Below are 67,723 nucleotides of genomic sequence, written 5' to 3' on the forward strand. Positions count from 1 at the left end.
CTAAAACGGACTTTCCGTCCAAACGTCCGTTACCTCACGTGATCTTCCGTTAAGTCACGTGAGCTTTAAAAAAGCCCCTTGCTAGTAATGCCCGTTAACTCCCCAGCCTCCGTTAACGGAGAACCCCCCAGCCCGGCTCCGTCAACTAACGGCCCTGTTAACGCCGTCATCGACGACCTGAATCGCCCGCCACGTCTGCCGCGCTGGACGCGCCAGGAGATCCTCGTCCTCATCGAAGGCAAGAAGGTAGCGGAGAGCCGGGTCCGTCGCGTCGGACGGGCTAACCCCACCAGTGCTGGCTCTTCTTCGGCTACCGTCGAGCCCAAATGGGCGTCCGTCGCGTCGTACTGTAGGCGGCATGGCGTGAACAGAGGGCCCGTGCAGTGTAGGAAGAGATGGAGCAATCTGGCCGTTGATTTTAAGAAGATCAAGGAATGGGAATCGAAGGCTGTGGATGGATCCGATTCGTTCTGGATCATGAGGAGCGATGTGAGGCGGCAGAAGAAATTGCCGGGTTTCTTCGATCGGGAGGTTTATGAGATTTTGGACGGTGGGGCGGCGGATAAGGCGAAGATCGAAGACGAGGCGGGTTTTGATGATCACGGGCACGACGCTGGGAACGGTGAGGATGAATTGGTTTCGGAATTCGACCGATCCGGGCGGGACGAGGTGGTGGGGGAGGGTGGTGTGGCCGCACCGGTGCCGATTTCAGGTAATCGGTGGAAGGATTTTGATGGGTTTTTCTTTTTTCTTTTTTCCTTTTCGAATTTTGTGTGGGGATGTGGATTTTGGAGATGTTTTAAAAAAAATAATAAAAAATATTTGGAGGGAGATTTTGAATTAGAGTGGGTATTGGTGTTGATTGTGGAGATGGAATTTCTCTTCTTTTTCTTTGTGGAAGGAGAATTGTGAATTGGAGTTTCGGGGTTTGATTGTGGAGATGGGATTTTATTTTTTGGAATGGGTTTTGGTTTTTGATTGTGGAGATGGGTTTTTGGTTTTGGAGGGAGATCTTGAATTGGAGTGTTTTTTGTTTTGATTTGTAAAGATTTTTTTTTTTAAAAAAAAATTTTGAGGGAGAATTTTTTAACTGGAGGTTTGCGGTTTGATAGTGGAGATGGGCTTTTCGTTTCTTATAGTGAGAATTTTGAATTGGAATGGGTTTTACTTTTGATTGTGGAGACGGGGTTTTTTTTTTTGAAGGGAGATTTTTTATTTTTGGAATGGGTTTTTGATTGCTGAGATGGGTTGGTTATGTTCTTGAGGTGGGCTTTTGAATTGGAGCGAATTTCGAATTTGATTGTGGGGATTGGTTTGAGAAATGTTGTAAACTTGTAATTTGTATAGATGATTTGTTTTCCTGTCCTGGCCAACGTCTCACTTGTCTAGAACATCTGAGTGGTGCTGGTGGGCCATAGCATAAAGATTGGCAGTGGCGAGAATCAGACCAGTCCACTAAGTGGGCTGCATCCGTACATTGAGTCAGGCCAACGGCTGTCTGCTGATTTGGACGGTGTAGCAGACCTGATTACTCTGGTTTTCGCACTTTGTAACGTTTATGTTGTTGACCACCATTTGCATGGCTTGGATGTTCCATGCAAGTGTGACAGGAAAGAACATTGTATGTTATTCTGGAATGTTTAAGAGAAAATTTTCAGCAACAGTCCATATTCAAGGAGGAAACGGCAAAGGATTGAAGGGTTAGAATCTCCTAATCCAGCAAAGGGCCCACCTGATCAATGATCTGAGTCATGGAAAGCCCCCTTCTTCTGTTTTTTTTTTTTAATTTATTTTTTAAATAAATAAAAAACATGGTTTTGTGGTTCTAGAGCTGCAAATGTGTGTTATATGAACTTGTGTAGAATTGGAGTGACTTTGAAAACTTGAATGATTTTAATGAGGTTTTTCTTCTTCTTCTTCTTCTTCTTCTTCTTTCTGGCATTCGAATTTCCTTGTTTGGTTTTGGATCTGTGATTGAATGGTGCAAGAATTTCCAGAGAATAGTGGTGACTTTGAATTGGATTTTGTTCTGTTTGGGTCTTTTCTATTGAACCATTGAGGGTTTTAGAGAGAGTTTTCTTCTGTAGTATGTGACTTTGTTTGGGGATTGGGATTTCTTTCTTCCTGAGTTGTGTTTGTTGAGAATTGTTGTTTTTATTGATTTTCATTTTCCTTTGGGTGCAGAAAAGCAGTATGAACCAGAACAAGGACATTCAGATCCAGGTATTATCGTAGAGCTTTTTCTTTTCTCTTTTCTTGATTTTAATTAAAGAATGAACTGTTAGTGATTTAGCATGAAATAGGGGAATGATCACATAGCTGTTTGGGGCTCACCGTGATGTGTGAGTGCCATCTAACCTATCCATTATATGCATGACCCAAAAATCTAGCCTGATCCACAACTAAGGTGGGCCACACAAAGGGAACAATGGAGGACATTTGAGGTGGAGAGACACCATACAAAGTTCCAGATGGAATGTGGGGTCCACCATGTTGTGAAAGCAAGCAAGTTGAGAGAGTAGATGAGCCTTCCCCTGTTTACAGTAAGGGGAGGCGAGTGGCTAAACCCTAAGCTGGCGATGATTATAGACAGATCTAGGGGTCAGGTCTTGATGAAGATAACAGAAAAGAGCTGTATGCAGGGAGAGGTGGAAATGCCAGGTCTTTTCAGTCAATGGCGATGATATCATCCAATCCACTCTTCAGTTGCAACCCACCATGATGAAGGGACAATGAAATGAAAGCCATTCCAAAATTTGGTTAGGCCACAACAAGTGAATAAATAGACTATAGGCGTGAGTGACGTGATTGTTCACAGCCATTCAAAATTGCCCCAATATCACCTAAACTGGGTGATCACAGCCATTCAATTAAGGGCCTGAAAAATGGATAATATGATGGTAATACCCTTTTCACTCCTTGAATGTCATTACTTGGGCCAGCAAGGCTGTGACGGACTCCATGTTTGATGAGATTCGTAACATTCGTTCATCTTGAATCTAGAGTGAACATTTGTTCGCCCATGTTGGAAGAAAAATGCTTTGGCTGATTCTTTCGCTAAGGGGAGCTCATCAATCCTTCATTTGAATAGGAAACTCCCTTTCATCTCAATGTATTGGTTTCACTCTTTTTCAAGAGGAATGGTCACATGCCTTCGAACGCATAGTAATTACGGTATGTTTGAGCTGTGTATGGACCCATAAAATCCCAAGAATCATCTCCATCAAAAACTCAAATGGGACACACCACACAAAGCAATGTACAGTCATGCGCCACCCATATATTCACTTGTTGCAGCCCACCTAAATTTTGGAATGTTTTGAGTTCCAGTGCGTCCCTTCTGGTGTAGTGCACCTGAAGTCTAGGTTGGATGACATATACACAACATGGTGGACCCCACACTCCATCTGGAAGTTTATGTGGTAGGTAGCAGCTGTCCCCTACCCACTGTTTTCCCTATAAGAGTGCCCTTCCTAAGTTACAAGTCAATCAAGCTGGATTTTGGGATCTAGGCCTCAAATGGATAGGTTGGATTCACCGGCACATCACGGTAGGCCCCAGGCAGCTTGAACTTACTGTGAGTTGCATGCAGTTCGAATGCATTTGATCATATCCATTCCAAATGAACAAGAAAATGGATAACCATAACCATACAATTGCATCAAAAACCTGGAATTCACCGTCATTAATTTGGAAACAAATTGGGCTCCCATTTTTGGAAACAATTGGGCTTCCATGTGTATATGGGATCCTGTGAAGGCAATATCGAATATCCATCATCATATATTTGGGCATACATGAAAATGAGTAGAGAAAGAGACACAAATGTACGTGATTCATCACGTCGTGATTTCATCCACATAAAACCATAGATAAATCATTCCACTAGCAAATAAAGATATTACAACAATGAGGTATTGGTATCAATTCCCTAGTAGTGGTGGCTAACAGTGTGGTGTGTACTACAAATGGGGGTATGTACTAACAAGCTAACCCAAAATAAAAAATAAAAAATTATAGGTATGTACTAACAAGCTAACCCAAAAAAAATTTAAAAAAAATTTATAGGTATGTACTAACAAGTTAACCCAAAAAAATAAAATTTACAAGATATAAGAGAGGCAATGTCCAAATGCAACAAACATATAAGAAATACCTTTCACCTCTCCTCACACACCAACAAAACCTTTGGGAAAATCATCCCACCTCTCATCTTCAGAAAGCCAAAAGAACCTTTCGAAAGATCATCTCACCTCTTCTCTCCACATTTGCCAATACATGAGAAAAAAATCCTTAGGAGAAAACTCTCCTTGAGAGAAACCCCCCATATCTCTCCTGTCCACCTTGCTAGCCCAAGGAAAAACCACCGAAATAGCCCACAGAACACTAGAAAATCCGCAATCTTTCTGCACCATGCTCTTGGAGCCTATTTCAGGCCATACAAGGCCTAATCTCTTTAGCTTTTATCACATTCCTTAACTTGAAAACATAAGTAAAGATACATTTTTGCCTATGAAAAATGCCCCTTACCTAAAGCCAAGGTTATAGAACATTAACCGAACACATACGTTTTTTTCCAAAATATCCATGCATCCAAACAGATCCCATTCGATAATGAATTGTTCTATGAAATTTGTGGCGGAAAAGGTAAAAAAAGACAACCTGCTGAATCTATATTCTGATGAAAGTTTTATCTCACAGGCAGGACGAATGAGAAACAACCAGACCTTGATCCTGAGAAAGAGTCTACCTCCCAGGAAGGAGGACAGAAGCGGAGGCGAGTGTCGCCGGAAAGAGGAGGTGAGGTCACCAACCTGCAGGAGCGTTTGATCAGCGTACTAGATCAGAACAGCAAAATGCTGACGGCCCAGCTCGAAGCTCAGAACATCAATTGTCAATTGGACAGAAATCAAAGGGCGGGCCAAGGCGAGAGTTTGGTGGGTGTCCTTAGTAGAGTGGCGGATGCTCTTGGAAGAATTGCAGACAAGTTGTAGCGCTAGTGTATAGAAGATACATGCCCGAGTAAATTATTAGTATGTTATTTGATCCCGACTCATCATTTCAATGTACAGTTATTGAGAGGCTCTAAAGTTCCATATATATGTGGTCCACTTTGGCTAGTTGATCTGATGGTGAGAAATCATAGCCATATTCAATTATCTTTTACTAGGATATATGAATTTAATAAGATGGTCGTACCTCTTTCCATGTGAAGATCAATCGGTTGGCTTTGTTTGATGGTGACGAAGTAGATAATGAACGATTCAGATCTTCTCTCTCTCTCTCTCTCTCTCTCTCTCTCTCTTTTTCGCCAAGGTTTTATCAACTCTCTATCCGGCGCTCTCTCAGAGTTTCTGACATTTGGACAGTCCGGTAGATTGATCTGGACAGTCTACCATGTTGAGCATGCAGTCATTCGGTTGTAGTCTGGCACCGATTGATTTAAATTCGATCTCTTTTTTGTAGCCATTGATGATATGCTTAGGGTTTTATGAATGAAGTGGTTCTTTAGAACCATAAGCAATCCATGATGAGCCCCAACAAATAGATGGCATAGATTGTCGATAAGACAATTTTTTTTTTTCAATAATTGATCATGACCGTAAATTTCTTAGGCTATTATCCGAACGGTTATGATTAGACCAGTTGGTGTGAGTTTTAACATCATGGTCCTTGAAATATATGTTCTGGACCTAATGTGAAGAAGCCCATATGAAATGAGGCCACGGCTCTGAGAGTCTATGGTGAGACAGCCCACATCCGGTCTGCAAGATCCAACGGTCCAAATTAAGTATTCTCATAGGTAATCATGAACAAGACTGTTGATCTTAAGATTGCTTTCACACCATTAAAAAATAATAATAATAAAATCAACTGATCCAATGGCAAGAAACCTTAACAACGATGAGCCACCAGCCGTTAATAGTAATTAGTCCCAAAATGGCCCAGATGGAAGGTCCAAATCCTACTCTTCAGCCCGTTTAATATCATTGGATGTTGAACCTGGATCCAATGCAAAGCTTTATATATTTACAATATGCATCCAAGTGTAAATTAAAATGCCTTGTATATAGGCATCCACACATTTAGATGCACTGAAATGGATTTTTTTACCTAGGGTTAATTAGGGGTGGCAATGGACTAGGTTCAGATTAGCCATTGGTCTTCGTTATCATTTAAGCCTTATCCTAATTAATTGGCGTCAGCTACATGAATCTTGTTTGACATTCGACTTTATCAAAGGCTATCTCCATCAATGGACATTGCGTCCATACCTGCACACATATCAGGCCCGAAAACGACCCACAAGGGTGTTAAGTATCTATTGGGGTGTCGGGTATTTATTAATGATTTAAAAATTTCGAAAATAGAAAATCTAATATTAACTTAAAATTTAAATTTTATTTTAAAAATTAGAAAAACTATGGTTATGATAAGGCTCAAAATCTTGTCATGATCAGGCATCTACTTTGGAGCAACCTTATTGAATGAGTTAGATGACATACAAACAGGACAAATTGATGGCATATACAATGCACATTCCATGTGGGCTCCACACATAAGGTTGTGTAGAATAAGTGTATCTAGTATGTGGTAAAGGAGCCCACGTCCATTTCTTTTATTTTCTTTTTATAGTTTGTGAATATAAAATTATTATTTTATTACTAATTATTAAATATTATTTATAAATTAATTCAAGTATTGGGTGCATATAGAAAGATAAGTTCTGAAGTCCAATTGGTTGGACTGTAAGTTACCATCCATCCATTCATTGGATAATCCAAAACCTTAGAATAGGTCGCCACACCATAAGGATCACCTAGTGCAAAAATCAGACCTATCTACTCATCAAGCAGCCACCCCCATAGAAAACAATGTCTAATCATCGCTGAATAGAAAAACACCAGCTTACAAAGATTCGCAAGTGGACAATCACCACGTTATATCACCACGAGGACCATATGAATGGCTGCGATCATGGAACAAGAGGAGTTCAAAGAACAGTCTTGACCAAGAAATTGCATGTTCCAACAATGTACATTTTCTCAATTTTACAATGTCAATGCTAGGGTGGTACTGGAAAGGCAGGCCGAGAAGCAACTTCTACTGTTCAAAGGAATCTGAGCAAGCAGTCCGAACAAATATTTCACAGAGGTGCAGTAAGCAGTGCCCTTGATTTCCTTGAGGGAGAAACTAATTGTTATGAATTCAGCGACTGCTTACTTCCTCCCTCCATACAGATGGGCAATGTTTCATCTATCCAAACAAAGATGGCCCCCACTATGGATGGAGGACGCTCAAAAAATCTCCGAGTTCGGATAATCCCAACTCTTCGATCAACAATGGGCTACTTTCCGGCTCTTTTGATCAACAATGAGCTACTACCAATGTTCGAAGCATCAGTATCGCTACAAGTTTCGCTGGCCGGGATATGAAAACAATATCGATATCGCCAATAATATCGCTGATAACTAGAAATGCGGGGAAATATTGAAAAAACAGTAGAATTTTCAGCGAAACTTTAGGAGATGTTAAATTGTACATATTTACATATTTGAAAAAATATATATAAAAAAAAAATTACAAAAAGAACGCACACATAACAATTTTCCATTTAATGGGGCCTTAAAAGCATGTGCTGAAATCAGTCCAACCATCCCCTTCAGCCAATTTAACCATCCAACCTTCTATCCAAACATCCATCGATATCGCAAAATATCAACAACACATGATATTTCACTAAGAAATCATCAACAATTGGAAAGGAAACAAAAGATTGTGGTCTCAATATCTCACATGTTGCAATATCGATAATATCAAGATATTATCAATATTATCAATGACAAATTTAACATTACATACAACGATGTGCCCATGAAAAAAATTCGAAATAAATTTTTTTCTAATAAATAAAATTTTGATGATATCAATACGTTGGCAATGTTTCAATAATATCGTCAATACACTTATGAAACAAGCATTAACTAAAATTTACATAGTAGAAAATGTTGGCGATACATTGGCAATACAAGCGACACCTAAAATTTACATAGTTGAAAATATTGACAATTACATTAGTGATATTGATACGTTGGTGATACTTGGCGATACATTGCTAATACTTAGAATTTCTGATAATACTAGCATTATCGGTATCATTGAGCTAGAAATAAAGATTATATTGGAGATATTTCAATAATATCAGAGATAATTGGAACACTGGCTACTACCATATCATCAGCCAAACATTTGAATGCAAATAGGACCAAAGTTTGAATGATTGTGATCTTTCAATCTGCTAGATTCTATCAACAGTCTGGATCATTGAAAAACGGGCCCCACACACAGAATCCTAAGCAAATTCAGAGCCCATTGACCACTCTTACATGACCAATCATATTTGCGTTGGAGAATTTGGATATTCGTATGACAAACCATGTGTAAAGAAGATTCTTTATATTAAAAAAAAATGCATACAGAAAGTTCAAGCACAGAAGAACACAACACATACCAAGCAGATAATTCTTACCTTTTTACTCAAACATTGAGTCAGTCAAGATTCAACAGGTGGAGTCATCTGAACTCACCTTCGATCGATACTGGCGGTCCACTTTCCTAAGTCCACTGCTCACTTCTAGTTTGGATGTTTTTACATCATCTTCCTCCATCGCACATGCTTCGTCATCTTGGCCATCCCCAGCTGCAATGTCCGCAAGATAAGCTGCCTGCCTCACAGGCTCCTTACAAGCATCATCTTCATGGATCTGCTTAGCCTCAGATCTATTGCTCATTCCCGTTGCATCACCTGCCTTCTTTCTAGGAGTGAAAAGTACCGACTTTGGAAGACTCGTCGTGGTGCAGTCCAGCTCTGGCAGCAACTCTGCATGAGTGGACGAAGCCTTCACCATATTTTGGAGGTCTTGGAAGGCATGCAGGTTAGATGCATCATCATCTTCACTCGATGTATCGAATGAGTACCGAGTGTACTTGGAAGGATTCCGTATGTAGTCTGGGACCCCAGGAGCATCTTCAGGTGGTGGGCCACTCGCTTCTGCGACTGTCGCTGCCTCCATGGATTGAGTAACCATCAAGAAGTCATGGGCTTGTTCACTGTCCAGCTCGTCTTTGCATCCAGTGTCAAACCTGACCCGCTTCTTTGACCTCGAGTCTATCTGATTATCTTTCCTTTTCAGAATCGATTTCACATTCCTATAATCTTCGGCTGCTTTTACTTGAGATTCCACGATGACTGGCATCTCAGAGTCAGAGGCCTGAAGGGAATCAAACCTTCCAGCTGCTTCATTGTTGTCTTCTTGGAGCCTGGCTTTCGCAGCAAGGTGATCCGCATGTGGGTCCTTACCAGCGCTCTTGATTTCCTCAAATGAATCAGGAAATATGTTATGGGAGCTCAAGTAAGGCCCATAATCTGTGACATCACGCATGTACACACGCTCACCAACATTTTCCCTGCCCACGGCCACCTTGTCGTATTCATCTTCCTCATCCTGTAGAATCAGATAAGTAGGTGTTCAAGATCAAGAAATGTATCTACTACTTGCAATGTGGTAATATAAGCAGGTTGACATGTATCAATTGTGTGGGCTTTCTTTCAAGCACCAGGTTAATTCATCCAGCTTGAAACCGCCTTTGGAGAAGGGGGGGAAACACAATTTAAGCAAGTGCATTGCCAGTCACACAGATGGAGTGCGAGAAAAGGGTGCCCGCAGACTTTTGATTGGTCACATGGGCAGTCAACCAGAGTAACACAAGGGTGTCATACTTTATCGTGTGGGTCATAGGTCCCAACCATGGATTGACCACTCATCCAAGTCCAATGGGACTTGTCTGAGCCAGGTTGGAGTTGACCAACGTGCAATCTGGTTCCAATGAGTCAGACTCCACTGAGGAATAAATGAGTCAGTCCGAGTCATTGTCTTAAGACCATGGTCCAGAAGCCTATTAGGGCTATCGATGCACTGTGTTGACCTAACAACCTGTACGATCAGGTACAATGTGGATCCGGTATGGCCCCATATCTCCAATCTCTAGGATTTGTAGGATCCAGCTGGTAAGGAATGAGTCACGTCCACCCACATACAACCAGTTTATATAGGACATCAAAAATTCGGTCAGCCCTGTGGTCTTGGTCCGACTCAGATCCAAGTTTGGACCCAGATGTGAGTTTGACAGGTCTGGTCTGCATCTTGACTTAGGGGACTCGACAAATAATTGGAGCAGACCCAGGTCAACCCTGACCAACCAAATCCAACTCATTTATAGCCCAACTACCCATCAGAACCCATCAAAGTGCAAATTGGCACCTTTTCCTTGCTAGTGTGTGCGAGCTTTGCATATTTCTTCAAGCAACATCTGAATTTCAGGCTGGCTCTGCAAACTTTGGCACAAAACAGCAGTCTGCTTGGTGACGTTTCATATGTTGAGAAGGCAAAAGGGAACAGTTCTCAACCAGGTATTCGACTTAAGAAATTGAAGCAAAACCATGCCAACTGAAGAATGAACTACGAGGTACAAAATTACAAGTAATACATTTTGAATTGGTTCGGATTGTGGTGCGGTAGAACAGGCATTTGCCCTTTGGGAGGGAAACCAGAGTAATCTTACAATTTTTTTAAAACCATTTTTTTGGTGGTTTGGATTGGTTCAACCAATAAAAATACAATATTTCAATACATGCATTCCTCTTTTCAAGAGAGTAATTACAAGATCCCAATGCATCTAGATAGTGTCTTGATGCAACATTATACACAAACTGGAGATCCACTCTATACAAATTTTTACCCCAAGAATAACCCAATGCTGAGATTTCTTCCTATTCTTGAAGCACCGATCATTCTTTTCAAGCCAGAGGATCCAGATGACCACATGGAGGGCAACCTTCCACCAAGAGGACTTGTCCAGCCCTGACGAGAACCAAGCTTGATACAGGATGTCCAAGGAGAAAGGCATCGCCCACTGAACCATGAAAAGATCCATAATACTCGACCATAACTCCCAAGCAAAATCACAATGAATGAGAATATGATTCAATGATTATGCATCCTTAGAGAGGAGAAGGCAAACATTGGAAAGCACGTCTTTTTTCATAAATTGTCTAACATCAGAATTCTGTTCCTACCGGCCAACCAGGCAAAAGCTGCAACCTTGGGGGGAGCTCCACACGACCAAACAACCGTTGTGAAATGCCGAGGGGCGTGGATAGAAAGGTCTGATATCTGAGAGAAAAAAGATCTCACCGAGAAAATTCCTGATTTGTCCAGCCTCCAACCAAAGAATCCTTCTAAGCTAGGTTTGGCTGAATCCCATGCAACTGAAGAAAAGGCTAGCCAGCTCGACAATTTCCAAATCCAGAAGGTTTCTACAGCAAGGGGGAACTCGAACAACACCTTCCCCAGAAGGAGAGAAACAACTGACAACTGCAACTTCCGGATCCAGACTGAGCGTAGCAAACCTAGGAAAATCTGGCCTAAGGATAGATTTCCCATACCAAATTGTAAGTCCCTTGGTTTTTCAATGACGTGTGCTAGGGTGTCTTGAGTCGGATGAGCTCCTATTGGAAGACATTGGAAGATCAAAGACTTGCAGCATCAAAGCCTGAAGACACAAGTAAATTGAGATACCTTGGTAATCCTAGTCCTAGACCCTTTTATGTTCCAAAACAACCTTCCTCTAAATAATACACTCCAAATAGGAAAACCTTGTTTCCATCATCCCAAACCTTAGGCATTAAATGAACAAGATAAGTTGGGCATGTAAGGGGTTCAAAGCTTCTGATGGTTAGAAACCAAAAACCACAGAAGTCTGAAGACTATCTATCGAATCGACAACTCATCAATTCGAGTCGATTGACTCAACAGGTCTTGGCGATCGAATCAACAGTCCAATCGAGAACAGCTGAAACTGTCCAGCGGGTAAACTGGCAAATTCAGTGAATGTTCGATGAAATTGAAAGTTTGATTGATTCGATCGAACTAGCCATTATGTGTCTGTTGGAGCTTTTTCTCTATGAAAATAGCACTCAGACTTTTGCAATTAAGATGGTTTTTGGTGATTTAGAAGCCCTAGTGCATCCCACTCCTTCCCATTATTCCTAGGCTCTATCCCAAAGAAATTCATGTCATCTTCCTTGTGATTCATCACTCTAATAAGCACTTCAAGCTCCCTTTGAAGATGAACATGTTATCTTGCATTCTTTAGAGATTAGACACTAACCTTATAGGTAAACCCTTTGTCTATCTTTCTCTAAAATGCCCATGTAAGTGAATCCCTTCTTGGAATCATCCCATTAGTTGTACGAGATCCAATCCCTCTCCCATTACCCTTGGCATCCTCATAGGAAGATCATTACAAGGTAGCCAATCGGAGGAGCTGAAGAAGATTCACCTCAAAGATCGAGGGAGCACAAGAGAAGTCGCATCAAGATTGATCGATCAAGATTGATCGAACATCTCAAGAAGGCGGTATTAATGTGGCTCATCCAAAATGTGCAATGTTTTAATTAGAGTCCATACGGTTTGAAACTCAAACTTAAATTGGTCCTTGTGTGGGACCAACTTCGGCAAGAGTGTACATAGGTCATTGTGTTGACCGCATCGGTTCTTGGTTAGCCTATAGAAAATCTTGTGAGTCTCCGAGGGAGCTACTGACATAGGCGCAAACGTGTAAGTTATTGGTGAGTCTAAAGAAAACCTTCGCAAGTTTCAGTGGGAGCTACCGACACAGGTGTGTACGTGTAGGTTCTCGTGTAGGATTGCCACCAACACGGGTGTGTACTTGTAGGTTCTTATGTAGGACTGTCACCGACACAGGTGTGTACGTGTAGGTTCTTGTGTAGGACTGCCACCAGCACGGGTGTGTGCGTGTAGGTACTTGCGTAGGACCACAAAGGTTTGCGATGAACCTATTGAAAACCATTGATATAGTGAAATCCACAAAACTAGAGTTTAAGTTCATCATCCGAGAGTGGAGTAGGAATTTATCCGAACTACTATACATCATTGTGTTTGTGATTATTTATGTATTTGCAATTTTATTATGCTTATGTTGAGATTTGTTTAATTCATATGGATGCATGATTAGATTGTATGTTAGGCACTAAATGCATTGCACACTAGATATAGCTATCTCACATCATTGACTTGTTACACATATAGTTGAATATTTTATAGTCTATGATTTTAGAGTTAATTCACATTGTGGATTAAATTTTTTTTAATTGATAAATATTTTAGAAGACCATATTTTGGATTTAATTCACATTGTGGATTCAAAACTTTGGAGGGCCATGGCAAAAGAGAGGCAAATCAAGGGAGGAAACTATTTCGTTTTGCCATGGCCCACCAAAGTTGGCCCTGGGGGTTTCGTGGGGTGTTGCATCACGTGGACGGTTCAGATTTTGGGCTCATATCACGGGAGATGAGTTCTCAAAAAGTTCTCACGAGTTTTCATGAGAACTAGTGTGCATGTGAGCATTCCTCTCTCTCTCTCTCTCTCTACACACACACACACACACACACATTAATAGTAATGGAAATTGGACCCCATACATGATCATAATAAATTAAAAAAAATTATATTAGACTCTCTCTAAAGGAGGATAAATAGAGTTATAATGTTTAACTAAAACACAAGCCTCACATTGTAAATTCTTGACATCACCATACTTAACTAACAAAGGCAACAAAGGTTATATGACTTAATTAGAAGGATGAATAAACGACAATGTTAAGTATAAAGTTTTAGGTTAAAAATAATTTAATACTGGTATATTAGCACATTTATAATGCAAAGGAATATCTTTCCAATTATATGATGTGTTATCTAAAGGACAATGGTATCAATTCTCAAATCACTTGTGCATATACCCCGCAACAAAATGAAATTTCCGGAAAAAAGAAAAAAGAAAAAAAAAGAATAAGTATTTACTGGAAGTAACTTGTACTCATTTCATTGATACATCATATCTGAAGTACTTTGGCTAGATGTTGTTCTTATTGCTTGCTATTTGATTAATTGTTTGCCCACTACGGTTTGATCAGGTCAATCTTATATTCAATATTCTTCAGGATTATACTTTTATCATATTCCAGAAATTCCATTATGCATCTTTATGTGTGTTTGTTATGTTTCTAATACTAATCATCATCGAAATAATCTGTCAAATCAAGCTATCAAATGTATTTTCTTGGGATACTCATCTTCTAAAAATGGGTCTAATCCAGTTACTAAGAAACGTTTTAAGGCACTCCATATTTTTACAAGTGTCTGGAGGAACACAATTCTATGATTTTTCATGTTCCTATTCTTAAGACTAATCCGATTAACTCTGTTTCTCCCAATCCAAGCCTTTCAAACCCTATAATGTTAAGGATAGGGTTGTTCCTTATTCATAATCAACTAAACCAAACTTAAAGGTGTATGAAAGAAGAAACGTTTGTATTTTCTCATATTTTTAGATTTGATAGCCTTTATTACAGATTGTAAGGTTTAATTATATATAGGGCCTATGGCCTATGGAATAAGACAAACTGATTAATATTCTCTTTATGAAATTCTCTTATTTTCTCTACAGTGGGTGTTGAAGGGAGGGGGAGTGGTCTCTAGTTCAAGACTAGAGGACTGTTGAGCTTGCTCACAGTCTTGCATTTGTGATCTCTAGCATTCAACTAGAGGATTTTTGGGTCTTATCCCACAATCTCTTTCTTTTCTTATTGATTTATTTGCTTTCCCTTTCAGGTTTGCATCACAGGCCAATCAAGATGGCCAGCTGGTCCAGATCCTAACTGATAATGACGCTTGGATGGGCCTGATCTTCAATTGGCCAGCGTGTGTGGCCTAAGTGCATCATCTATCAAGTCAACCTACATGAAGACTCGACTAAACATTTTGTGTTTTGGAGTTCTTCAACTATGGCATCAGATTACCTGCAAAAGCGTGGAATTTACTTATGCAGGCACATAACTTATGTGCAAGCTGAAGATTCTTGAATTCTAAGTGTGGCTCCATCAGATGAACGGTTCTGATCACCAAGGCAGGACCCTATTTACCATGAAACTCAGGCGGACTACTGTTTTGTGTGGTCCCGCAGACAACCATACCAGTGCTTTTAAAAAAGGAAAAGAAAGAGAGAGAGAGAGAGAGAGAGAGAGAGAGAGAGAGAGAAACCCTAACCTCGTGATCCAGAGTCGAATCCAAACCAACAGAGTTCCTAATCTCCCAATCCTCTCTCTCATAATCCCTTCCATCCTGAGCCGTACTATCATCTCCTTCTTCATCATCGTTGTCGAAATCATCAAGATCGTCCTCGAAGCGTTTCTTCGAATTTCGCAAGAAATTGGAATTTCTCTTCTTCTCGTTCGAAAAGAAGCCATCGAAGGCGGAAGAGCAAGGGACATCTTCTCTATCGGGGCTGCTGCTGCCGCCTTTTTCTCGAATCCATTCCTTCCGCTCGATCTCGGCGTCGGTAAGCGTCCATGGAGATGGTGATTTTGAAGGAAGAGAGCCGAGAAGAGACCCGAACACCTTATCAACCCGAGCTTTGAAGCTGTCTTCCATGTTCGGGCGCTGGAGAAGATGCTGTAGAGGAGGAATGGAGAGAGATTTCCCACAACGGTGACGGGATAACCCTTTTAAAAGGAGGACGACACACCGCCTTTCCCTACAACGCCTGTTTTACGCAGCTCGTACAACACCCGGTGGGGTCCACCGGTTGCGTGTGTAAAATCCACTCCGTCCATCGTGTTCTGCACTCGATTCGAAAGTGGAGGCAAGACACTACGGGGCCCACTTTAATTATGTGTTTTATCCACGCCGTCCATCCATTACGCCAGCTCATTTTAGCCAATGATTCCAAAATTGAAGTATATTCGCTCAAGTGACCACACCAAAGAAACAGTGGGATAATAATGTCCACCGTTGAAACCTTCTTATGGCCCACAGTGATGTGTATTTTTCATCCAACCAGTACAAAAGGTCATACAAACTTCAATGACGATAAAACACAAATATCGGCTTGATCCAAAACTACCGGCCCACGAAGTTTTGTATGGTAAGCTTTCAATTTCCACCCTTTCACATGGTGTGGTCCACTTTAGCTTTGGGTATGCTTCGCTTTGGGGCCCATGGCCCTTAAATAAGCAGGAAAATGGATGGATGGCATGGATAAAATACATACATTACAGTGGACCCCCACACAAGATCTTGCCACCCTGGTGATGAAGGGTGTCAAGCTCACCACCCAAATCCCTCAGCCCGATTCTACCATTCTATGAATAAAAATCAGCCTGATCTAGGCCTCCATTGGGCCACACTAGAGGTGTACATGAGTAGAACAAAGTCGTGCTTGGCACAGCTTGACTCAGCTCAGCTACTAGTTGATATAAGCTCAAACTTGGCTTGCTTCAGTCCTTGGGGCTGACTGATCAGCTTGGCCGGTTTAACCAGTAGTTTTGGCTAAATCAAGCTAAGTTCGAGTTAAGATTGAGCCAAGTTCATATGTATAGCATTTTCACAAACACATAAACTATATTCTCAAAATTTCACCGAATGTAAAATGGTAGCCGCAGTTTCACGGGTATTTCATTAAACTTCTCGTAGGCAACATCAAAATCAAGAAAAAATAAAGTACTTGTTTGATGAAACATGCAATCCTTGCCACTAGCCATCATTTTGTTGAGTTATTTTAACATATCCTTGATGAGCAACATCAATATCTGTGTAACCTAGTCACCCAATTAGTTTGGTTCAAGTTGGGTTCCATCTCAGTCAAGTCGAGCCGAACTTGGGCGAGCTCAAACTCGTTCAAAATTTTTTCAAGCTAAAACAATCAGCTTAACTTGGCTGAAACTCAGTTTGGGCCAAGTTGAACCGAGCATTTTCGAGTCGAGTCGAGCCGTGTCGAGATAATCGTGCTAACTCGGTTCGTGTACAATGCTATGCCACACCATAGGGAACAATGGGGATGAGATGCCAGCCATAGATTTTTTCATGGAGACCACCATGGCGTGCATCCAGTTAATCAAGGCCAATTCACTGGATGAAGTGAAGATATAAAAATCAACCCGATCCAAAACTCAGCAAGCCACGCCACATGTACGGATAGGATTTAATTATTATTATTTAATTACAGTAATACCATCGGTGTGGCCCACAGGAGTTCTTCATCAGGCAGTTATTATTTGATTCTCGCCCTGTCGATGACGCTTCATACGCAGCCACTCGAAATTATACACGTGGATTACGTTACCTTGAACTAAGGCAGCTAAACGGAGGAACCCACAATTTTTCAGACATGGTCACGACATCAGGTCCGTCGAACAATCCTAACCTCTTATTCGTTAACACTTGTTTGTTCATATTCAACCGTCCAATGGAGTCCCCCTAATAGTCAAATTGTTAAATAACCGTAATCTTAAGTTCATGGTACTTGTATGAACCGTAATATGGACAGTTTAATTTAAATTATTCATGAAAAATGATTTAATGTGAAAGTGGTCCACTTGAGTTTTGTATCTGCCTCATTTTTAGCTTCATGTCTTAAAATGATCTTACAAAATGAATGGACATTATAGATATAATACATACATTATGGTGGGGACCACGGAACTTTGCCACGTCAACATACCACCCAGGAGAATAGAATACATCCATTTGTATGGTATCAAACCTCGTGGGAGAGGGAAAGGAGGGACACGATAGAGCCGGAATAAACCGGTTCGAGTCATCTGTACCAAGTAAACGTGGCATCGTGTGTGCCGGACGTGTTCGTGAAGTGGGCCCATTGAGATGGGCCAAGAATACCAGAAAACCTGTAAAGCTTAGGATCTTCCTCTCCTTCACACCCTTTTTGCAAATCAGTAGATGGGACTCGAATTTCTGCTATATGGTGTAGGATTGGGGACCCAGCTCTCTTTTATAGAGTCTGTGGAGAGGGAGTTTGAAACCCATCACAACTCTCTCTCCCATGCTCCACGTTGTAGCATCCTAGTTCAACTCAAACTGCTGTCTGCGTAAGACAGCTATAGCATTCCAGCCCTAGTACGCAGAGCTGTGCAGATAGACTGCGCAGCGCATCACCTGAAGTGGGGCCCACTGGTCTACTCAATCATCCAGTCCAACTGATAACAATCCAGACCGTTGATCAGTGAGGCCCACTAAATAGAGTTCTTACATTCTCCCACTTGGGCCTCATTGAGCAACGTCAATGATAGTCATATATATATAATAATTTTGTAAACAAGTTTTGATATTTTAAGAAAATATCTAAATGGTTAAACAATGAAAAAATAGTTGGACAATATGATTAATGCTATTCAATCTGGTCCATCAAAACAGTCAGTATCGAAACACGGTAGTCATCACAACATTTAATTTAGGCGAAGTGAGTCTAAGCGCGATCACAAATACTTTCAATCTTAACGACATAGATCACGAATTAGGAAATGTGGTATAAGGATTACACACTTTAGTGTGATAATATGTGCATATCCTTAAGAGGCCCTGAAGCTTTTTCATGTCTCCAATGAGACACAACTGTAGTTCCACTTATTCAAAATTTACGCATATATATAAATAAGCAGAAATAAATCTTTATATCAAAATCATCCAAATAAACTATATAAAACGAGATCTCTTGTCTATGAAAATCAAAGTACGCTCAACTCCCACTAACTGAAAACATCTGTGGGATCAATGACTCCCATGGATGTTACATGCTCCTGAAATGGCGTGATAGGGAGCCCTTTAGTGAGCGGATCTGCAATCATCTGCTTAGTGCCGATGAATTCCACGGACACTTGATGATTCTGAACCCTTTCCTTTACAACAAGATACTTGATGTCGATATACCTCGACCTTGACGAATGCTTGTTGTTACTAGAGAAGGAAATAGCAGCCGAATTATCGCAAAATATTCTCAACGGTTTCGGGATATGCTCCAGTACCCGCAAACCCGAGAAGAAACTCTGTAACCATAGTGCCTGATTAGATGCCTCATGGCAAGCAATAAATTCAGCTTCCATAGTGGATGAGGCTGTGGTAGATTGTTTCACGCTTTTCCACGACACAGCTCCTCCCACCATCATGAAGATGTATCCTGAAGTAGACTTCTTAGTATCGACGCACTGCGAAGTCTGCATCTGAATATCCGATCGGCTCAGTGATCAGACCTTCTATATGTGAGTCCAAAGTCTTTTGTTCTCTGAAGATACCGTAATACTTTCTTTGCAGCTATCCAATGTTGCATTCCTGGATTAGATAGATATCTTCCCAACATTCCAGTGACAAAGGCAATGTCCGGTCGCGTACAGACTTGAGCATACATGATGCTCCCTACTACTGATGCGTACGGAAATTCTTTCATTCGATTCTTTTCTAAATCATTCTTTGGACACTGAAATAAACCAAATTTGTCGCCCTTCACAATGGGCGACTTTCTTGAAGCACAATTTTGCATGCCATACCTTTCGAGTACCCTAACAATATAGGTCCTCTGTGACAAGCTGAGCAGTCCAAGTGTTCTGTCACGGCGAATCTCAATGCCAATGACATAAGAAGCTTCACCAAGGTCTTTCATTTCAAAATTTTGAGATAAAAATTTCTTGGTGTCGCTCAACATCCTGGTATCACTGCTAGCTAACAGAATGTCATCAACATACAAAATCATCATAACGAACTTACTCCCACTGGTTTTAATGTAGATGCATTCATCTGCAGTGTTTTCTACAAAGCCATATGAAGAAATTACTTCATGAAACTTAAGGTACTACGGTCGCGATGTCTATTTCAACCCATAGATGGATTTCTTTAGTTTATAAACCAAATGTTCTGAGCCACTAGCTACAAATCCTTCGGGCTGCAATATGTATACATTCTCATTTAGATCCCCATTGAGAAATGCAGTCTTTACATCCATCTGATGTAACTCTAAATCCATATGAGCTACAAGAGCCATTATGATCCTGAATGAGTCTTTCTTTGATACTGGTGAGAAAGTCTCCTTAAAGTCAATGCCCTCACGTTGGTTAAAACCCTTGGCAACAAGTCTGGCTTTATATCGTTCGACATTACCTTTGGAGTCCCGTTTGGTTTTAAATATCCATTTACAACCAATCGGCCTTATTCCAGTGGGTAACTCTACAAGATCCCATACTTTATTGTCCTGCATGGATTTCAACTCATCTTTCATGGCATTAAACCAACGAGAAGGATCAGCACTTTGTTTGACTTGTGTAAAGGATTCAGGATCCTTTTCCACCCCTATGTCAAAGTCGTGTTCCTGTAAGTATACGATGTAATCGTCTCGATTTACAGGCCTTCTCTCTCTTTCAGATCTTCTTAATGGTTCAGCTTGTTGGGTCTGATCTTGATTTTCCTCATCAGTGGTTTGTATATGAGGTTCTACGTGGTGCTCTGCAGTGACTGCAGGATCGACTGCATTATTAATGTCCACGTGATCTGGATTGAATATGACAGGAGTCACAGTCCTTTGTTCCTCAAATACAAAATTTCTTATGTTTGTGCTCCCACTGTTTTCAGTGTCCTCAATGAATCTGGCATTCCCAGTCTCAACAATCCTGATGGAGTGGGAAGGACAGTAGAATCGATAGCCTTTTGATCTTTCTGGGTATCCAATGAAGAAACAACTTATGGTTCTAGGATCAAGCTTCTTTTCATGCGGGTTATAAATTTTGGCTTCAGCAGAGCAACCCCAAACATGTAGATATCGGAGACTTGGTTTTCTCCCATTCCACAACTCAAAAGGAGTTTTGCTTACTGCTTTGCTGGGAACCCTGTTTAATATATGAACTGCGGTTTTGATCGCATCACCCCACAGAGATTCTGGTAATGTTGAATTGCTGACCATACTTCGCACCATATCCATAAGGGTGCGATTACGTCTCTCAGTAACTCCATTCTGCTCTGGAGTACCAGGTATAGTGTACTGAGTAACAATGCCACAATCCTGTAGGTATTTAGCGAATGACCCTCTGATTCGTCATATCTGCCATAGTATTCACCACCACGGTCAGATCTGACAACTTTAATTCTCTTATCGAATTGATTTTCAACCTCGGCCTTATAGATTTTAAAAGCATCCAGGGCATCTGATTTCTCACTGATAAGGTATAGGTACCCAAAGCGAGAGTAGTCATCTATAAAGGTAATGAAATATTTGTGGCCACTCCATGAGGCTGTAGGGAATGGTCCACAGATATCTGTATGTATAACCTCTAATAGATCTACACTCCTGGTTGCACATTTCTTTCTCGTTCTAGTCTGTTTGCCTTTTATGCAATCAATGCATACTTTATAATCAGAAAAGTCTAGAGAATGCAAAATTCCTTCTCGCACAAGCCTGTCTAATCTCTCACGAGATATATGGCATAGCCGCCTGTGCCACAACATGGAGGAATTCTCATAGTCTAGTCTTCGCTTAGATCCCACTACATTTCCATGCAAGGTATTAATATTATAGACGTGAGAGGCAATCAAGTCTAACTGGTATAAGTTGTTTACTAAAGAGCCGGTTCCAACTTTAATCGAATTAAAGTAAATACTAAAACTTTTATTTTCAAAGTGGAACGAATATCCCAACTTATCCAAACAGGAAATTGAAACTAAATTGCGCCTTATAGACGGCACACAGAATGTATTTACTAAATTCAAAAAATGACCAGTCTTCAACTTAAGCCTATAGACTCCTATTGCCTCCACGTCAACTTTAACACCATTGCCTACGTATACTGAGCGCTCCGCATCAGTTGGTGGCCTGGCCTGTAGTAATTCCTGCATAGAAGTGCATATGTGAATAGTAGTTCCTGAATCTATCCACCAGGAATCCACTGACACATCGGTCAGATTAGATTCAAAACAGACAAGAACAGAATGATTACCTTTCTTTATGAGCCAATCCTTAAAACCTTCGCAGTCTTTCTTTAGATGACCCGTCTTTTTACAAAAGTAGCACGGCTTGCCTTTTACCCGTTTGCGTTTAGATCCATTTCCAGATTTATTCTCATGGTTTCCAGATGGAGGACCAGAGAATCCATTACTAGAACCTTGTTTCCTCTTCTTTCTACCTTTATTCCCTTGCCCATGCCCTTGTCCTGACGTCACCATATTAACATTTTGAACCTTTATCATCTGTCTGATCCTGTCTTCTTCTTGGACGCACTGAGTGATGAGTTCATCCAATGTCCACATGTCCTTCAGAGTGTTATAGTTTACCAGGAACGTGCCGAATTGGGGAGGTAGGTTGTTCATGATCAAATGAACCAGTTGATCATCAGTGAGCACAAGCCCTAGAGCACGGATCTTAGAAACAACTTCGATCTGCTCTACAATGTATTCACGGATGTTGCCTTTTCCATCGTAGGACGAGCGAGTTAATTTATTCAGAAGAATGCCTACTTCAGATTTATCAGATTTCTTAAAATATTTTTCCATTTTAGTCAGGAAAACTTTAGCCTTATCTGTTTTAGGCATGACATCCTGCATCAATTCAGAAATTGAATATTTAATGACTTTCAGGCATGTATCATTTGATCTAAACCATGCAACCCATCTATTATATTCAGCTTCAGTAGCATTATCAGATGGCTTTGGCGGTTCTGGTGTTATCAGGGCAAGATCTAATTGAAGACAGCCTAGTACAACTTCAATGGCGTTCTTCCATTGAGTATAATTAGACCCATTTAAGGCAGGGACTTGATGCGTATTAGTTGGAATTGAGACTGAAATATAAGAGATACACATATACTCACATTAGTTCATTATTTTCCAAAACAGTTTAGTAAACAAAATATCAGGCAAATATAACTGATTCAGTTGCTAAGGGAGGCATTGACTGAATCATCCAAGATGAAGATGGGCCCAACCATCACATCTTAGTGAGAATCTGTTACATCATTATTATTCCTCCTGTGGGTGGTAATAATAACATGCTTGCGATCCTCCTTAACATGAAGCTAAGTGATGTCAGTCATGTAAATCTGAGACACTCAACACCTGTGGGTTAGATGAGTCTTTCAGCTTTACATTACCAGCACCATTTACTTCACCCGTTCACATGACTGCCAAACGGTAATCGTCTGTGTTTTCGTTACCGCACGCATGAAAATGTGAACACAACTGTAAGCAATCCTCTTATCCCAATGTTGCAAGTTTGTAGAATTTTCATCGATTGAGGTCACTATGGTGGCTAACACAACCGAATCCAACATTACAAATATAAACTTAAGATCGCGATTACAATCCTGCCTCTCAATGGATTATAACTTAATTAGTCCGATGCGGTCCATATAAGTTAGTTGATATTGACCCTTTTGAAATTCCTTAAGGTGAAACATATAAACAAGTTTCACACTTTACATTCCAACAGTCCAAATCAACACTTAAAGATGGGTGATGGGCCAATAATAGGGCCGAAATAGGACTTTATATGAGATCAACATAATCTATAATGAGTAGCATAAGCCTGGTCTAGAACAATTTTAAGTGGTAAATGAGATGTATATATCAGTGTCAAATGGATAGAAAAGATCCGACACACAAGAGGGTAGGTTCATCTTCTTCACTGTTCATCTAAATGTACCAATACCATATGCTCATAATTTAAACGTGCTGATCTTATATATAGTGCGTTTACACATCCCAAACGGAGGCCAGATACAAGGCCCAATGCAACAGTGCCCTATCCAACTTAGGCCCTAATAGAAACAGATACAGATCCATGAGGTGGCCCTAAATTGATTAACATAGGGTCCGATTATCCGATAATTAAAACGGGAGAAATCTCGATCGGTTTTGCGTCTCAGAATCTCAACAGGGCAGTGCAGTATATGGGCCATGTATTCGTGAGTCCCAGAGTTTGAAGCCGGTCGCAGGTCCACTGACTGACCCGAACTTACGAAAATCAGGTCGAAGTACCCGACCTTATATTAGGTCGACTTTCGACCTTACAGCGCATTTTATGCTGGCTTCTGAAAGAGGGAGAGAAAGGAGATGAGGTCTCAGCTGCTCTCCATGTCTGTTTCATGCAGGAAGGAGAGATGCGGGATCTCCACAGTTCTGAAAACATCGTCCGAAGAAGCGGCAGCGGCTGTGGCATTGGCTGCCATTGCTGGACGCTGAAGCACGAGACGCTGGCAATGGCTCCGGATGGAGGAAGAAAGGAGGTTGAGAGCCATCACCATCGTCCGCACGAGCAAGGTTCGACAATGGCTGCCGGTCCAACAGTTCAAGGTACTGTATGTGGGATAACTGGGATCCGTGAATCGAAATCCCCAATAGAAACTGGATTTGGAGATTTTCAAAATCCCTAATAGAGGTTTCAGCATTTAGGATTTCAAATCCAAATTCCTTAATCTGAAACTCTGAATTTAGGGTTTTGAATCCAAATCCCTAATTTAAAATCTGATTTGGGGATTGAAATTCGAAATTCCTAATCTCAAAATCGAAATCCCTAAATTCGTGATTTGGGGATTCAAAATCCGAAATCCCTAATTGGGATTAGTAAACCATAATTTCGGAATCTGGATTTGGCGATGGGGATCCGAAATTCCCAATTTAGGATTTGGGATTCGGAATCTCTAATTGCTATATTTGGGATAAAAAACCCTAATTTTCTCAATTTGGGGATTCCGAAATGAAAACCCCAATAGACATCTGGATTTGGGGATTCAGAAATCCCTGATCACAACTGTTTCGAGAATTCGAAAATCCTTGATATGATTAGATATAGCTAGATGTGATCATTCATACCTATGCACAGATGGCTCTGATACCAAATGTGGGACTTAATCTATATGCGGAATAGGCCCACGGATCTGTCTGTGCATGGGACATGGCGATCAGGGGTCGGATAGCTTACCTAGCTGAGACGCCGCCATGGAAGCCGGATAAGAATACCAGAATTCCTTTAGAGCTTAGGATCTTCCTCTCCTTCACACCCTTTCTGCAAATCACAAGATGGGACTCGAATTTCTGCTATGGTGTAGGATCAGGGACCCAGCTCTCTTTTATAGAATCTGTGGAGAGAGAGTTTGAAACCCATCACAACTCTCTCTCCCATGCTCCACGTTGTAGCATCCTAGTTCAACTCAAACTGCTATCTGCGTAAGACAGCTATAGCATTCCAGCCCTAGTACGCAGAGCTGCGCAGATAGACTGCGCAGCGCATCACCTGAAGTGGGGCCCAGGAGAATAGAATACATCCATTTGTATGGTATCAAACCTCGTGGGAGAGGGAAAGGAGGGACACGATACAGCCGGAATAAACCGGTTCGAGTCATCTGTACCAAGTAAACGTGGCATCCTGTGTGCCGTACGTGTTCGTGAAGTGGGCCCATTGAGATGGGCCAAAGATCAGATCAGATAGTCATTGTGTCGGCCATTCATGTATGGAACGTTGAATTGGTGATATGGACTTGATCAATGGCCCGCAGTGTATGTACACGTATGGCCCAGCTGATGGCTTGAATGTATTTCTATTTGACTGTCTATCTTGCACGCAGGTGCCACGTGTGGCCTTAAATATGGTGGGAGATGGGTAGGCCAACCCATACATCTTGAATACAGACCGTTAATTTCTTTCCTCTTAAATATTTATTTCGTTGTGAACGTGTGGGCCTTATTAGCGGATAGGTTAGGAACATTAGAAGGGAACTACGGATTTCATCAAATTTCAGGCGGGCCCCATAATTCCATCGATTTTCAGGTGGGCCCAGGCCCAATAAGAAAATTTAGGCTCAGGTTTAGACTTGAGTCTAGGCCATGTTGCGCTTGGGGTGGGCCAGATCTAGCCTGGCCCGGCCCATTGGCCCCTCTTAGTCACTAGAGCTAGGCATCGAGTCGAGTTGGAACGAGTTAGGGTTGACACGACTTGATCCGATTTTGAAATAGGCCTGAGCCGAACTCGACCCGACTCGATATCGAGTCCAACATGTCTAACTCAATCCGAGTCTGGTTTGGCCTGGAATGATCCGGACTAATTCCGATCCGGTCAAAAGTACCAAGTCGGCTCGAGTTGGCACCGAGTCAGATTGAGAAATGAGGGAGGGAGAGACCTAGAGAGTGGAGAGGACACCAAGGAGGAGGAGGAAAAGGAGGGCGATGGTGGTGGGTGGTTGCCGGACTTGAAAGATGAGGAGGATGAGGGAGGGAGGGAGAGAGAGAGACTAGGCTTGGAAGATTAGGAGGATGAGGGAAGGAGGGAGAGATTTTGGGATCGCGTCGGAGTAGGGTGTGGCAAGTAGGGTTAGAGATGATAGAAATTATGTTTTTTTTTTTTTTTTGTAAATACCCAAACCCGAGTCGAGTCGGGTTTTGGATCGAGTTGGGTCAAACCAAATCAAGTTTCGGGTTGAGTCGGGTCGAGTTACTAGGTAACTTGAACTCGACTCAGTTTGAGTTCGGATTGGGTGAAGTGTACTCGGTTCGGACTAACTCACCCATTTGATTCAAGTCGAGTCGGATCTGAACAAGTCGGACGAGTCAAGTTAGCCAGATTGAGTCGTCACGCGCCTACCTTTATTAGTCACATTCAAAAATGAGGTTTGAATCCTATGACTGGGTTGAGGTAGACAATGGCCCACATTCATCAAGCAAGTGGTCCATTGATGAGAGACGTCAGCCCTCAAATAAGATATAGATTGAGATACCTAATTTAGTTATAGATTACGAATTTATGTTTGCAGTGTATCAAAGTTTTTAATTGAGCTTATCTTAATTATAAGAGAATAAGTGTAATAGATTATGATTTTATTTTTTTTTGCAGTGTATTAGAATTTTTAGTTGCGACTGTCTTTTAATTATAAGAGAATAAGTATAAATGAAATTCATCCATTCCTTTTGCTTATATCTTTTTTCTATTATTCTAACTCTTGACTTTTCAATGAAATCATTTTACTTGCTACCTAAGGTGATGTTTGGATGCTTATGAATGCAGCAAGTTATAAATGATTGTCTCATTCACCGGCAAAAAGATGAAAATTCATTTACAAACTCTCTATTTAAACCCTAACCGCTATATTTTCAAAATTTTACTTCCATATATGAGATATAAATAATTTACAGGCTATTCAACACATAGATAATCATTTATCTGTAAATCATTTATAACTTATAGCCAAACAAAATAAGCCATAAATAATTATTTACATCGATCTATAAATTATTTACCACTTAAAACTATCTACAGTCATCCATCTTCTAAGTAGTCCACCTTTCCCTTAAGGTTTTGAACTTGATTGGAGGCATTCCAATATCTAGGTACCCCTGGATTAACTAAGTTAATAGCATTGTCTAGTGCCTCCTTTAGAGCGAGCATTGGAATATGTTATGGCTTCCTTGAAGGGGAGCAGATTGAAGGTGAGTGGATTAGGTACAGCGCCCGCGCTCACCTAAGATGGTGCAGCCCTTACTATGGGGCCCACATTGATGCATATATTCTATAATTATGCTACCCATCCATTTTTACAATCAGTTTATGAGATGAGTGTTGAGGGTCAAATATTGCATATCAAACCTAGTTATTGCTTGGTTTTACGAACATGATACTGTTTAACGACCTCTTTAATCATGTTTGTGATGCAGGGTGTATTTACGAGCTTGGATTGAAATAGGATGCTAAAAGCATAGAATTAACGCTCAGAATTCACCAAGGCAAGGGACGAACTCCATGAGACCAAAATTAACAGATTTACATGCCAGGGATCCGAGAAGATCAAGCCGTTCATGTTAAAGAGACTGAAATTGGTCCAGAATGCAAGATCACAGGGTTTCTGCTATCAGATTGACACGAAAATTCACACATGGCCTGAGGACCCTAAATTAACCATACATGTCGAATTTTAGCCATTGGATCCTTGTAGAAGTGGCCCAATGGACAGATCAGCCCATAAATATCTAATCTGGGGCCCACTTGATATCTGGATATGCTTCAATTTTGGTCTTAACCCCTTCAATCATATGAGTAAGGAGATGGATGGTGCAGATATCTCATACTACATCACTGTAGACCCCACATCGGGTAGTGTGTACACGAGCACATGTATACCGAATGTGCACTGGACCGCTCAAGTCGGTCAAACTCAGTTTAATCGAGTCTTCTTCACAAAAACGGAAATATCAGTTTCCTTTTCCAGTGTTCGCATGGACATTTACAGGTGATCATCATGGGCTACCATTGTGGTCCAGATGATGAATCTGGACCGTCCATTAGATTCCCACGGTCCATATTATAAGGCCTAGGTGACGAAATTTGAAGAAATAAAAATGATGAGATCCCAGCCGCTCAAACGAAAGACGGACAGTGGCTTTACAGATTTCGTGGGCCGCATCAAAGGATGACCAAAAATACCCTTTCCCAACCGAAATTTCGATTAGAATTTAGTGGACGGCGTGGATTTCTCATTAGAATCCGGTCATGGACCCCACCAATATCCCAGCGCAAGATTTCGCAAGCTCTGTTTGAGCGTCTAAGAAATCCGGGCGAGTCGGTGTGTTGTGCATCAAAACCAGACATCATGGACGTGATCCGAACTGTCCAAAATTTTGTAATGAAGGTTCTGACCCCGTCCAAGAAGTCGGAATTGCTAGACCACACAGTCCTCAGTCCCAGATTCACTTCAAACGCAAACCCATCCTTGCTGTTTTGCTAAACAAAAGTGCGTAGTCCGGCGTTTTTGTGAATTAATTGCGTAAAGAAAAGTCTTTTCCGCATTCTCCACGGCCTTCATTGCCTATAAAAGAGAGAGAGAGAGAGAGAGAGAGAGAGAGAGAGAGAGAGAGAGAGAGCAAATCATCCAGCAGTGGAGGACGTGGAGCAGTTTGAGTTTCTTTATTTTCTATTTTTATTTTATTTTATTTTATTTAGGAATTAGCCTAATCATGTCTATCTTAGGCTAAACCTCTTAGCTAGGGCTAAGAGGTGAAGCTTGTACCGTGATTAGGATGGTTGCTTGTTTTGATTCATGTTTTATTGAACCTTATGGATTCTAATTTGATTATTAAGGTATGCTTTTAGTTTTTGATGATTTATTGTGACTTAAATTACAATGGATCTGCGATAGCTTTAAGTATGTTCTTTCCATTATTGATATTGTGAACTAGGGAACCTGTTGTTCACCATTGTCTCATGGGCATGGTTGGGTGATAGAACATTTTCTAACTTTCACAATTCTCTCATGATTGGCTGCGAGATTGGTAAATTGTTGTTGTTTGCCATAGTCTCCTGGGCATGGTTAGGTGACGGAATCACTTCCAAATCTTCACCACTCTTATCTATTGATTATTAGATCCATGAGAAGTTCAGAGATCTGACAAATCTCCTCTTACCAACTGGATAGGATAGGACTCTGATTCCAGTTGTGGCCCTGAATCAATACAAGGTAGCTTTCCAATTGCTACAAGTGGATCCTTAGCACCCTAGTTCTCGCAAGTTTTAGAGTAATACTTCACTAGTATTCCTCAAATTTCATTCGATTTAGAGTTCATCTTATTCTAATTCTAGTTCTATTTAATTTCAGATTACGTACAGGTTTCAGTCCCTTAGGATTCGACCTCGCTCTTACTGAGTTTATTACTACATCACAACCCTATACTTGGGGAGTGAACAATGAGCGCAAAATTGAAGTAGTCCTAATCTCAGGTGGACTATACTATAGGAGACGGTGGTGATTGACTATTAAAAACTTATTATGAGCTACAAAAGTTTTGGATCGAGTTAATATTTTTTCCCCTTCATCCAGATTTGTGTAACGTTATCGACAAGTTGGTTGGCAAATAAACATTATTGTGGGCCCAAAAAAGTTTTTAATAATGAAGCGTTCAATCACCATTGTTTCGTATAATATGGTCCACTTGGGATTTGAATTTGCTTTACTTTTTTTTGTCTCATAACCTAAAATCATCTTGCAAAATGGATGAATGACATAGATATATAATGCATACATCAAAGTGAGCCCCACAGTAAGGGTCACGCCTAATCTACTCCCTCATTGTTGCTAGTAGTATTTTTATTTTTATTTTTCTATCATTTATGTTTCAAAATCAGGATCAAATCTAGTTATTGTCATGATTCTCTCAATTCCATATAGTTTTGGTTCTATATTTTTTTGGTACAATTTAAATTAGCTTTTTTAGACATGCCAAGGGTTAAGGTTAAGGACTGTGATTGAACAAACCTTCTATATTTTTTTACATAATAAAAAATGAAAGATATCGCTGTCAATGATTAGTACCATTAATTCTAACTTTAAGCTCCATGAAAAATCTCATTCTCAACATTTTTTTTTTTCCGTTGGATAAATTATTTGGGGAAATTTTCAAATTATGTGTTTTCCAGCATATAATCAGGAAAATGTTGGTAGAAGTATTTTTAAAATTTTTTTTATTATATACTAATAAATAATTTTGAAGTATAAACATATATCTATACATTGTATAATAGCAATAAGTACTAGGGCATGGACTTGAAAAGCCCCTATTAGCCAATAGACATGTTGGCCTACTTCCCCACCAAATGAATCAAGTAACCATATATAATAAAAAATTTAATTTCAACATTTTTGTGATAAATTTTTTAAAATAAAGCAACATTAATAAAATCAGAATTTTACCATTAAAATCTAGAAATTTGCATTTCCAAAGGATTTAAGTGGAAATGAAATTTGAGCAAATGCCTCTCATGAGAAGAAAGTATCAAAATGCCCTCATTTTTTATTTTTTATTTTTTGCTACAATGTTAGTGAAGTCAAGAATTGTGAGGTCCACATGGTATGTACGTCGCATCTAATTCATCTAACATATGAACCCAAACAAGAAAGAATCTGGTCAATTAAATCACCGTATGGGCTACAGATGGATCTAAATAGTTTTGAGTGGTGTATGTTAGTTTTTATAGTTTAGCCCATCTTCTTATCGGATTTTGTCAGGTTTTTTATCCACACGGTAATCATTATGTGGGGGCATTTGTTAGACGGGTTGGATGTCAGACATATACCTTGTGGAGCCCACAATTCATAATGCACCACTTTTTAAAGAAAAAGTAAAAGAAGATGCACCACCTTTTTAAAGAAAAAGTAAAAGAAAAAAATGTACGTAATCTTACTCTTCAAAAGGCATTCGTCGGTGGTTTTGATGCAATAAGGCATTAATTAGTAAAATCGCAATATCTAGAGGATTTTCGCCGTAAAAATCTCTATAAGATAATACCATTTGCTCTTTGTTGATATTCATGCAAATGTCACAATATTTCAGTAAAATATATAGGACTTGTTGCATATTGATTATCATCATGCTTTCCGAGAGTAGCAGAAATACCTCCCTTGTTTGAAAAAAAAATAAAAATAAAAAGAATTTTATTAGAAAAGTTCATGAAGGCATTTTTTTAGTAACACTCCGTGGGCTTATTATGATACATGTGTCTTATCCATGATGTTCATCCCTTTTCCGGATCATTTTATGACATGAGCCTAAAATTGATGCATGTCTAAAGCTTGAGTGAACTGCGCGTTACGTAAAATAATATGAATTGAACGCCTACCATTGAAAACTTCTTAGGGTCCACATAAGTTTTGGATGAATATGACATTTAAAATAATAATAAAAAAAAAATTTACACACACTCACGCAGTAGTGGGATTTCACCACCTATGGGTACTCAGAACCCTGACCAGGTGTTGAAATTCCTTAGATGAATATGACATCCATGTCTTTCCTTCATCCATATCTTTATGACTTTATAAATAGGTTGGACTACAAATAAACATTGCTGCAGACCCTACGGAGGTTTCTCGTGGTGTGGTCCACTTGAGTTTTGAATATCTTTATTATCCCTCGGTTTCTTGTGGTGTGGTCCACTTGAGTTTTGGATATGCTTCAATCTTGGGATCATGCCCTAAAACGACCAGAAAAAATGGACAAACGTGGATAAAACACATACATCCATGGTGGGCCCACAGAGTTTACTCATACATAATCTGCTTCATGTTGTACAATACTCTGATAGCATATGACGCTTGACGTGCAGGCGCTCATAAATTGCAGACGTTTCATACTTTAAGTTAAATGGACTAAATTGCAGAAACCAATGTACCAAGTTGCAGTCTCGAAGTCAGATTATTGGAATAATCCTAAGTTTTGATTCATGGCCACTGGTTCATTAAAATCAGACCATATTGGATATTTTTCATTCTTAACCGTTCAATAACTTGCCACTTATCTTTTTTTCCTGAAAATTCAAGTAAGCCCACTTTTATTTCACCATACACATAAGCTTAGAATCATGATTTGCATACCTTAATTTGAACTACTTGTATTCCACTTGTACACTTCCTCATAATCTGCAGGTGCCTGCCTATCATCCATGCCTTTGCAGAGTATCAATGCTTTTACATCAGCCAAGAGGACTCAAATCCAACTGGTTGGACGATAAGATACTGTTCCACCAATTGTATGATTTCCAAGCTGCCATATGTGTGCGATATCCAACTCATCCGGCAGGTTGCTCTCACTGTGAAAACCGGGCCCATCCATTCATTATACGTATTGCAAGTTTATGTTGTTACAAATAGTTTAGGAGTATAAAAACACGTACACACACATATATAACCTAACCAAATATAAGAAAACCTTTAATTTCAACATATTTTTTATAATAAAATTGTAAGAAATTAAGATAAGCTAAAACTCACAAGATTTCTCATGCCTTGGTGCATGGTGGATTTACTTGAGTTTCAACACGGGGTCATGAGTTTGAGTAACCATGTGGTGAAATCTGATTGTGGGTGTTAAAATAAATAAATAAAAAAGAAAAGAAAAAAAGAATATATATAAAAATAAAGCAATATTGATAATATCGGATTTTTATGGTAAAATTTTAGAAATTTGCATTTTTCCAAAGAACTCCGCTAGCTGCTTCTCATGAGAAGAAACTACAAAAATACTTCCTTTATTTATTTATTTTCTATAAAGGTAGGGATGTTAAAAATTGTGGGGCCACATGGTATGTGTCACGTCCAATTCATCCATCCAAAATACAAAAAATCTGCCAATTAAATCACCATATGGGCTACGGATGGATGTGAATAATTATGAGTGGTGTTTGTTAGTTTTTATAGATGGGTTGGATGTCAGACATGTACCTCATGCGCCCTACACTTCTCTGTGCACCACTTTTTAACGAAAAAGCAAAAGAGGAGTATTTATTTTATCTTTCTCTTCAAAAGGCATTGTTTGGTAGTTTTTGTGCGTGAAAGATAAGCCCCTCTCTACGTTTATGAAAGATATTAGTCCTGCGTATCATTCATCACACTCTCAAGGAGTGTTTGGTGCATGGTATTAGATGGCATTAGGTGTTATGGGATTAAACAATATAATTATTAATGTAATGGGGATTGTTCCTTATTAATATTATCACGAGATACAATGGGACAAACATATATAATGCTAACCTTGCTTGTGTCATTGTGGCATTCAACAAAATGTTTGTTAGCCACTCAAAATACCCTCAACATTTAGAACCATTGAGAATAACATGTGTTATATTCATACTGTCCATCTATATTTTAACCTCATTTTATGGCATGGGCCCAAAAATAAGGAAGATTTAAAGCTTATGTGGACTGCAACAAAGAAATCAATAGGAGACAATGATGCCACCGTTGAAATCTTCCCAAGGTCCCCATGATGTTTATTTGCCATCTAACCTTTTCACAAGGTCAAATAGACCTAAACAAAGGGAAACCACAAATATGAGCTTGACCCAAAATTTTGGTACGTAGCCCCCAACAAGTTTTCAATGGTAGGCATTCAATCCCCACCGCTTTCTACGGTGGGTCCACTTGAGCTTTGGATCTCCCTGATTTTTTGGCCCATGTCCTAAAATGATCTCAGAAAAATAGGTGGACAGTGTAGATATTACTCAAACATCATGATGGTGCCCGCAAAACTTGATAACATCAACAATTCTTTACAAAAATTTTCAAATATAAGGGTCCGAAAGAATGCTAGAGTGCTCCTAATTAAGAGGAACTAAATGCGATTCCATTTAACCTAATTCCATCATTTTCCATTTTTCCAAACGCTAGGTGGAATTTGCAATGGACGAAATACAATTCCATCCCATCTAATCTAATGCTCAAAACGCCCCGTTGCAGAGTGAGAGTATAAACGCTTTTACATAAAACTTGTATTCCGTCACTTATGCTCTTACCGAGTATTATTGATTAATTTACAGTAGTCAAGAGGACTACGTACAACCGGTTGGACGATAAGATACTGTTCAACCAAGTGGATTATTTCCAATCTTCAGGTGCGTACGACATCCAACTCGTCTAACAGGTTGCTCGCACCACAGGGATCAACCTCTGGCAAAACCCGGCCAATCCATCCATTAGATGCATTGTATATGTATGTTGTTATTTACCAGCGAATATCCATTGTTTTCTATAGTGGGACCCACAAGATGAGTATATGATGCTGATTTTTGTAAGTAACAATCGTCATGATGGGTTCAACCTATTAGTCGGTTTGGATCTTGTATATACATGAAAGGTTTGAAGTTATTTACTGGATGGACGGTAACTTTCAGTCCAATCAATTGCACTGGAAACTTTCTAGGCAGAAAACACTCAAACCGACAACGATATCGTCTCTGTCCTCGTATTCTGCAGCTCAAAGCAAAAACAATCGCTACAGGACAATAATTACGATTCTGCCATCGTATTCTCCGATTCGATCTCATCCGTTTCCCCGCCTCCGATGCTTTTTAATTTCTTTTAAGCGAATACACGCAATCCACGGAAAACTCTACCTGCAGAATCAATGGCGATTACACCGCTGCTTCTGGTGTATTTCTCGGCGTTGCTCTGTACGGAGGCGAAGTACATTGCTTACAATACGTCGCAGTGGATCGTTCCCGGGAAGATCAACGTCCATCTTGTCGCGCACACGCACGATGACGTGGGATGGCTGAAAACCGTCGATCAGTACTTCGTCGGATCGAACAATTCTATCCAGGTAAGCAGCTTTTTTGTTTTTTCGTTTTCACATCCAACTCGATGGACCAGAAGGTCATCGAACGTATACAGCCAATGTGTCGCACGTGTAAGGCGCCCCTGGCGCAAAAATCAAGATGATCCATTCATTTGGTGGGCCTCACCGTAGACTACACCAAACAGTAAATGGATACAATGTACGGCCAATGGATGTACCCGACGTACAAGCATAGCCCACCTGCAAGGTGGGTCCACCTTTTCAGCGACTCGGATGTCTTCTACGTGAGACTCGTCAGCTTATATCGGTATGCGTGTAGGACGCGGCTGTATAGTAACTCACCGAGCTATATAGCGTGAGTAAATTCTGTGGGGCCCACCTTGATATATGTGTCGTTATCCGGGCCATCCATCCGTTTTTCAAGATCATTTTATATCATGACCCAAAAATTGAATCATACCCAAAGCTCAAGTGGACCACACCACAGGAAACAGTGGGGATAATGACATCCACCGTTGAAACCTTCTTAATGCTCGCAGTGACGTTTATTTGTCATCCGACCAGTTCATAAGGTCTCACGGACACGGATGAAGGAAATCACACCCGTGATGTGGTCCATTTGAGCTTTGGATATGCTTCGATTTTGGGCACACGCCTCAAAGAGAGCTGAAAAAATGGAGGGACGGCGTGATAAGATGCATAGATCACGGTGGACCCCACAGAGTTTACTCACTTCCCACTTGGAGTCCATGAGTGTGTAGGCTGCGTTCCGGTTCATCGCGATTAACCTATCTTTATACATGGCATCTCGCACGTGGCTCTACGTGCCATGCACCACCCACATACTGGGCCATATTGTTGTTGGCCCGCGGTAGCAAAAGGAAACCGATCAGGCAAACATGGCCGTCGATCTGTGGCCATCAAACGAACGGTGCGGATAAGAAAGGACGTGGTCCACTTTGATTGTGGAAATGCACAGAGTCGGTTGATTAGTGTGGCTTTCGTTCTATGGGCCACCTGCCTCAAGGTAGATTAGATGGACGGTCCGGATTCACTGACAGTGCAGCCCCGTCTGCACGACAGAGGGTGACCATGAACCAACACAGCTTCATACATATATAGCGTCCCTCACCCACACTCGGTGTGCACCGAGAGCCGCTGTGTGCACGTATCTCCCTCCATTCTAAAGCATTCAGACGGAATCTAGAAGCATTTCAATATAGGAATATTCCTCACAAGCACATTTTGAATTGCGCGTTAAGATTCCCACCAGCCATTATTGCTGGTGGGAGATTTTGTGTGCACCAACTCTCGGTGCACACAGCGCACACATACTTCCGTGGACAACCAGCACAAAGACGGTGGTAGCTCCACCATTTTTTTGCAAAGACGGTGGTATTTCCACCATTTTTGTGCAAAGACGGCGCTTCTATAGGGTTTTGTCTCATTTATATATGCACTCCAACTCTGACTGACTTGTGTGCTAGACCAATCCTTAATATACACTTATTTACACTGCTTCGGTTTGCTCGAGCCTGACATTCATGCCAAAGCCCAAGCCTGAGGGAACTGAGCCTGCCCAATCTTATCCACTCAGCCTTATGTGTCCCTATCCAATTGCTTATAAAAGGGACCCAACAGTCACAATTTGAGGAGGGAGAGCAGTAGAGGAATCGGACCCAGACAAAGTCTGAGATATAACGTGAGGTAGAGAAGTCGAAATAGAGGCTTTTGTTCTTCGATTTCTCTTCAATCGATTCTATTTCAATTTCAATGCCAACGTTGTATTCTCAATCTATCAATTTTGAATATGTATATTCTAACCCCACTACTTTGAACACCTGAGGTAGTAAGCTCTGTTTTGATATTATGTAAAATATGTTCTACAGTTGCCTCTTTTGAGGATCTTCTGTATCAGAATATGTGACTTAAATAAGTAACTTAAGACTCTATATTCCATTTCTTTTCTATACTGCAATCAGAAAAACCATTTTCCTATAATTTCCATTTCATCTTTAGTTTATCTTTTGTAATTTAGACATTTAAATCTTAGCATCTTATTAGAAGTTCATTAAATTTTCTTTGAACGCATACAACCTAGCAAAGTAGAGATCGTGTTTTACACGGGTGGTAAAAGTGTGCCCAAACTATTCCTTTTCCGTAACCAAGACCCTTACCCAGAATCTATGGCGCAAACCTATCTAAGAGTCACTCGAGTAAGGAATTCTTCAGTTTTTCCAATATCCAAGCAATTCCACGGATTCTAACCAACCGTGAATTTTGAAGCCTTCATTTTGACTAGAGGCAACTCCTACAATGTTGACAAGTCATCTTGTCAACCTTGTGAAAGCTAGTACAAAATCAAACCAAATTTACAAATCAATCACACCCCTCAGGGCTGAACATCCAAAAATACAAGCATATTACATAAAGTGTTACGAACGGTATAAGTATAATTATTAGCTTCTCTTCTCAATCCCTTCGCGAGGTTCGGGTATGAAAGTCTTAACTATGGGTTTTAGGGGATCTGATTAGATTTCGGATCTGGGCCTTCATAAGCTAATGCCCATATTAGTCAAGCACCTAAAATCATTAACCTTCTCTTCTCAACCCTTTCACGAGGTTAGGGTATGGAGGTCTTAGCTATGGTTTTCACTGGATCTTTATAGACTTTGAATATGGGCTTTCACATGCTATCACCTGTATCAAATGAGCATATAGTATTTTTTAAGTTTACAAAAGATGTATACTCTGTGACTAGCCGGGTATCCAGATTCTGTTACATCAGAAATTTGAGTAAATTCTAGTTTTATGTCAATCACCACACACACACACACATATCTATATTTTAATCGTTCAAACTCATGCAACCATCCGACGGTCCAATCTAGGCTCCTAGTGGGCAACCCGAGGGAAGATTTTCCGTTAGTGTCCACAACTTCCTTTTGTATTTCTTCATTATCTTTGCCCCATTTAAACTGAATTTTGCATGAAATGCAATGTATGTATGTTTATGTTGGCAGGGAGCATCAGTGGAAAATGTGTTGGATTCTGTTGTTTCTGCATTACTGGCAGATAAGAATCGAAAATTCATCTATGTGGAACAGGCAAGATTTTCTTCTTTCTTATATGAATTTCATTTCATGCCTAAACGGCATCGAACTAAGCTCGCCGATTCGGCGGTTTTGTTGGATGGATGCAGGCATTTTTCCAGCGATGGTGGAGAAAGCAAAGCGATGCAGTCCAGAACATAGTGAAGAAGCTCGTAGATTCGGGACAATTCGAATTCATGTACAATATCTCATGTTCTTTCTATCATTTACTTTCCACCGACTCCGGTGTTGATCTAATGCACTCTGAGGGCGTGTTTGGCCGGACCGATCCCATGGGATTTGGTGGGATGGGATCAATTTTAAGATAATGATGATCGTGTCAGTGGATTGTCACATGATCCATGGGATTGCTTATATCCCTCGGAAGTTCACCGGGTCTGTTTGGCACGCCCCGCTTATCCTGGGATTTTACCGTCCAATCCATTCAACCAAGGGATAGGATCACTGTTGAGGTAATGATGGTGATGTCAGTGGATTGTCTTAAGATCCATGGGATTGCTCATATCCCTGGACAAGTGCACCGGATCTGTTTGGCTCGTCATGCCGATCCCAGGATATTGCCGATCCCATCCCTCCTAATCCCACCTAATCCCACATCCAGCGCCTGGCCAAACACGCCCTGAGGCATGAGATGTTCTATGATTCCATGTCATTACCGCATACGTAGCATACGTGGACTAGATTGGAACCATTCTTTTGCTAGGTCCAGTAACGCATGGTCTGTAGACCGAAAATCAAACTGGACAATTTTATCGATCGATGGACCCTCTCATGGACCCCATTCACATGGGTTCCACTTCACACGAGCCACCCACATCACATGGGTGAGGCCCGCCTCACATGAGGTACTTGCCTCACATGGGCTGCCCATCCGAGTGTGCCCCTACATCCCACTCGAACCCCGTGTGAAAATGTCACTACATTAGTATTTCTTAGCTATTTGATATGCATTGTCCATCGTGCGGGCCCCACGTTCAATGTGGGTTGTCCATCATGTGGGGCCTGCTTTAGATGTGGGTCATTCATCGTCAGGGGGACTGTCGTCAATGCAGGCCATCCATTATGTGGGGCCCACTTTTGATGTTGACCGTTCATCGTGTGGGCCCCACCTTTGATGTGGACAGCCCATCATGTGGGGCCTCCTTTGATATGGATCATTTCTTGATGGCCAACATTGCATTTTACTGTAGGCACATGGTGACTGAGATTTGTGTTTCATCATCATCTTTATTTGATATATTTTATTTTATTTTGTTGGATTTGCAGCAATGGCGGTATGTGCATGCATGATGAGGCGGCACCTCATTACATTGACATGATCGATCAAACTACTCTTGGGCACCGATTCATCAAGCAGGAGTTTGGTAAGACTCCGAGAATTGGTTGGCAGATTGATCCCTTTGGACATTCTGCAGCTCAAGCTTACTTGTTGGGGGCAGAGGTATGCATTTTCTATGATTGAAGAACTTGTTGGATCTCTGGATTTTTGGGGTCTTGGTTATTTCTCTTTTTTCATCTCCCAATCTATTTAAGACTCCAAGAATAGGTTGAAGATAGATCCCTTCATATCCAAACACGCTGTTAATGCATTTAGTACATGCAATCACAGGTCAGGAAGATCAATTGCATACATGTCTAAGCAATTGTATGAATCTTTTTCGTGAATGTATATACACATACCCACATAGACAGTTGAAAAGAAGATAAGGGAGAGCTCTAGCTGCATTGAAATAAAGAAGAAACATAATGGAATCAAAGAACGAAAAACTCCCGACAAGGTCTTTTGTTGGTCTCTGGGCTCAATTTCTCAAATAGGGTTGACCTGTTTGCAGGTCGGATTCGATTCTCTTTACTTTGGTCGGATTGATTACCAAGACAGAGTAAAGCGTAAAGACGAGAAGAGTCTTGAGGTTGTATGGCGTGGATCAAAAACCTTTGGCTCGTCAGCACAGGCAAGTGACTAATGCTTGTTTGGCAATTTAGCTAATGAAATGAGTGAAAACTCAACATCTTAAGTATCAGTGTTGTTATGCGGCTATACATTAAATCACTCGCGTGTTTGAATTTACCACCAAATCACGGTTGGTGGGATTTTCAAGCCAATAAGGTAGACTTGGTATTTGATGCAGCATGGAAAAATGAAATGTGTGTGTTCACGCACCATTTGCGCAATGTAGAACCTGTAATGCAGGGGCCTTTTAACACCGGGCTCAAGTGGCACTTGGGGTGGGTGGCCCGTTTGAGGCAGGTGGCTCGTGTGAGGTGAGCCCCATTTGTATGAGGCAGGTAGCTCGTGTGAAGCGGAATCCATGTGATGTGGGTCCCACGAGGGGGTTCAGCCGATGACCTAACCCATGAGATGTGGGGCCTGGGCTATGAGACAAAGGGATTGATTCACCATGCTCTATCAATTCGAGCTTCTAGAGCAAGTGGTTAATTGTCCTGCATCAAAGTGGTATCAGAGTGGGAGTCTTTGTGTTCAAGACTCCTCAACGGGAGTGATTAATGCAGGGGCATTTTCACACCAGCCTAGAGTGGGGTGCCCCTGGGATGCAGGGGCACGGATTGATTCACCATGCTCTATTAGTTCTTGTTGGCTCTAGGAACCAAGAACTTTCAAGTGCAGTCTTGGTTTTTATTTCCATTTCTCTTTTTTCTTTTTGCAGATTTTCACTAGTATATTCCCTGAGGGTTACGGTCCTCCTGATGGTTTCTCTTTTGAAGTTAATGACGACTCCCAAATTGTGCAGGTAAATACCCAGATAAGACCTCTAAATTGATTTTAAATATACATTCACGGCTTCATCGTTTTGTTTCTTTTCTGCACTGAAGGATAACAATCTTCTGTTTGATTACAATGTCCAAGAGCGAGTGAACGATTTTGTGGCAGCAGCATTATCACAGGTAAGCATGAACTGTTGTTTCTTCACTCTATATGTTTGGATTTCTGACTGCCTTTCAATTACTTGAGGTTAACCTTGCTGCTATCCTACCTAACTGGACCTATCCAAGGTAGTTTGGATGTTGTAAAAATGTTGTGTGGATGGGACTCTTGTCCATGCAAATCAGTATCTGAAATCCTTCAGGTGGAATAATGAATCAGCTTCCCCACCATATGCCCAAAAGGTTGCTGTATGGTGGGCTATGTGAACCCTTCCATAGATGACATGCAGATGGATGATTAAAAAAAGACAAATGTTGATCCACATTCCATGGGCGAACATGACGAAGATTGGATGGCTAGAATCTTCTAACCTTAGAGATCTTCGGGGCATGTCCATCCACTGCAATTTATTCAATGATCTGGATCTTACTATGGGCCCCACATGTATGTATCCAAAGACCCAAGGACACCATACTCCTGCTTAGGCTAAGGATCATGTAATTTTGAATCATATCATCTTTCTTTAAACCTGAAATATTCCAACAAATTGCCTTTTGTTTTCTTCAGGCTAACATAACTCGCACGAATCATGTCATGTGGACTATGGGGACTGATTTTATGTATCAATATGCTAACTCATGGTTCAGGCAGATGGACAAGCTCATTCATTATGTTAACCTGGTATGTGTCTCTTTCAAAAATTCGTCCTAAAAATCACTAAGACTAATGATTTATAGATTTAAAAATCCTTACTTGGATATAATTCATGTTCATGGTGCCAATGAGGCACATGTGTTCGATATCTGTAACATTCATTAGTGGGTCGCACTGTTTATGTGCAATGACCCGAAAATAAGCTGTCCAAACATCAGGTGAGCTTAACATGTATGGTAAAGAAGAAAAAAAAAGATGCTTAAAAAGGGACTGACCATACCAGCCTGGCTTTTGGACAACAACACATGTATCGTGGGCCATGTGATGAATGGTCACTCGGATCTCTTACATGGCATGCCTGCGCCTGTGTTTATGCTTTGTTGCTTTCTTTCACTTCATCGTTTCAGAATTCTTCCACATATTACTGAAATCAGTGTTTTGGATGCTTTAAGGACGGGCGCGTTAATGCCTTGTATTCAACCCCATCCATTTACACCGATGCAAAGTATGCAACAAATGAGTCCTGGCCATTGAAGACTGATGACTTCTTCCCGTAAGTGGTATATTTGGAAAATGTTGCAATTTTCATAATACCTAGAGAAAGAAAAGGAAGGAAAGCGTAGGGTGTTAGTTTACCATGCTTAAGATAGCGATAGTAATGGTGAAAGACAAAAGACAGCGACCTCATGAAGAGTAAAGCAACCTGCTAATTCTCCTTTATGCTCCGTGATGTTTCTTTTTGGTGTCATTTGGCTTTGCCATTTTAAAGCATGACAATGCTGCGCCATAGATGGCCTCAAAAGAAAAAAGAAAAAAAAGAAGAAGAAGAAGATTCATATCATGTCATCATCATCATTTAAGCCTTATCCCAACTAACTGAGGCCAGATACAAGAATCCTTTTTTCCAGTTTTACATGAAAAACAAGAAGAAAATTCCAATCATATATCAGTTAAATGTTGAAATTTACAGATATGCAGATAATCCAAATGCGTATTGGACGGGATACTTCACGAGTAGGGCAGCCATTAAAGGCTATGTTAGAATGATGAGTGCTTACTGTTTGGTAAGTCTTTCCTTATCTTTCAATCCATATTAAGAAACAATTTTTCTCACTCTCCCTGTAATTGTGGAATCTGCATTGGTTTATTTGTTTCCTGTCTATAATCAGGTGGCAAGGCAATTGGAGTTTCTCAAATGGACAAATAGTTCAGGGCCCAAAACAGACACTTTGGCTGATGCTTTGGCAATTGCTCAACATCACGATGCAGTTAGCGGAACAGAAAAGCAGCACGTAGCTGATGATTATGCAAAGAGGCTGTCTATAGGTTATGCAGAGGTGCAACTTTAGCTTGAGAAATGTCAAGGATACTCATGACCTCACATCATGAGGTGGCCCCACAGTACTATGGCATGAAGAAAAAAAGGCTGGTCTGCTCATGAGGTGGGTCACATGTGCTTGGAAATGGATGGTTAAAAGCAATTGACCAGTGGTCCACTTTCGCAATACATGTGTGGCCTACCTGCCTATTTTGGAGCCAAGTCACATACATGTGGGTCCGCCTGATGAATGGCTCACATGCCACATTGGCAAGTGTTGGAAGAGTAGCAGCTTATTCAGCTTGGGCATTACAATATTCTTCTAATGTTTCTTTCAGGCCTTTTAAGCTCAAAACTGTCATCTTTCTACAACAATAATTCTTTTGCAGGCAGCGGAGTTGGTGGAATCTACACTTGCTTGCTTGACAGAGAAGACACCAAATATTGGATGTGACAAACCATTGACTAAATTTGAACAGGCAAAAATTTTAAGACTCTTTGCTAATGATATTTTTCCCACTTTGCATATAGCATTTATCATCCTGGTCAGGTTAATCACATTAGATATTCCTAGGCAATGGAGATTTTTTTATTTTTTATTTTTAAAAAAAAAGAAGAAGAAGAAGAAGCCGAAAATGAAGTCAAATATAATTAGACCAAGTTCCATAAAATGCTAAGGAAAATTTTAAGGGCTGTTTGGGGTGAGGGACTTGGGTCAGCGATCTGTGAAATCCATGGATTTGTTGTTGGGATTTGCCAACTCAGTGAATTTCCCAAATCCACTCCTCCATAAATCATGAGCTTAGGGAAAATCCAAACCCCTCCCCAAAAAAGAAAAAAAGAAGAAGAAGGCATTTCCTTTGCAATAATGCTCTACCATTACAATAAATGCTCTCTGCGTCCCAAACGGTGGAGTTTGGAATTTGCCATATCCAAATCCCATTGAAATCTATGAATTTTACAAGTTCATGAATTTACCAATTGAACAATTTGTCGTTTTTTTCAAAGTATGCTTGGAATTTTGGTTTTACGTCAGGATGATCGTTGAGCATATGTGCCTAAAATATCACCATAAATGCATTTTTCTTCACCTTTAACTATGAGCCACTTGGCGCATGTGTGAGCGGCATGTGTATGTCATGTGTCATACACCTTGACATGTGTGCATCACATGTGGACAACATGTCAGTGCCACATGGCATGCCATGTGGCAATGTATGTCCATACATGTGGATGACATGTATGCAGCCCATGCAGCATTTGGCTATTGGGGTACATACCGTACATGTATCTCTCCTTAGAATTCAAATGAAAGCAATCAAAAAGAAGAGGCAAGCATCTTAGGATAAAAACGTGTGATGAGGTGTCTCTTTATTTCAAAAAGCTGCCTTTATTTAGTCACTCTCTCTCTCTCTCTCTCTCTCTCTCTCTTAAAAAATATGGGAGAGTATTCCACCATAGCATTCATTCCAGAATTGATTCCGAGACTAGCTCCCTCTTTTCTCTCTCATTCTATAATCATAGAGCCTTCCATCATACTAGCAATGAGAGTACTTGAGAGTATCATTCTCAAGAATGGTGTATCTAGCTCTTGCATTCATTTTATTTTGGCACATTCGTTTCAATATGTTTGGGGTTGCCTTTAATGGTGCAGAGTTATTGTTCACCATTGTGACCTCAATTTAACCTGGAGGCAAAATTTTTACTACTTGTTCGCAGTCTATGGATTCGACTATAGAGGGTGCAATTGTTGTCTTAAAGATAGCAATTTTCCAGTGATTCAACCATGATAGCTCTATATTCTATTCCATTTCCATCCTCTTCTTCTAACTGAATGCTAATGGATGAGTTTCCCTTTTCAGTGTCCACTTTTGAATATAAGTTACTGTCCTCCGTCGGAAGTAGATTTATCTCATGGGAAAAGCTTGGTAGGTTCACATTTCTTCTTGTTTTATTCAATGCTAATAGAAGAATGAAAATTGCTATTTGCTTTTGAGATTGTTGATTTTCTGTAATTTTTCTTTTATAGGTTGTCATTGTCTACAATTCCCTTGGTTGGAATCGAGAGGATATAGTTCGAATACCTGTACGTATTTCATGTCACCATGACTACTGCTACAGTCAGTTCATTTCAAAAGAGTTATTGTATGGTTTATAGTTTTTGTTCCTTCTAATATTTCAAGTCGGCACAACAACCATGCTCAACTTCTTAGAAATAAGATATTTTTACTGACCTAAATTCTCTCTCTCTCTCTCTCTCTCTCTCTCTCTCTCTCTCTCTCTCTCTCTCTCTCTCTCTCTCTCACCAAATTCAGCCGCATGCAACCTTAGAAGCCACTGCTCACAATTGTTGGCATTTAACCTACTTTTCAAGAATCTAGATTTTTATTTTTTATTTTTTTTATTTTTTTTTATTTTTTGGGTTGTGGGGGGTGGGGGGGGGGGGTGGTTTAGCTTGTTAGTACACACCCATGTCAGTACACACACTCCATGTTAGCCACCCCCACTAGGGATCGATACCACGACCTCAAGAATCTAGAGTTTTACTCCACCTACATGTGCCTATAACCATACATGCCAACCTCAAAACCTGTGGAATATCTGGTTGACTTGTCAGGTGGGCCACACATGTGAAAAATCCTGCAGACAACATCTGATGCATGTGTGGTCCATGGTCCACCTAATGACTGGAACAGCCTGATTCTTGGTCCCACTAATCGACACTCTGGGCCCACCCGAAGCACAGCTTGATTGCCCCAAACATGTGCCGGGTTAGCACATGTGGCCTTGTTTAGAAAGTCATGTAGTGTTATTTCTTACAGAGTTGTGACACATCACACCTTCTCCTTTTCTCCATTCTCTACATTCTCTACCCTTTTACCATCAGTGTACAATAAAAAAGTAAAATTACAAGCCCCTAATGATAAGAAAATAAAAGACATGTATCCTAACTTGTAGGCTTAGCAAAACTCTTCTTTTTCTATGGTCACAGAGAAATACACAAATCAACTTCCCTTGTTCTTTATCTTGTAGGAGAGACAACTTTGCATTCTGCAAATTTAGATCAACTTGGTTCTTTTTCGGACTTCACCAGAGTGTCGTATTAAAGATAACGTGAAAACTGTTATCTTAACACTGATACCAAATGGCTAATAACAAACACATCCTTTTCTATTGGTCATAAGATCGACATTGAAAGTGTGCCTTACAGTCACAGCTTTAGCAATAGATACATGCTGATTTTGTACCTCTAACAACACAGAGTTCGAAACATCAATTTCAATTTCATTTGGGGATACCAAAATACGCCACACATTATTACTATCAATTTAAGTATGAAAGTTTTTAAATAAAACCTTGTCAAATAGGACAAGCAGTGACTTTTCTAGCAATGGTGGTTTGAGCATTTGGCTAGCAGGCTAGCCTATCCCGAGCCTCATTCCTTTGCACACGGGCTAGGCTGGGCCTGGATTCGTTTTGTTAGCTCATGGCAGTTGGATATGTGTATACTGAAAGCAATGAGAAAACAATTCTCCTTTGGTTTTCTGTATTTCAGACAACCCTAAAAGGTTGAATATATAGAGATATACAACATCTATACAAGGAAAAAGATAAAATCAAAATCAACTATACAAGGAAAAAGATAAAATCAGAATCAATTATCTATACATGGAAACAAGACACGTTTCTTGTCTAACATCCCTCGTCAAACTGATGCTGGTCATCGACAAGTAATAGTTTGCCAACAAGATATGAGTGACATGTAGAAGTGAGGGACTTCGTGAGGAAGTGAAATGAGCCGAGACTGAAACTTCTCTCGGATGAAGTGACAGTCAACTTTAATATGCTTTGTCCATTCATGGAAAATAGGGTTAGAGGCAATCTGAATGGCACTCAGATTATCTACATTGAGTGGAGTAAGATTTTGTAGATGAACGCCCAAGTCAGAAAGAAGTCCACGTAACCAGATAAGCTCACTACATGTAGCTGAAATCGCTCGATACTCGGCTTCTGTGCTTGATTTGGAAACAATGGCCTGCTTCTTACACTTCCAAAAGATGAGAGAAGTGCCGAGAAAAACACAGTAGACAGTGGTAGATCTGTATGTGAGAGTACAACCGGCCCAGTCAGCATCCGAATAAGCACGAAGGTCCAGAGTAGCCGTGGAGGAGAAGAACAGTGATCGATCTAGAGTTCCACGCAGGTACCATAGGATGTGCAACACCACGGTCATATGAAGAGTCTGAGGAGCAAAAACAAACTGGCTGACAACGATTCTCCTTTGGTTTTCTGTATTTCAAACAACCCTAAAAGGTTGAATATATAGAGATATACAACATCTATATAAGGAAAAAGATAAAATCAGAATCAACTATCTATACATGGAAACAAGACACGTGTCCTGTCTAACATATACACCCAACCCCTCCTGTTGCAAGTTGCAACCCAACCTTGTAGGAAGCATGCCCATTCATGAGTTTTTTTTTTTTTCATGGTAAAAATTGATATCATTGAAGTATCTGAAGCCAGCGTGGTAGGATCCTACTTTCACTGTGAAACTTACCGCAGTTTGCTATTGAATCTGTTGTCACTCAGGATTTTGTTCTTGGGGGACTCCAACACTAGTTTTTAAGAATTCTGCTCACACAGTCAAATTCTGCTGCAGGTAATCAGTGAGTCTGTTATTGTTCGGGATTCCATAGGAAGACAAGTTGAATCACAACTTCTGCCTCTAGCCAATGCTTCAGTGGGCATAAGAAACTTCTACGTTAAGGCGCACTTGGGTGCATCTCCGAGTGCTACGCCAAAATATTGGCTTGCATTTCCAGCAACTGTACCACCTCTTGGTTTCAGCACTTACATAATCTCAACTGCAGAAGGGGCAGGTATAGCTATCTGATTGTGTCTTTTTGGTATTATCAGATTTCTAACTGGCTTGAAACTATATGTGCTGATGCTTTTTGTTACAACTTCAGGCTCTAGTTCGACAGTATCAAAAACGCATACAACACAAGGGAGTGAAAATGGCACCATAGAAGTTGGGCAAGGAAATCTACAGCTTACGTATGCTGTAGATGGCGGCAAACTTACTCATTACTTAAACAAAAGAAGTTTGGTATGTATCATTGATAGCACTTCTTATCTATGTTTTTCTGTTTTATGTGTTTCTCAGTTGTCTCTCAGTAAATTTACTTTATCCCAATCTGGATTTCTCTAAACAGAAAGTAATTATTGTTGTTGTTATCATTATTATATAATGCAAGCAGCTTTGGACATTTTTCCCATGCAATTAGTCCTAGGAATTTTGTTTATTAGAGGGTAAAACCATCATAAAAATGTAGCTTCCCTCACTTCTGCACGACACTCATTTCTAGTTTGCAAACTATTACTTGTCGATGACCAGCATTAGTTTGAGGGGGGATGTTAGATAGGCCACATGCCTTGTATAGCCGATTCTATAGATAGACGATGTATAAGTAGAAGATTTTGTATTTATCATTTTACCTTGTATAGTCGTTGTAAAGCTCTATATATTCAACCCTTCAGGGTTATCTCAAACACACAAAAAAGAAAAGGAGAATCATTTTCCTCAAAGCCTTCATCGTTTTCTCTTTGTTTACACAAATTTCACCCGCAATGAACCTTTAAACAGCTTAGATTCTTAGATTGTACCCACAAAAGCAAACCGAATTTCATATGAGTAGCCCACTCTTCTTTGTGTGTAGCTGGCCGTGATGGTACTGCTAGGAAGCCGAGCGACGGAGGGTATGTGGGGCCACCATGATGACTATATGAAATCTACTTGCTACATCTATTGTGCCGCCTCATCATAATAAGACTTCAGCCCAAAAATGAGGTAGATTGAAACTTGAGTGAGCCAAGGCACTAGAAAAAAGTAGGGATGGGTCACCCATCATTAAAAACATTCTTCTTTCTCTGTGGAGTGTGTATCCGTGCCCTTTCCATCCATGCATCTCTCCTTTTTTCTTTCCCCTACTCTCCCTACCCCTAATTATTAAGAAGATGATTTTATACCCATGTTTTTATTTTTATAACCTTGTTTTGTACTTGTGGTATTATTCTAGTACCAATAGTAGAAAAGGGGTGTGTGTATCAAAAGGTGAGGGTGTGAATATCAGTTCCTCCCAATTGTTTTTGTTGCTCACATAATATTGCAATTTAAATGTTCTTTCTAGCAGCTCATGGTTTTTCCAGAAGCTCATGAAACTATCTTCATGTTTTTTTTTTTTTTTCTTCCGTATCAGGATCTAATACATGTCTAATCTGTTTTCTATGTATGATTCAAGGTTAACACATTTCTAGAACAATCATTCAGTTTTTACCCTGGAGATGATGGAAGTGGTAGTGATTCTCAGGTACTGTTCTAACTTCTCCCACCGTATTTTTTTTTTTCTTCTTCTTCTTCTTCTTCTTCTTCTTCTTCTTCTTCTTCTTCTTCTCTCTCTCTCTCTCTCTCTCTCTCTCTCTCTCTCTCTCTCTCTCTCTCTCTCTCTCTCTCTCTCTCTCTCTCTCTCTCTCTCTCTCTCTCCTTTTTTAAATTTATTTTTATTTTTATTTTGAATTGCTTGTGTTATGTTGTCCAAACGAAGGTCAGTTATATTGTAATGTTTGTTTTACTTGTTGAAGGCTTCTGGAGCATATATCTTCCGTCCAAATGGTACATTTCCCATAAATCCTGGAGTACAGGTAAGTCATCCCTTCTAAAATGATAAGCGGCATGTTTGGGTGTCGATGATTCTCAAGACTGACAGATTGCGTTACCAATTTAATGTTGGTTGAGCTTTCCAAACTTCCGTGCTCTAAGTTTGCTTGGCAAATGCTGGCAGTCATGATTTGGCTGTAAACACACATGCAACCTAGCTATCCTCACAATATTATATTCTTAACGATGATTATCACTGAAGAACTGCTAGAACATCTAAGATTTGGTTAATGTCAAGAAAAATGTTTATTTTGCAGGTGCCATTGACTGTTTTAAGTGGACCTATATTGGATGAAGTACATCAGAGAATCAGTCCATGGATATATCAGGTGCTTTACCTGTGCTACAAGAACCTTACAATGTTTGTATGTGTTGAACTTCATCTTGACACCCATACATGGTTCTGCAAATCAGAATCATACTGGCCAATATGGCTGTATCATATCCATATCAGCTTGATACAAATATGCAATACAGGGCTGAATCAGCCAAGGCCCAAAAAAAAAGTCCATATCAGTGCCGGTACAGGCTTGATATGGGCATAAAGGCCTAAATTGCTTTTTCTTTTTTCCAAAATTTCTCTCTCTTTTTTTTCTTTTCTTCTTTCTTTTTTTTTACTAAAACCATGGAGAAAACTTAGCAAGTCATTTTAGACTAGATTTTGGCCTATTTGGGGAATTAAAATACAAGATTTGAATGGGATTCAATAAATTGAACTGGAATGGACCATTAGGGGAAAAATCCATAGTTTTTTTTCCGTATTTCCTCCTTTTTAATGTAATGGTCGCTAAGTCACCAAATCATGCTTGATTTGTGACCAATTATGGCCTATTTGGTTGACTTTCAGCAGGTCAAGTTGGTAGACAACTTATCAAAGAATGGTCTGAGACACCATTATATACATGTCCAATCACAAAAAAGAATGATACTCTCTCTCTCTCTCTCTCTCTCTCTCTCTCTCTCTCTCTCTCTCTCTCTCTCTCTCTCTCTGTCTAATAGTTTTACACTAAATTTTTCGCATAAAAAATCGACCATAACAGCAAACAAGGTCAGGCTGATACACCCCCTGATACCAATATTCGGAAGCATGCACCCATATCCTGTACAAAGAGTGCATATTGAAGCTACTATCCAAGGGGCCACTGCTGTTACCGTTACGATATGGGCTGTAACAGCAGTTATGGCCTGTCTTTAATTTTTTTTTTAAAAAAAAACCTAATTCGGGCCAGTAACGGATTGTTACAGGTATGGCCAGTCCAGGGCCATTATGGATCGTTCTTTCCGTAACAGGCATGCTCGGCCCCATAATGAGTAACAATTCCCACTGTTATCGTTACATAAGCATTTTCTAATAATTTGCCACTGTCATCTTAAATCTTTCAATCTACTAAAAAACTTGATTGTGAAATTTTGCCAACAGTGTTCTGAAAGTCAAAACAAGTGCTCAAAAATAAACAAGAACTGATTCCATATAGTTTCTAGCAATGAATGTCTAAGACTGATACTTAAATTATCAATTATCTAACTTAGGTGGCTAAAGATATGAGCTTCAAAATTATCTGTCTTTCAGCAGTCTACTTCAAACATAAGGGGATTGCATTCAATTGGCCATGACTCTTACGACTAGTAATTTTTTGCAGTCTTACATTCAAAAAACATCGAGGGTCCAATAAACTACAAATACCAATGAACTTTCCACATCTCTTGGTGACTGATCAACCTTGATTTTTGTATCCTAGCTGTCTGCTAATTGTAGCTGATATGCTTGCCCTGCCGGGTGTAGAATAATCTTTTAACGATTGCGTTCCCATTCACAATTGAGGATTTCACTGGCTCTTTCAATGGAAATTGTTGTTTGGCCACAGTGCTTGGAGTTTCAAGATCAGTTAGTTAGGAGCATATGCTGTTCAAAATTTATTTATTTTTAAAAAAGGAAAAAAGAAAAAAAGTAAAACAAAGGAAAAAGGAAAAAGGAAAAGGTCAGAGGTGCATATTTCAAGAGGTTTCCCCATCTGCTAGAATAAACATTCTAAATATTTTTCTTTCCTTCTTTTTTTAACTGAGATAACACAGGGGGGGTGTTTGGACTCATTTCCACTCCAAATATACTTTGGAACCTGTGTACAAGATTGAGAATTGTCCATGATCTTCTTTGGAGCCATTTCCCCACCATAAGTCCATTGTTCCCATAGACAAATCATTTCCGTTGTGTAAATAATTTTTAATATTGGTTCATATGTGTCGTGTGTGTGTGTGTGTGTGTGTGTGTGTGTAAGATAAACAGCATTTTTTTCAATATTTTTTGACATTTCTCACCAATACATCTGATAAGTCAATTGCATTGGTGTCACCGGTGCAAATACGATACCTGATAATTTGAACCATAGGTGTAAGATAACTGAATTTTTTATCCACTTCTCAGTTTCTTTATTTATTTATTTTTTGTCTTTCTGTTTGACTAACACAGCAACCGTGTGCAGATAACCCGCGTATACAAGGGAAAGGAGCATGCTGAATTCGAGTTCACTGTAAGCACATATTTTTGAACCTGTGAAAAGCTATGTTCACTCACAAGAGTAGGATTTTGAATCTCACTCTTCTGACATGTGCCGGTATGGCATGAGTGTACGAGATCCGTTTTGGGCCATGTTATATCAGCAGCTCCTGCATCTTACACACACTGGACACATTGGCATGCAACCGAGAAGAGTAACATTTGAAATCCTGCTCTTCTTGCAATTATTCACTAAATGTTCCTTCTCTGCAATAATTTTGATAGCACTGATATGATATCCTCAATTTTAGGTTGGGCCTATACCCATTGATGATGGAATTGGAAAAGAAATCATCACCCAAATTACAACAACGATGATGACAAATAAAACGTTCTACACAGATTCTAATGGACGCGATTTTATTAAAAGAGTATGCTTCATACTACATTCCCTGCATTTCACTTGGATGAATGAGCAATGCACTAGCAAGATGTGGACAGTTTGATATTCCGAGGGTTATTGCTCTGCATTTTTTATGCTGGTACTAATATAATTTAGCTGAAATCTTATTTGATCTGCAGATTCGGGATTATAGATCAGACTGGGACCTGCAAGTGAACCAACCCGTTGCCGGAAATTACTATCCAGTAAGTTTCCTTTATAAGTGAGATTTCTATGTAAGGGCTTTAATGAAATGCACCCTTTCTACGGTGAAAACTTGACCATCTGTTAGGAAGGCCGAGGCAGAACTTGAGATGGAAGACCTGTTAGAGTATAGCATCCACTGATATGTAGAGCACTTCTAGGGAAATTGGAACAATTGATTTGGGGGAGCACGATGTGAAGGGGCTTATATATATGAAAAACTAGAACAGTCAGATGGACTATCTAAGCAATCGCATTAGTTAGTTATCTTGGTTTCATTTCTTTCTTATCTTTAGAAGTGATGAAATTTCAAAAACAGAACTTTTCTGTAATCCATTTGTTTCAGTCTTGCTCTCCTTGAAGTTGCATTTGGAAGCATTATCAAATTGAATTACGGTAGAAAATCACGTATTTGTAGTTTCCTTAGCAGTCATAATGGTGGTTTGAGCTCCAAATTATAATTATATTGCTTGCAAGTTTGACACGATAGAAACACAACCACAAGCTTGTCATGTCCTCTTGATTAAACTGAATATTTTGCAATTCAGTTCACTTGTGCATCCAAACACAACCTACATGTGGGACAACCAATGATGTTTGATGGAATAGAAGGTCTTGTGTTGCTTCTTCTTCTTCTTCTTCTTTTTTCCTTTACTGTATGTGTCTTCTGCCTCACTTCTGAAGTACATTCTTTTCTTTTCATGTGGTCTTTTAGACCTGTTTGTGGGCCATAGTCACTTTCAACATTATATGAAAACTCAACATGTAGCTATTTTAGAGGATGACAAACAAACTTAATATAGTTTCTTTCTTTCAGATTAACCTTGGAGTTTACGTGGAAGACAACCAGACAGAGTTCTCCGTACTGGTAGACCGTTCGGTGGGGGGATCCAGCATATTGGATGGTCAAATAGAGCTGATGTTACATAGGTCTCTTCTTTGCAAATGCTTGATTCATTTCTTGGAGCTTTGTTAAATTCACACACATGTAGAGCCCACTCCCTCTACATCCTGATACATGCAAGATCCAACCATTCAATCAGGTGCAACCCACCATGTAGATGCCCCTGGCCCAAAAATGGGGTTGCTGTGTCATCGAGTGGGCCAGTGTACGAAACAAATGAACAACTAACGAAAACTCAGTCAAATTTTTATCTGTCCATTTGTTCCGTATGTTGTGGCCTACCTGATTGGTGGACCCATCTATTTTTTGAGCCAGGGTGTCTAAATGGTGAGACCCACCACATGGACAACTTGGATGTTCCAACTTTCACGCAAATGCCAACTTGATACATGAGGCGGCATATATAGGGACCGGGCTGTCCACAAATGTGGAACCAGCAAGCCTCAACTTCTTGAATTATGATATTTTCTACTTGCCAAGAGAATTTGTGATGGTCAAGTTTATCATACAACATATTAACCAAGGTCTCTTAATTTTCATTTTATTATACAGAAGACTGCTTCATGATGATTCTAGAGGTGTAGGAGAACCACTGAATGAAACGGTTTGTGTTGTTGATGAATGCGAAGGACTAACGGTAAGTTCATGTTACACAACCCTTAAATCACAAGCTTAGATGCTGCTGTAACCTGTCTATTCCATGAATCAAAGGCTGATTTAGTTGCATGCTTTAGAGCCAGTTTGTACAAAGGTATCCGAAGGAAGCGGTCAGCAAACCTCACAGAACCCACTCACATTGCTTGGAAAAGAAAACCTTGTTACTGATGGAAGGAATACTGCAAAATGACAGTGTTTTCCTAGCTGGCAGAGTGGATTCGGCAAGGTTTGCAGACCTCTTCTTTGAGAAACCTCCATCCAAATAAGGTATTAATGTTATTTATAGATAATCCATCCTGTTAACTCTAGAACCATTGATTAATTTATTTTTGTTCTCACGGATGGCCCATATGTCTTGAAATCATGTGATGATTATTTGAACATCTCAATAGTTCTTCAGTCATACTTAAACGTTGGAATTCAAAAAAGGGTGTAATCCAACATTTTATCTACATTGAGCATATTAGAGGTTAGAAGTATAGTTCAAAAACTTGACTTGACTCGATGTTCAGCCAGGTCGGATTGACCAGAAGACTCCATTTGAATCAACTCAATATTTAATAGTTAAATTAAAATGTCTTTAGATTAACAATACATGTTTGAAATAGTATGAGTATAAAAAATGGTCTGCCTTGACGCAAAACAGCAAATGGCAGTGGTAATGATGTCCATACCTCATTCATGAGTTTGGTGTTCTCTTGCCACCTCCCCCATGTTCATTTTTTTAATAAAATGCCATTCACTCAGTAATGACTTGGTTCAAGTCAGACCAAGTCGTGTCGAGTCAACCGAGTTGACGAGCCCACTCAATGTATCGTTGAGTTGAAACCGAGTCTTGCTCAACAGCTAGTTTCTCAGTGACTCAGCTCGAAATCTCGTAGAGTCGAGTTGACTCAGCCGAATTTGAGTCGAGCCCCTGAGTTTTAGAGCTATGATTAGAGGCAGGTATGATGCTTTATCAAAAGAAATTATGTTTCTTTGTTCAGCCCAGAATTGGTATAGGTTGGGCCCACCGTTTGGCAGGACCCGAACAGTAGGGCCCACAATAGCAGAAGCTGTTGATCTGCTTTGGCCTTGTCCGAATTTAATGAGAGCCTGGTCAGATGGCTAGAACCATATGATGGAGAAGATTTTTGTGGTATCTACTATCCATCATCTTCACTCTAGATGAATGATTTGGACAACCAAAAGGTAACCCCACAATTACAGTTTGTTACATGTGGATGTATGTGTCATACCAATTCCCGATTGTCATTATGTGGAAGGGAAAAAACTGTGTTGCTGTGCCTAAAAAAAATAAATAAAGCAGATGCAATTTTAATTCTGATGGTGTTGGTAATGTTTTGACAGGTTCAAGGAAAATTCTATCTTAGAATTGACCCTCTGGGTGAGGGTGCAAAATGGCGCCGGACAGTTGGCCAAGAGATATATTCTCCACTTCTTCTAGCATTCACACAACAGGTTAAAGACAAGTTGACTTGTTTCAAGTGTTACTAGTTATGGATTTGCTAACGCTGTGTTTGGAGATCAGGAGTTCTTTGGGTGGGCAGGATTCTTTTCTGCCCAAACTGATCTTGGGAATGTTTGAGGTTGGACTTGAAACATTCCAAATATTCATTTGGGAGGAGAAGTTGAAAAAACAGAATCCATAATGAATTGCAATCCGTTCCCAAAATATTGTTCTGTCAGTCATGGCATATGCACATGCTAAACTTTAGTGATTGGTTCCCATTTTGTAGGATGGAGATAACTGGACGAGTTCTCATGTAACAAATTTCTCAGCAATGGAGCCCTCCTACAGCTTACCCGATAATGTTGCAATGCTCACCCTCCAGGTATGTGTCTTTTCATCAAACATGAAAATCCAATTCCCACATGGATGTTATGTTGAATGTTGCTAAAGCAAAGAAAAAGGTATTATACAATCCTCAGGCCATAACTCGATAGGTTGTGCAGTACCTACATTTCGGGTTTTTAGTTGGGCTCATGGTTTAATGGTCAGCCACTGATATGACGGGCCTCATGCTAGATAGCCCATGCACCAAAACTCCCCAGGTTGAATGCTCTCAACTCATTAGCTACTTGTCTAGAAGGCCCCCTAACATAAGACATGACAGCTATAGCTGCTCACAACAGACCAGCTATGCCCCTATCCTTTAAAGGCACCAACAAGCAATGCTAGCTGGAAAGGGTTGCACTTGGGCTGTATAATATTTAGCCTTTTTCTCTGTTGAATGTGAACCATTGACTCTATTTGTTGACTGCTTACAAAGGGTAAGGACTCCTATCCGAGGGAATTTTGGTGCATGGACCGCTACAAGGTGGTCAACTTGTTGGATCACTGGATCTGGGTCCCACTTGACCCTACTTTACAGAGTCTACAGACTGAAAGCCCAAATGAGACTGTACAATCTTTTGGTCCAAGGATTCTATAATACCTCAAAAAAGTTGAGGATGGTGCGAGGAATGAATTATCGTGGTTAATGCAATTGATGTATAAACCGAAGTACTTAACATAATAGCTGTAATGAACTTAAGTTCTTAGATGGAATGTTCAAAACCAATGAGTAACTGCAAGTACATAAAGACTAAAGAAACTAGTAAAATTCTAATCGAATCTTAAATAATCATAACACGGCAACCAGAGATAGAACACTCACCAACTATTCCTCTTCTCCAATAGAAAACAAAATCAACAGTATTTAAGGGAAAATTGACCATCTTGACCCTTTCAGGTAATAGTTTTTGGCCGAAAACACAGGACACTCCACACCCAACATAGGTGTCTTTATGCCAATGTTAGTGGTTTTGGAATTTTGAGTATTCATGATGTTGAGGTAACTTTGTTAACAGATATAGATTAAATCATGATGTGGCCTGTTCAACTGATATTTTTTCTGTTTTATAGTTGCTACATTTTGACCATAGATCTTCTCTTCTGCATTCGAATTACAGCTACCATACTTTTAAGTGCATGTCCATGGAGCACTGATGCATCAGGACACAAGCAGGATATGAATTCGTGTTCTGATGCGCCAGTGCATACAAATGGGGCCCATGGTTTGGTGTTCCATGTCATTGGTCTGATGAGCCCCTACGTGTATGGGGATGCCCCAGAACTCCTCCAGATAAGATGATCCTAACCCTTTGATTGGTAGTGTACAAAAAGCTGTCTAAGAAAAAATACAGCAAGAGTTCAGGGGAAAAAAGGGTGTCTAAATTGAGACAATTTCCATCCACAATGGATCCCATCATAATAATGGCCTGGATCAAGGAACATGAGGGCCAATTTTACTACATATACACTGTTCATGTCATGGTGCATCAGGACCTGTAATTCCTCCTACCCAAATCAGTTGTAACGAAGAAAAAAAAAAAGAGTCTGAATTGGATGGGTTGATCTGGGTGTTTTATGGGACATTTTCATCCACAATGGATACCATCATATGCTAATGGTCTGGATCATGGAACATGAGGGCTTACTAAGTTCACATATCAGGACCTGTAATTTCTCCTACCCAAATCAGTTGTATTTTTGTCAAGTCCAAATCATGCCAATCCTACATTTCGATCCTGAATGCATGGACCCTGTGTGGATGGTAAAGCTATTGCTGTTGCTTGCTAATTAGGTTGAATGCACATCCTGATGGCCGTCATTGAGTTTTGGGATATTTTAGCTAACCTTCATTTGTTTAGAGCATCGAATCCACTTTCTCAAAAAAACTTAGCTGACTACATAGGAGAGTTTTTTTTTTTTTTTTCCCATTTGAAGATGTGGATCTAATCTTGCTCTAAAACCATGTAACAAATCCAATGGTGGAGAGAGAGAGAGAGAGAGAGAGAGAGAGAGAGAGAGAGAGACAGAGGCTTGTGTAGAGATGAGGTTCATCTCTCACATCCAAGCCTTTTTTATTACGAAACCGTAAACAAAATAGTATGGTTTCCTGAGGGAACACTAAAATAACCATGCACAATAAAATACTCTCACCCATACATCCATACACATCCACAAATACACAATCTCCTACAACTACTAAAAAACACACTGCGCAGGCTTTTTAAAATTTGAAAAATGAGTACTGAATCAAATCAAGCTTCAAGTTTCTAAAATGTTGGTATAGGCATGGTAATGGTGCTCATCCTGCTCGAGCTACAACAGTTGCTATTCAAATCTTTAATTTTCAAACATCCCGATGAACGGGAAATGGAACAGAACACTGCTTGATATCAATCCTTTTTCTTCAAAATATCTTTTTTTCATGCTACTCATAGTTCCTCACATTCTGGGTGTACTGCAGGAGCTTGAAAATGGAAGCACTCTTCTTCGATTGGCACACCTATACGAGGTCTCACTTCCTCTCACTTTCACTCAACTAACCATTAGAAACTGCTGTTTCGTCTATCATTTTCTGCCATATTTAAAAATTTTCAGTGACATTGTAGTGCAATATGTTTCTATGATCTGGGTCTTCTCAGTATTTTTGAAAAACTGCCATCTTTGTGTTTTTTTCGCCTGATTCTATCTTCTGCTGATTGTATTAAAATGCAAGATGGGAGAGGACAAAGATCTTTCAGTTATGACGTACGTGGATTTACAAAAGCTGTTCCCAGGCAAGAAGGTAAAGAGAATAATGCACCCAGGTGAACTTGAAGCATATGCATGAGATGTCACGTATGGCGACATTGGTAACATGCCCATCTAATTTAAGTCATGCACCGTAAATGCATTTTGGATGCATGTCCAATGTGTCTCGGGGCAGTGATGGGTCAGCCCGTGATCGGCCGATCTATTTATTGGGCCCAGAATTCAGGCTGTGCCAAGCCCATTTACTCATCAAGCCTGGAATTTGGGCTGCGGCTTGTCTCATGACTAGTGTAGATGGACATGAACTGGAAAAGATGTCAAAACTAGATTCACGTCTTGTGTGTTTCTTCGGTGGGCGAATATCAGGTCCAGTCTAGCCTGTTCATGAGACTACGCTCATCAGCCCAATGTTCCAGCCCTGAACCTGTCTGATATGGTTATTTCCGTTTTTTAAATCTGAATGTCCAATGTATGACTGAACTCGAACCTTTTTTTTTTCATCTGATTTGAATTTTTCTTCAGATCATCAAAGTAACAGAGATGAACTTATCTGCTAATCAAGAAAGGTCAGAAATGGAAAGAAAGAGACTAGTATGGAAAGTGGAAGAACCACACAAGGAAGAAACCAATATGAGAGGTGGGCCAGTCGATCCATCTAAGCTGGTGGTGGAGCTGGGTCCCATGGAAATCCGTACTTTCGTTATAATTTTCGACCGCAATTCGTTTGTCAAGACAGTCAATCGCTGAAAGGTATTGAAGAAAAATTCCATGGAATTCATACAAAATTTTCGCTGGAAATCCACATCGAAAGCTCGCTAATCTATATGAAACCTTTCATGTGCAGCCACTATCATAAGCAACCAGAGCAGTGTTTTGATGAGGTTTGATCTTAAACTAAAGTATAAGAGCACATTTGGATGCACCATTGAATTGAAATCAAATCGCAATTTCTGCCTGTTCCAAATTAAAAATATTTGAAAGAAATATAATACATTTCAACGGCTACTTACTCATGATGAATTCTAGGACACATCAATGACTATTGTCATTACCTGCTGATTGAATAGAATCTCACAGTTCCATTTAACTTTGCATCATCCAAACACGGCCCAAAGATTTCGATATTTTCAACACTAGATTCTACCTGAAACTACCACTAAAGTAGTGAGACGGTTGTTGTGATCTTGAAATTTAAATAAGAATGTGTTTGTATTTGCTTTGCAAGTAATCAGAACAAATTTTTAGGAATAAGAAGTGAATCTTAGGAGTCGTTTGGCACCTTGGATTTGGAGGTAAAGGGAGTGTGTTTCAATTCCAGGTAGCTAATTTTTGTGTTTGGAAGCCTGTGGAATAGGAGGTATTTCAAATAAATTGATGCATTTTGAAATATGCTAGGATTCCAGAGTAATCTGAAATGCTTTTTGGCTCCTTTTGAAAGGCAAAAGAGTCTCACTTGTAATAAAAGTGTAGCTTGCATGCTGCTTCAAAACAATTTAATTGTCAGCTGCATCACTAAAATCTTCGTGATCTTTATGTTTGTGGCTCATCCAAGGCCTAAAATTATCACATTTTTAGCCCAAGAATATATTTCCATAGGCTTATTACTGTCATTCCATCAAATATTATACACACACACACACACACATTAATTTGGAATATGAAAGCTTATTTTCAAATCCAGGTCTGTAAATATACAAAGGAATTCAAATGTATTCAAAATATAAGCTTTCAAATGAAAGATTTGGATTCTAGAGCATTTCAACCAGGATTCAAAATCACCTTAATTTTAATATAATTGTGATTTGGATTCTAATGAATTCAAAATCAAAGCTCCCAAATAGACCATTAGATTGATCATTCATGAAAATGAAGAGGTTGAGAAGGATGTTGCTCATAGAAATAATGCTTGGTGATGGAACCTAGTTAATGAGTCGGGCCAGGCCAGCTCAGCCCATTGAGTACAGGGCTGTAAGCCGGTACGACCTCCCATTTGTTATGTTGCGAGGATTTGGGTAATTTCACCAACGCGGCCTGTGTATATCTAAGCCCATGCGTATATGCTATAAAGCTCATGCACACGTGACCCACGTGCCAGCATGACACGATTGGCCCAAGATCTAATCCGTCCATCATAACAGCATCATGAGATATTGATGCCCTAGCCCAAGAATCATCTTGATCCACTGGTCAGGTGGGCCATTGTTTGCAAAACAAATGTACATATCTGAGTGAGGAAAAGTAGAGTCGGATGTCTTGGCTATGTGCAGTGGAAACTAAGGATTACAAGGCTGTAAAAAGCGGATGGGGATTTAGGAAGTTCCTGCGCAAGGATGTTGGGTGGGGCCCACTGATGTTTGTGAGAAATCCACCCCGTACATCCGTTTTACGAGTTCATTTTAGGATGTTTTACTAAAAATGAGATGTATCCAACAGTAAACTGGTTCACACGAGAAGAAAGAGTGGGGATTCGGTGATCACCGTTGAAGCATTCTTAAGGCTATAAAGTTTTATATAAGGTTATATTTTTGGTGTTTTCACTTCATCCCATTTGGATTGACCTTATAAACGGTTTGGATAGCATATAAACATTAAGGTGGAGCCCAGAAAGGTTTCAACGGTAGGAATTTCTTTCCCCAATGTTCCCTCTCGTGTGACCAACTTGAGTTTTGTATCACCTCATTTTTTGTCTTTCGTCCTAAAATGAGCTCTCAAAACGGATGGACGGAATGGATTTCTCACATACATTGCAGTGGGGCCCACCCAGCATCCTTGCGCAGGAACCTCCTGCGATGAAATCCGCATCCATAAAAAGCAAATGAAAGCGTAGAAGGGAAACGGATTGGCTACTCCCCCTTACCACCAGCCAATGGCTGATGGTCGGTTCTCTGTGGGCCCCACCATGATGTATGTGCTTCATCCATTCCTTCCATCGATTGTTTTATATCATTTTATGGTATGATACCAAAAATGAGATATATACCAATCTCAAGTGGATCACATTACAGGAAACAGTGTTGAATGAGTGTTGACCATTAAAAGCTTTTTGGGGGCCATAAAAGTTTTGGATCAAGCTGATCTTTTTTTTTTCCCTTCATCTGGGTCTGTATGACCTAATCAACAGATTAGATGTCAAATAAACAGTCCATTGGGCCTTAGGAGGATTTTAATGGTGGATATCCAATCACTATTGTTTTCCTGTGGTGTGGTCAACCTGAGATTTATATCCCTCTCATTTTTGGGACCAAGGGTGTAAAACGATCTGTAAAAATGGATGAAAGGAAAGGATGAGACACATACATCATGGTGGGGCCCACAGAGAACCGACCACCAGCCACCGGGCTGGTGGCAGGAGGAGTAGCCAATCCGTTTCCGCGTAGGACATTCGGCGCGGATTAGATACTGACAAGGTCAGTAGCCAAATCCCTACGGAAGTGAAGTCAACAAGCTCTGTGGACCCCACCATGATGCATGTGTTGTATCCATACTGTCCATTCATTTGGAGAGATCGTTTTATGTCATGAGAAAACTAATGAGACAGATCTAATGTTCAAGTAGACCCCACCATAGAATACAGTGGAGACAGTAACATCCACCATTCAAAACTTCTCAGGGGCCACAGAAGTTTCCGATCACGCTTATATTTTTGTTTTCACTTCATCTATATCTATGTTAACTTATGAATAGATTGGATCTAAAAAATACATCATGGTCGGCCCTATAAATGTTTCAACGGTGGGTGTGACTGATCCCATGGTTTTCTGTGGTGGGTCCACTTGAACTTTAGATCTATTTCATTCTTTTTCTCTGCCATAAAACGATCTCTACAAATGGTTGGACGGTATGGATACAACACATGCATCATGGTGGGGTCCATGGAGCTTGGTGACGTCACTTTAGTAGCCATTTGGCTACTGACCTTGTCAGTATCTAATCCGCGCCCAAGGACATTGGCGGAGGTTTATGCAAAAGGACGTGGCACCTAAATCAACACTCTTTCTTATGGTGTGGTCCACCTTAGATTTTGATTTACTTCGTTTCTGGAATCAACACTATTTCCTACGGTGTGGTCCCACTGAGATTTGGATTTACTTCGTTTCTAGGCTCATCCCTAAAATGAGCTGGAAAAACGGATGGCTGACGTGGATATGCAATACATAAAATAATGTAGACCCCACGGTCAGTGCTGCGCGCGTTGTTTTTCACTGGCCTTAGAAGTTTTTAATGGTGGGCATCACTCTCTCCACTATTTTCTTTGGTGGGTCCAATACGGCTTTGTATCTGCCTGATTCTTAGACTCATGCCCTAAAATGGTCTCTCCGAATGGATACAAAACATACATCATGATGGGACCCACAGAACTTTCTGACGTCACTTCAGTAGCGAGTTTCGCTGCTCAACCTTTCAGTAGCTAATCCGCGTCCGCGCGTTGGGTGGAGTACTCCCGTGCTAGAATGCAGCCTCACGTATTGCAATAAGATGCGTCGGGTCTTTAGCCGTTCAATCTGGTTTATCTTCCAATGATCTAAACGGTCCATATGATGGGTCTCTGGTTTATCTTCCAATATCATTGCAGCGCTTCGATAATTTGGCCCTTTAGGTTTGAACGTCAACGGCCATTATAATTTGACTCTAGCATAGAGTGTCCCATCTAATGAGTTATGCAAGATTGAATTTTGGATTGGTAATCTTCATCTGATTAGTTAACACGTGTGCTGCGCATGGTGATGCGTGTCTGCAACCAAGTCCAGATAGATTTATGCTGAGCACATGGCATATCATGCCATCCTCCACCAAATGAAGCGACCTTTCTTATGTTTCGCCAAAGAGGATGAGTTCATTAACAATGAAGCCATCTTTGTTTTTTCCCTTCATCTGGGCCTGTGTGACATAATAAATAGATTGGATGTCAAATAAAAAGTACAGTGAGCCTTAGAAGGATTTTAATGGTGGATATCCAATCATTATTGTTTTCCTATGGTGTGGTCCAAAACCGATTTATATCCCTCTAATTTTTGAGATACAGCACTAAAATTATATGTAACAATGGATGAACAGAATGGATGAAACACATACATCATGGAGGTGCCCACAGGGGCCCACACAGAACCGACCACCAGCCACCGGGCTCGTGGCAGGGGAGGGGAGTAGCCATTCCGTTTCCACCTGAAATGGTAGTTCTCTGTAATTCCTCTACACAAGTCACGTTTTGCATCCGCTGGGAACGTACCGTGGGCAGAACTGCTTAAAACGGAAACGGATTGGCTACTCCCCCTGACACCAGCCAATGGCTGGTGGTCGGTGCTCTATGGGCCCCACCATGATGTATGTGTTAAATTCATGCCATCCATCTATTTTTATAGATCATTTTACAATATGAGATTAAAAATGAGTTATATCCTAATCTCAAATGGACCACATTACAGGAAGCAGTGTTGAATGAGTGTCGACCATTAAAAACATTTTGGGGGCCATAGAAGTTTTCTATCAAGCTTATTTTTGTTTTTTCCCTTCATCTGGGCCTGTATGACCTAATCAACAGATTGGAAGTCAAATAAACAGTACAGTGGGCCTTAAGAGGATTTTAATGGTGGATATCCAATCACTATTGTTTTCCTGTGTTGTGGTCCACCTGAGATATATATCCCTCTCATTTTTAATATTAAGCTATAAAATTATCTATAAAAATGGATGAACGGAATGGATGAAACACATACATCATGGTGGGGCCCACAGAGCACCGACCATCAGCCACGGGGCTGGTGGTAGGGGGAGCAGCCAATCCGTTTCCGCTTAAAACGTGCACCGATCTGATGAACAATACAGAACGCTGAGACAGCAAGAACCAAGGGTCCCTGTTCAACGAGGGAAATGCCCATTGATTGAATGGTCCAGATCACCTGGCTTCTACAACTTTTAGGCCGCTGCCACGTTAAGATGGATATCGGGTTCGGGCCTACTTCTAGCATGAAAGGGGGAGGTTTTCACAACTATATGCCTTACTATTTAGCCACCCACCTTCTTCGGAACTTCCGAACTTACTTCCCCAGACCAAGTCCCTGATGTACGGGCGTATTTTTACTGGACCAAAATTCCCCTACTCCTTTCGAAAGCGGATTGGCTGGTGCGTAAAGACGAGCGTTGACGCTCCACAAGCTCCGAGTTGTACGAACGGTTCAAAAGAAATCAAAGTTACATGGGACCCACAGTTATGTATTTATTATATCTACAACGTTCATCCATATTTCGAGATCATTTTAGAGCATTATCCCAAATAAAATAAAAAAAAATCATATCTAAAGATCAACTGGACCACACCACAAATAGCAGCGGGGATATTGATTTTCACCGTTAAAAATTTTGTAGGGCCCACCATAATGTTTATTTTCCATCCAATCTAATCATAAGTTCACAAAGACCTGGTGAAGAGGATTTCAATAGTAGACATTCATTCCCCCACTGCTTTTTACCGTGTGGTCCACTTGATAGTTAAATCTGTCTTATTTTTTGTCTCAAGCCTTAATACGAGCTCGCCAAATGGATGTACGGTTTGGATATAACACATGCCTCATGATAAGACCCACAAAACTTGCTGATGTCAATACACCAACTATTAAGATGGTACACCAACCAATCTGCTTCTAATCCTTTCATGGCGGTAGTGACGCCCGGACTGTCTAGTGGGCGGTGGTAGTGCCGCAGCCACCTTATACTTTTGACATTTGCCCTATGTGGCTCAGTTTTGGTATTTGCCCTATGTAGCTCGATGTATCATTTCTATACAACCATGCGATGGTAAGCCCATATACTGTAATATGATTGACCACTAGTTAACAGGTTTCCATTAAACATCCTAAGATGGTAGTCTCATGAGCCGGGGATGGTGGTATGGGACCTATGCGCGAGCTGTCGGCCTACGCTAGTGACGAGCCCCTATAGTGACCTTGAGCTTATTTAAAATTGGTTGATTGTAACTGGACTAATAATAGTTTGGCTTATCATGCATACATGACACAAACCAGCGTCTATCGCTAACGTACATTATGTACGATAGGCAGTCGTTACGCTGCACTTAGTATGCTTTCGCTGATGACTAGCATCTGTCCGACTGGATGTTTTTCCCAAGTCGATGATTACATGGGTGAGGAGGCCAACTCCGCATGGATGTGCATTTCTGGGGCGATGACTGCATTCACGCATCCATGCATCTAATAAGACTTGCATCATGTATTGTTTTGTATGTTTTGTTTTATAATTATGCTTACCTAATGCGGTGATGTGTAATCTTGAGGGGAATTCACACTGAGTTGGCCACTCATCCATCAAATATATAACCGTACAGGTAACACAGGTGGCTCAATTGATTTTCAGGTTCAGACTGATGAGGAGCCGGGTACAAGTGTCAGGGATGCATGGCTGTATTACCAAGAGGAGTTGCACGATCTTGCGGCTCAGATTTTATATACATTTTGTTATCTCACTTGTATAAATTGTGAAATTCATGTATTTGTTATTTTGTAGACATTTGTTTGTATAAGTCATTATGGGTCACCTCTTGTACATCCTAAACATAAATGAAATTTTCCATTATATATGATTTGTCCATTCTACACCCATCTACTTACTCTGATAATTATATATACACACACACACACACTCAAATTTGACCATCCTCTAAGGTTAACACTCAAGTTTTTCGGAAATGAGTCATATACTTGGGTCCTGAAAAGTTAGGACGTTATAATGTTACATTACCACATTTTGTTTATTATTTTGAAATTGTATCTATATACATTAAACTCAGCTGTGGACTCATACTCTGGAAGAAACTTCACGATATATATGTTTTGATTTACACATCTGCTTTTATTACATTAAACCTAGAGTATAATATGTTGTTTAGTATAATTCTATGCATGCTCAAATGCCTAACGTGAAAGTAATCAGGATATTGGCTTCCACAAAACATAAATGATGTTCGGAATCTCGGTAGTTGAGCTTTACTCGACCCTCGAAATTCAGGGCGTTACACTTCCATAGGCAACTTGTCCCTTGAAAATCTGACATTTACTATTAATTTTTTAAAATGGACAGTCCCTATTGATCTCCACCTGATTTCAGGTTTACTTGACGTAAACGTTAATGATGATCCCATTGCCACTCTCGCTGAGAAAATGACATATACAGAGTGACTGGTGATTACTCACAAATTATGTCGCTTTGACACTAAATGGAGTTCTGGCAATGCCCTCCGTGCCAACCACATGCTTCCTAAATATAGAGTCTTACATCGCATTTTCACGTCCAATGTGTATTCATGATTTAAGAATAAGTCTGAATTTGCTCCCTTCATGACTCGTGTCCTTCACTCTGTTGTGTCTTGTATTTCTATTTGTTTTCCCTCCTTGATGTACTATTCGATTATCCAATTTAGTATCCATCCTGGTCATAGGTCAATACATTTTGCCTATCTCATAACATGCATTGCTGTTTATTGTAATGTTGTCATTCCGTCGACCGAGGTACCAGAGTCGGCTCTACCATTTAATAATATAAATACACATAAAATGAACCTGACATTCCTTCCCGGCCAACGAGATGATGGAGAAGAAGACGAAGCCGCTCCTATACCAGAGGACACATCCATGGACAACCTATGTGCCGAGCTTGATGAATCGGATGATGAAGCTGATCTAGACTAATAACCTTCCCAGGTTGATGTTCGGCTCAA

The 67,723-nt window shown here is 40.2% G+C and overlaps 3 protein-coding genes across 3 annotated transcripts in view; 2 read left to right on the plus strand and 1 right to left on the minus strand.

Moving 5' to 3' along the window:
* Nucleotides 1-5,214, plus strand: part of LOC131239307 (trihelix transcription factor ASR3-like) — a 5,284-nt gene extending 70 nt beyond the window's left edge. The window contains exons 1-3 of the mRNA XM_058236951.1: nt 1-712; nt 2,185-2,223; nt 4,702-5,214. The exon at nt 1-712 is cut by the window's left edge and continues 70 nt beyond it. Coding sequence (XP_058092934.1) covers nt 88-712; nt 2,185-2,223; nt 4,702-4,994 — 957 coding nt within the window. The 5' untranslated portion in view covers nt 1-87 and the 3' untranslated portion in view covers nt 4,995-5,214. The remainder of the gene's footprint in view (nt 713-2,184; nt 2,224-4,701) is intronic.
* Nucleotides 5,215-8,440: 3,226 nt separating this feature from the next.
* Nucleotides 8,441-15,631, minus strand: LOC131239309 (uncharacterized). Its single transcript, XM_058236952.1, has 2 exons — nt 15,190-15,631; nt 8,441-9,506 (listed from the first exon to the last, which is right to left on the minus strand). The coding sequence occupies exons 1-2, from the start codon at nt 15,571-15,573 to the stop codon at nt 8,562-8,564; spliced, it is 1,329 nt and encodes a 442-aa protein (XP_058092935.1). The 5' UTR covers nt 15,574-15,631; the 3' UTR covers nt 8,441-8,561.
* Nucleotides 15,632-34,714: 19,083 nt separating this feature from the next.
* LOC131239311 (alpha-mannosidase At3g26720-like) lies at nt 34,715-60,578 on the plus strand. The gene is made up of 31 exons (XM_058236954.1): nt 34,715-35,040; nt 38,040-38,123; nt 38,219-38,307; nt 39,396-39,570; nt 39,962-40,081; nt 40,796-40,879; nt 40,962-41,033; nt 41,581-41,694; nt 42,120-42,220; nt 42,638-42,731; nt 42,837-43,004; nt 43,375-43,464; nt 44,848-44,913; nt 45,015-45,071; nt 47,652-47,871; nt 47,962-48,101; nt 49,294-49,362; nt 49,634-49,693; nt 49,967-50,038; nt 52,190-52,237; nt 52,515-52,634; nt 52,786-52,851; nt 53,667-53,779; nt 54,306-54,390; nt 55,761-55,871; nt 56,150-56,245; nt 58,709-58,756; nt 58,961-59,029; nt 59,518-59,745; nt 59,840-59,876; nt 60,220-60,578. The coding sequence occupies exons 1-29, from the start codon at nt 34,846-34,848 to the stop codon at nt 59,740-59,742; spliced, it is 3,051 nt and encodes a 1,016-aa protein (XP_058092937.1). The 5' UTR covers nt 34,715-34,845; the 3' UTR covers nt 59,743-59,745; nt 59,840-59,876; nt 60,220-60,578.
* Nucleotides 60,579-67,723: the final 7,145 nt, after the last annotated feature.

The sequence above is a fragment of the Magnolia sinica genome, chromosome 3, assembly GCF_029962835.1.
Source record: "Magnolia sinica isolate HGM2019 chromosome 3, MsV1, whole genome shotgun sequence".
Taxonomy (NCBI): domain Eukaryota; kingdom Viridiplantae; phylum Streptophyta; class Magnoliopsida; order Magnoliales; family Magnoliaceae; genus Magnolia; species Magnolia sinica.

Excerpts from the sequence above, each read along its gene's own strand:
- LOC131239311 (XM_058236954.1), top strand. The coding sequence starts at position 34,846 with ATGGCGATTACACCGCTGCTTCTGGTGTATTTCTCGGCGTTGCTCTGT. Across the intron at positions 38,308-39,395 it reads TCGGGACAATTCGAATTCAT|CAATGGCGGTATGTGCATGC; the intron begins GTACAATATCTC and ends TTGGATTTGCAG. Across the intron at positions 52,852-53,666 it reads TTGCCGGAAATTACTATCCA|ATTAACCTTGGAGTTTACGT; the intron begins GTAAGTTTCCTT and ends TCTTTCTTTCAG.
- LOC131239309 (XM_058236952.1), bottom strand. The coding sequence starts at position 15,573 with ATGGAAGACAGCTTCAAAGCTCGGGTTGATAAGGTGTTCGGGTCTCTT. Across the intron at positions 9,507-15,189 it reads ATTCGACTCTGGATCACGAG|GATGAGGAAGATGAATACGA; the intron begins GTTAGGGTTTCT and ends CTGATTCTACAG.